This window comes from Cryptomeria japonica, chromosome 7 (assembly GCF_030272615.1).
Source record: "Cryptomeria japonica chromosome 7, Sugi_1.0, whole genome shotgun sequence".
NCBI lineage: Eukaryota > Viridiplantae > Streptophyta > Pinopsida > Cupressales > Cupressaceae > Cryptomeria > Cryptomeria japonica.
In genome coordinates, this window is record NC_081411.1 from 215815930 (window position 1) to 215888018 (window position 72089).

Genomic DNA, 72089 nt, shown 5'->3' on the forward strand with positions numbered 1-72089 from the left:
AATGCTTCTAGTTTTTATTAACACATATTTGTGCATCCATTATGTGAGTGTAATAGGCCTTCTGTGCAAATGAATAAAATAAAATAAAAATAAAAATAATAAAGTATTTTTTTTTAATACATCATGTCACAAACAAAATGCATGGAAGAAACAATAAATAAAATAAAATAATAATTTTTTTTACTTTTCATATATTTAAATGTCACAAAATGACAAAATGTTTTTGCATCTATATATAAATATAATATACCCTAATTAAATTATCGTATCAAAATAAATCCAAAACTAAATAAACATCAATACTTATATACAAATTTCGTTAATTGAAAATTGCAAAATAAATTATAAACATCAGTACAAACCATTTGCAGCACACAGTTTTTTTTGGTATGTGCAATTAAAAAAGCAACAAGTAAAACAAATATATATTTATAAGCCAGTAAACATATTGACATTTTATGTACATCAATAAAGGTTTTTGTTATTATTATTGTCATTAATTTTTCGTTTTTCCCTAAAAAGTTGTGAATCTTCGATCCTTTCCACGAAAGGATGAGTTGGCATAACCTAAATAAATTTGGAATACATTTTGAAGAAAACTAAAATATAATATCTCACATATAAATCAAATCGAAGCCACTGAATTCATTTATGCAAAACCCATAATAAACCCAGACCGTCGATTGGGGGTAACATGAAAACAAGATACCACCTCTCGAGAGGACGTTATTACCACGTGCCGTTTAAACTACCAAACCCTCAAAATGGACTTTTGAGGACTTTTGAGGATCTCTAAAGTTACTATAGGAGTTTTTCCGCTAATTTTTTCTCCTCATTTCTGTTATTGTTGTTTACAACACCGTTAAATTAATCGACAATAACCCTTTTTTCCTCCATTTTATTTTTCCATCCTTTGGTTTTCTACGTAGATAAAAAAAACCAGGGAGGCAGAATGTGGAGAAGGGCAGCAACCAGGCTAGAAACCCTAGCACTGCTTAAACAGCTTGCAGCTGTTCCACGATCTGTTGGTGGCCAGTGCTGCCAAAGGCCTCTGTCGTCATCAGCATCGTTCGTTCATTCTTCGGCTGCGCCGTTTAGCAGAACAGGCGCTCTTTTCGCCGAACATGGTGCCGGTAAATTAATTTCCTTTTTCTTCAACAGATCGGTTAAATAGCTTGTAATTGTGTTAAAAATCATTTCTTTATATTTTGTTTTAAACGCCGCCTCTTTTATCGCCGCATATGGAACTTTGATCTGTTTATTTTTGGTTGATTTGAGTCTTGCATTGTATTAAATTTAAATGGAATGAGCAGATTATGGAAATGATAAATGAATGAATATGACAATAGGATTATTTAATATGCATCATTAAATGAATCTAGGGTTTTTAAATGATAATAAATTAATGGCGCCTCCGTGAGAATTGTATTCAGAAACGGTGAAATTATTCAAGCGATATGCATTTTAGATCTCCATGTGGTATATGGTGCTATGTGTGTGGGGAAATTTGTCCTTCTTTGTGAGGGGAAATTTGTCCTTCTTTGTGACATTGCTCCACATTTGGCCTCAAGTTAAGTTTGTCTTCTTTGTGATATCATATCACACCGATGCTACCGTCAAGTTGTCTTCTTTGGGGTTTCACCCTGTTCATGTCTTTGAGTCAAGCTTGTCATCTTTGCGATATCTCACTCCATTCTTGCCTCCAATCCAAGCTTATCGTCTTCGCACACTGTTATTTTCTCAAGCCAGCCTGTATTCTTTGCAGTATTAATCTGCTGTTGCCCTCAATCGAATCGTGTCTTTTTCGTTATATAGCTCCGTCGTTGCCCTCAAGCCAAGCTTTGTCGTCTTTTCGTACTGCTCCCTCTTTGCTGCCAGACAGAGCTTACTAGATTACATTATTATTAATTATTATGTATATACTATATATTTATATAGGTTAATTGTAAATTGTAATTTTTTAACTCTCATTTAAGCATCAATTAATGCTAGGGAATGAACCGTTTCTGTTTTTTCCTATCTCAAATCAATAGGGGTTGGCATTAAGGTCCATGCAAAGGTACAATTAAGGTTCCCACACAAAAAATCAATTGAGGCCCAGGCAAAAAAATAAACAAGGAATAATGATACACCCCAATTACAGTTGTATGCTACAGGACTACAGCTGCCAAATGCCCGGTGAAACATCCATTGCTTAGATTTCTGGTTACCAGATCTATAGCAAAGGAGTTTATGTTTATTTGGTTAAACTATCCAATATCAAGCATAGCATCCAAGGTTTAGTTCACTCCAGACAAAAGTAAATTGCAAGTTTTCAACCCGAGCTTTAATAGATTGCATTGTTTATATAAGAAACAGACAAAACAAAAAGACACAGAGATGGTTAGTTGCTTAGAGCCGTGAAGCTTCCCTACTCAAGTCTGCAAAAGCCAGTGTAATACCCTTATGCAATAGAATAGACAGCTCCTGTTCTGATATCATGGACATTGTGGCCATACAAGTTGCCTGCTTCTGTGCATTTATATAATGCAACATTCTTCTTTGAGGGGTGGCCATGGCATTTTTTGATCTTCAACAGTGAAGTAAACTGGGCCACAGGAGGAGGCATCTCTTGGGATGAAAGTGGTATAGAAAAGAGGCAAGGTGCAGGCACATCACTACTGGTGATTGATAAAATTATCGAGGATGACCTTTAGCAGGCAGATGTACTAAGATATCTCCTGATTTGATGGCTTCGGCACCTCCAATGTACTTTGACTCAGTCTACCTTTATCAGGGATGCGTGAGGGAATGACCCTTTAATAAGAGTGAATGCACCTTGAATACAACGGAATGCACCATTAATACTATAGAATGTACCTTAATTACATAAATCACCTTCTTCAGAGAATCCACATCTGATGGGTTTATTTGAATATGCCCTGGGGTCAGAATCATCCATGTGTGGTCCATTTCAACACAGCTGTAGTAACAGGCACAACATGCCTGCGGGACTTTAAATTAGGTCATTGTTTTGACAATCTCTTGAATTAACCACTGGCCCATGATCTACTAGACACAGCCTCCCTGTTAGTTCAATTCTTATTCCAGATGTCTTTTAGTCTGATAGGTTGTGTACTTTGAAAATAACAGTCTATACTGTTAGTTTAATGTATGATTGGATTGCTTTAAATCATGAAGGATAAGTAAATATGATTTCTAATATCCTTAATGCACCACATCAAGGGTGTAAAGTTATTCATGCACATACCTGAGATATAGAACACACTAACATATTTGTGTATAAATGAATGCATAAATTTTTACTAAGTTATTGGTTTGGGATTGGTTATTGTGATTCTGGTATGGCGGCATGACAATTTTTTAAGCTTGATACATGTTGGACACCTCTGTACAAAAAATTAAATAAATTAAAAATCGCAAATATGTATACATATTTAGCTGAAAAAAGGAATTAAGTTTAGATAAGCATATAACATACATATGATAAACTAAACAACCATTAAAATGCTATTTCGATGTCAATTTGTCAAACTTTGATGTCATGATCTAAGAGACTAAGATATTCATTGTTCAAAATGAAAATGAGAAATAATTAAGTCAGCAATCATTCACATTGCTCTTCATAAAGAGCATTATCAGCATCATTGACATTAAATGCTGGAGGTAAATTATATACCCTTTGAAAAGCTATACATGTGTCTGCATCATAGTGCACCAAATGTTTATTCTTGTTGATTAAAATGTCAAAGCAATCTATAGAAATTATGTTTGAATAAATCTTGTGACTAAGTGTCTTTCAATTGTTATTTAGGTTCGAACTTTTAAGTGTCTTTCTATTGGGCTACCACCCTAGAAAAGCACAAATAAAATATTACAATATAAAAGAGTTAATGTCCATAATAGTTGCTGAAGCAAAAACAGTCGGGAAAAACACATGAGCATTGAGCATTCACTAGCCAGCTGAAATGTGGGATTAAAAACAAAACCCACTGCTATGTCTGCAACAAGCACCACCTGTCCAGCCAAAAATCTTAAAAAATTCGGCATATGCTCCATCTTCCAACACTAGGATTTACTGCAGCTCCCCATCCAATAATGTTCACAACCTCTATTGCATTTGAGTTTTGACCTCTTCCTCACTCAAAGGAGGATCGAGTGACACGAAGAGAAGACATCGAAGGTTCTTTTATGATGCTGAGACCTATGCACTTTATCTTTTTAAAAAATGGGAATTGTATGGTTACTGGAAACTTGAAGATGACCATTGTTGTGGGTCACCATGAGACCCACTAATACCTTATGGACTTCATCATAGTAAGCCCTAACCACCAGTTCTTGTCTCAACCTCATTACTTCCTGGCCATCCACAAAATAAACCCACTAGGAGCTCTTCTTTTTGATTAGGTGAGAGAGCCTTCACCTACATACTTGACTTTTCCCTTAGCTTCCACCTCCACCCTGGAATTCAAATCAGACATGTCACCTAAATGCCAAGCAACAATAGATGGAGTAACCAAATCCTTTCAGATGCATGAGGAATATGAAGCACTGGTTTAGAGATGAAGTAAGTCCTAATGGAGTCTTTAGAGTCTGACGTTCCCATCATCCCCAAAACATTATCACCAAGAACAAACTTAAACATGTTGAGTTGCTATAATTAAAATTGAATGCAACCAAATATAAGAGACTGTAATGTCCCTCTTGGAATCCCCCTAATTTAGGCCCTAGAATAGCAATTCAGCTCGAGTCTAAGAGGGTAACTTATTTTAACTTTAAATTTTTTTATCAAATGTAATACATGACTTAAAGTAATCCTAGTTTTAGATCCTACTATAATATCAATGATCATTAAGAAGGTTAGAAATTACAAGTAAACTTATAAGGACTTAGTCATAGAATAGGAATAGGATAGGGTGGCCAAGTGTGGTGCCCAAGAAACCCTCTATCCTAGGCTCAAGGGCGGCTTAACCACCTTGACCTCATGTGGCCCATGCCATCAATGAGGTGGCCTACCTAGTGAGATGTCCTATCAGCGTTTTCCTCCACTTGTCATACCTATCCTAGAACCCATGGTTTACATATTCATCTAGCATAATAGAAGGTATGAGGGTTGTTACAGTAAGGTTCTTAGGATGTCTATTCTTCATAGGCCCAAGGGCAGCACCTTTGTACCCACTTGGCCTCATGGGACTCCCCGGTCTTAAACTATGAGGTGGCGTGCCTACAAGATAACCCCAGCACCATTTTCGTCACTGTAATTCCCCTCCTTCATACTCAGAAATTTCCTAGAACAGATTCACAGTACTATTCCACATATACGAATTCAATATATTATCCAACAAGGATTTCTCAGAATTTGCTAATATTCATCATGTGCAGAAATAGTTATGAAAGCAGTGAATATTTCATTTGCCAATGTGCATAAGTTTATTATAGACATGATTGCAACATAGGAAATTCGTACCAGGTTTGTGTGACCAGGATACTGCCTGAAGTCTTTCCCTTTTTCCTTCTTTATTCTGTCTAGTCTTATTCTCAGATATTTCTCCTATTTTGAGATCTTGCAATGCCCTAGATTCAGAAGCCCGACCCTCTTTAACTTGGGTGGAGGGCCGGTTGAAAGAGCCATGTCTTTTCAAAGGGACGTTTTTTGACCAAGGTGCATGTTTCTTGGCATCAAACTGCAACTTAATGAACCGCTATTAATTCAAATGCATACAATCTAAATATTAATAAATCAGCTCGATATTTATGCCATCTGTAAATTCTGCATATTGTTCTTTTACATATTGATATTCATCGTAACCTAAGTCACAAGGTTCGAATTCGAGTTTTAAATCGACAACAATTTCGGATGAAATTCGACGAGGGTAAAAAATTCGGCATTAAATTCATCTTATATAAATTTAATTTTTTTAAAATATAAATAATACATTCACAAGATGATCAAAATAATTTAAAATTGATAAATAGATTTAGATTTTTTCATACAAAAACATCTAAAATTAGTGTAAAAATAAAAATTAACTTAATATCACATAAATAATATATATTGCATATTTTATAAACAAATTCACCATAAAATCTAAACTAATAATTCATAAATTAAATAATATTAAATTTAAATATATAATATTATGTTTATTGATTAGAAATATTAAAATTTTGATACGATATATGATATTATATTAATAAATTAGAAATATTTAACTTTAAATATAATTATATTAAATTTTAATTATTAAAATGTAATTTTAATAAATTCATTAACTACAATAATAAGACTATTGCTTAATGTATAGTTTGAAACTATGTCAAGAGTACAACTTTTAAATCAATCGCTCGACGGGAGTTGAAGAATCCCTAGGAAAGTCTGCCGCAGAATGTCTGAATGCAATTTGATGCAAAGCAAACTAATTTCAGGAAAGATTATTGCAAACTCAGGCGGAACCCTAAAACTGCTAAAGATTGTAACTTCAGTAGATATCATGCCTGCCGCATTTATGAAATTCTTGAGCTCTCATTTGTATTCGGTTTGCTTCATCAATAGCTGGAAAATGTTTCGGTTTCGTATTACATTTGTCTCTGATCATATTTCATGTATCGAAGTCTTTGAATGATGTCACCGACTTTGTATTAGCTGGTAAAACATATCTTTTCTTCCGCTGGAGTTCAACAACTCGTGGTGTATGTCGGTGTATAACCGGCATCTTCCTTAATGCTTGGCCTTCTGTCTTCTTTGTGAGCCTTATCGGATCTTGTGGTGAGCTATTTATTGATTTGCCGAGGGTCTTAATGAAGGTGATTGACATTCTGTTTTGATGATCTCTGATAAAAGACTCAGAACTTGGGTGCTGTGATCTTGCATCTTCTTTAGTCTTCTGAGATAATTATCCATGTTCGGCGGTGTTCATTGGTGTGTGGAGATTTGTTCTATTAGCATCTTCTTCTACCTCATTTTGTAAGCAGTTTTCTGATAGTCGTCTTCTATTTGAGTATTATCAATGATTGTTAAATGATTGTCTACTAAGTGTGAGAGCTATGTACTTATTTTGAGCATTCAATAAAATCTATTTTTGGTGTGGCTGGGTTTTTCACCCTCAGGTGGAGGGTTTTCCCAGGATAATTTGTTGTGTTTCTTGTTCTCTTAAGCTTTCTTAGTTTTTATTGTCTGAGTTTGTAGCTTTCTGGCTCTATTTTTAACAAAAACGGCAAAAAAATCCTCTCGAACTCTTAAGAAGCAGGGAAAAACACCTGCAGAAAACATTTTCCTGGAATATATTTTTATTAAAAATGCTATGACATTTAATCTGTACAAATTCGAAGCGAATTTCAACGATTTTTTAGCAGTTTTTTGAAATTTGCTGAATTTCGAATTTCATGAGTGAAATTCGGCGAATCCCGTGACTAAGATCGTAACATTATGTGTGTCCAAATATATTTAGATATCTGCATATTAAGACTGTTATATTCATTTCACATGTGAACTGAATTTTGTTAAATATTCATACCATTTGTTGTAGCTGCTAATTGAATAACCTGCCTGTAATACTGGTGTACTCCTTAGGGTCTCTTCATTAATCAAATCCCCATGCATTCCACCAAGAATAAGGATTTTACTGCCTGTAACATAATAACAGTTCTGTGATCGATGGTGTTCTCTCTGGATACTTTGATTCCTTTCCTTTATATCTCTCAATGGGAGGGAGGGGTCACACCTCTTCATCATGTATGCCCTTTGGCAAGATACACACCCTTTTACCATTAGCACCCTTGGAAAGAGTGCCACTATTAATTATTTCTGCCATTTGAAAGGGACACAACCTTTCACAATCAGATCTGCACTTTTATTTAAATTAGATCTGCACCTCTGATTCCCAAATTGGATCCCCCTTTCAAATGAGGTTATCTTCTCCCTTTTATATCTCATGTTTGAGGGAGTCACATCTTTTCATTCCATGTCTTTTGACCATTCATTAACTTAATTAAATTTTAATTATATTTAATTTTATATTTTTGTTTAAATGTTATTTTTAATCTTGTGTATTTTAATTTTATTATTATTATATATTATTAAATCCTATTTCAAAATGGGGAGATTACAGAGACTCAATCCTTCTTAAATACCCTACGAGAATTCCTTCTTGTGGCATCAACAAGCTGAGCACCCGACCAAATGCCACACACATAGAACACATCAAGGAGCTACCCTATGAGAAGTCACTACGACCATAAAACAATATCCCAAAGCCACCTAATTGATGGATTAAATAAATTATAAAACTTCCCACATGCACCTATTAAATACAATGCTAGAGATCACATGAGAAGGTTTAGAAACATTCTCATATGGCTATAAATAAGAACATCTCCAGTAATTAAGCCTCGCTGTAATGTTGAAGGGACCCAGTGGTCCATAAAAAGCAAAATTGTAAAGTCTTTATGGGGGTTTACAATTTAAGAAAGAGTTGAAACCTTAACTTATGGATGGAAAACCACTGTACAGAGCTGTTAATGGCTCATAATCTACACTACAATTAGCCAAAAAATTGATAGTTACATTATTTGCTCTGTTACAATGCAAGTAAACTAATGAAAGTAGACATCTTGGGCAACATGAACAAACAACTTGTAAGCCTTAACATCCTAACAATTACCAGAAAAAATAAACTTTGACTCTTCTTATTTATAGCCTTAGATGATCATATAGATTGAATGTCCAAGCCTCACTACCAAATACTTAGAAGAAAGAAACATAATCTTGACATGGGATCAAACCTTTCCTTGGGAGTCATATTTGACATTACCTTGAGGGGCATATGGTTCTCAATGTAGTTAGCACAAGTGATTGCTTCAATCCTAAAGGTGGGTGCCATGTACTTGGACTAAATCAAACAATTGGTCTTGTTTTGTAGAGTCCTACTCTTCCTCTCAACCACACCATTCTGCTAGGGAATGTAAGGAAATATGTGTTGATTATTTGATTCTCAATACCTAGCTTACTAGTTTTTTTTTTTGAAATGATTGTTTCACATCTATGTTACCCGGGGATGCGTCCCCGGTATTTTTTTCAGGTGTTCCCATCCCGGGGACGTCCCTGGGACAGGGGACTCCAATGGGACGTACCCATAAATTCTGCATATAGACAGTGAATTTTGACAATGAATTCTATGAGCAATTTGACTTTGACTCTCAATTTAACACAAATTTGCCATAAGAACTCTGCTGGTTCTTATATGTTAAGGTTCTATAATGTATATTTGCGTGTTTTATCCATGTTTTCATATGAATATTTCAAATTTCCCTATATATTTTAATTTTCCATGTTTTTATATAGCCGTCTTCTAGCCGTCCCCAAAATTGACAAAAAAAATCACAGTCCTGGAAACGCGTACCCCTGTCCCCTGCCGTCCCCGTCCCAGAAACTCGGGGTAACATAGGTTCACATACTTGCCCCCATTGTTTACAAATGCTTTAAAGGTCTTGAAAGTGGTGAAAATCTCACTCTTGTACTTTAGAAAGTAGACGACCCATATTTGTCATGAGAAGTCTTCAATAAAGATGAGCACACACTTGGCCCTTGAAAACTTTCAGATTGGTGTGGAGTTTAGCAAACACACATTTATCTTGAAAGATCAGCTATAAAAGACTTCTATTTGTTAAGACAATTATCAAAGATGCATATGCTACTAAATTATAAAATTCAATGCCAATTTAGACACACAAACATACACCTACAGTTTGCTGTCAATTTGTCAAACAGTTTGCATGAGACCTCAGATTATCATGAACTCAGAATGCAACCTTATTCCTTCTTTATTTCAATAGAAAATGATCAAACAACTCATACAAAAACATCTTCACCAATGACTGGACACTTGTTATCTAATACTCAGAATTTTCTGAGGACAATGGACAGCAATGGAATCTCACAACTACTGAAAGAGTGTACAGAATGTTGTCAAAGGAACCTGAAAGAGATTGCCCAATCTGATTTTTGAAGAAGCAAGCAATATCTTGCAATTCGAAGCCTTCAAGCTGCCAAATCCACTTTATCCAAAAATCGCCCCTGCTGCTATATAGGTTGTCTGATAACAATGGATGAACAGCAGCTTAACTTACAATCTTTTTCACCAAAAAATTTTCGCCTTTACCTCTCCAATGTAGCGCTACCCTTCTTAATGATGTTTGATGCCAATATAGGAAGTTATGAGCAAAAATCGAAGGAAATGGTAGGCTGCCACAATTTTATCTCAGACTGATTGAGCACTGATTTTCACTCTAAATACTCCCTCCAAGATTCTCCAAAGCATCGCCTCCCTCCACCAATGCTGTTGCTGCCTTCTTGAGAATGATTTGTGGCCTTAATGATGTGATATGACCCAAATCGTGGGTTAGGAGCAGAAAAATACGATTTGGTCTCAAGTCTGAAATCTGATCAGCATACACCCAAACAATACTCCCAAATGATCTGCAATAAAATTGGCTTCCTCTTCCGTTAGAAATCAATGGGTTTAGGGCTCCACTAGGATAAGTCTGAAAACTTCATGAATCCCACCATCATGACAATGTAGTAACTCAATAAGCTCAATATGGATGACTGATTTGTCTCCCACTCTCAGCTGCAACCCCTCGGAAGGTCTTTCACTCCCTCAGTTATGCTATCTATGAGAGTTTTCGTTCCCAAAGACAAAAGTCTGCAGACACCCCGTGGTTCTACAAAACTCAATTCAATATCAAAAACCAATCCAAGCTGCTTTGAAGCTTCAGTTAGATCCTCCTTTATAATTTTTTCATTCCATCTCTAGAAGCTTCTAGAAGTGACTTTATGACATAATTTTTAATTAGTCACTTTATTAAATTAATTAAATATAAAGTCATCTTTTATTTTTTAATTTATTTGATAACTTTATAAATAATTAACTTAATATTATTAATTGAAATAATTAATTAAGCTATCCATGAAAAATAATAATAATTTGGACAACTTAACTAATTAAATTAATTAATCAATTCCTCTCCAAAAAATGGGGACATTACAGCTTATGAAAAAGATTCAGAACCATCAAACTTGTCCAAACGAGATCAATGATCAACACTCCCAATAGCAGCAACCATTTTAGGCTCCTATAGCTCATGAATGACAATATCATTTGGTATTAACTATACTACCTTTCCTTCATTAGAATGACAAATCTAATAGATGGAAAGTAGATTAATAGAAATCTTTGGAACAAAGAGCACATCATTGATCCACCCATTTATAAACTATACTCCACTTGATAACAAAACAAAATGATAGAATATTGAGAAAAGAATCCAATTACAATCTGAGAAGTATTGTTTTTGAAAAGTAAACAAAATAGTTATGTGAAAGCGTCATACAGTGTGAAGCATTTGAATCAAGTATCTAGTCATGTGATGATGAACCTTGCAAAGCTTGTGCAGCAAGGGCTTTGCTTGTAGAAGAGGACTTGGAGACGGAAATATTGTGCTGCTACTTGGCATCCTTCAAAACCTATAATCTTTACCAACTGGATTTTTTGTGACCAAGCTTGCCACAAAAAGAGCAAGAATTATTTAACTTCTTTGTGTTGGAGGTAGATTCATTAGACTAGAAGAAATGGAAGGAGGTGTGGACTCATAATTCTTCTTTTGTTGTGTTATCAGTTTGCCCTGCTGTTAAGCTATAGGTTTGGGTCAGGTCCGGCCTGGATATGGATATATCATATTTTTCATATATAATAATATTTATAAGTCTTATACAATATTAATAAAGTTCACATAAAATGTTATAATATAATATAAGTGCAAAACAAACAATACCACATCCAACAGAGTATATACAACGCTGGCAAGTTAAACAACCATCACAACATTAGCATACCCTTGGACAAGCTGATTGAGTAGAAACAAAATAATAAAATATTTAAGATGTTTGAACATGGTGTATAGTTTTTTTTTGGTATTGAATATTGATCAAGATTCAATACAATTACACTGGTTGGTTTACCTTCTTCTCCAAACCCAGCTTTAGATTTATTTAAGCATTTAGCAAGGCATTGGTCTAGCTTTACTGCCTGTGTAAATTCAGCTTAGAATTTCATGCAAACAACAAGGAAGGCACTGGTTGAACTTTATCACCTTTCTAAACTTAGCCTATTGAGTAATATGGTGCTGCTGTACATAGGTAAGTAAGGCTTTTCCCCTTCCATTCCCTAGTGCCTTAATCTCTCTATGAGGTTTCACAACGTCCTAGTGGATACTGACATAAGAAGGAACACTATGTTCTAGTGCTAGTTTTGTTTAACCCTAATGCAACCTAAGGCGAGGTCTCATCTACATATTCATATCATATCCTCATGTACTGTTTAGTGCATGTGGGATTATCCTTTAGTCCCTCTTCTTTGCTTGTAACAGGTTTTACCATGTGAGAAAACACAATAAGGGTGGAGGGAATAGAAAGCAACACTTGAAAATAAACACACATGTAGCAAGAAAAGTAAGGTTTTTTAGACTTAAATCTGTACTTTAAACTGAACGCATACTTAAAGTTTAAATCTCTCCCTTCCCACTCTCTACTAGTTTGATTCTCTCTTTGCTCTGTCATGCTTTCCTTCGTTTCTAATCTTTCACTGCATGCTGTTCTTTCTGTAAATCTGCCCACGGTCAATGGAAACCAGAATATTGTGCAAAAGTTCATTGAAGATTAAAATGGCAAGGGAAGTTTTACTACCCTTACAAGGTAGACACAAGGAATGGGGTTGAGTTATTGGTTGTGTGAGGATTGCCATTGAATTTTCTGTGTGGGGATTGCCCTCCTCTTTATCCTTCTTCCTCTCTCTTCTATTGCTGTTGATTTTGAAAGTAATGAATGTTAAGGGATGACATTATGTTCTATTAATCCAATCTATAGCTTATTGTCATCAGTTTCTTTAATTTCTTTCATCACCTTTTCTTTGTGTCATCTCATTGATGCTGTCCTTTTGATCAAGGTATCTATGTTTTTCTTCTTCTAGAAGCCATCCATTCTTTTGGACATGGGTCCTTCATTTTATCCAATCATTATTTGCACCAGCAACATTAGGCTGCTTTACTATTTTTGCTTTCCATGGGTGGTATTCAAATCACCCAGCATTTTTTACTTTCTTATTAAATCCAGGGTCTTATCTTCTCACTCTGGCAGCTAGCTGAATACTTTCCCCTGTAAGTTATTGCTTTCGCATGGCACAATGGTCTGTTGGGATCATTAACTGTTGGGTCAAATCAATTATCCCCCTTAGAGGAGCTACATGCCTTTACTAAAATACCTACATGGTTTTTAATTATTCATGTGATCTGCACACATCTAAACTGGATGGCATCAAGGAACCTTTTGTAAAATGAAAATGTGTGGTAGAATTCATTAATGTGCTGGTCAAGATAATCATTATTGATATCAAACATTGTTTTCCATGGCTGTTATTCAAATCTCCCTGAACCCTTTTACCATTTCTAATTAAACCCAGTCCTTATCTTCTCACTCCTGCAGCTAGCTGAATACCTTGCCATGTGAGTTATTGATTTCACATGGCACACTGGTCTGTTGGGATCATTAACTGTTGGGTCAAATCAACCTTAGAGGAGCCACATGCCTTTACTACAATGCCTTTATGGTTTTTGATTATTCCTGTGATCTGCACACATCTAAACCGGATGACATCAAGGGACCTTTTGTAAAATGAAAACACATGGCATGATTCATTAATGTTCTGTTGGAGATAATCATTCTCGATATCAAACATTGTTTTAAAACATCATTATTAAGACTTCTAGATCAATGATCAACTATACAATACTCTGTGACTAGACGATTGTTCTATGCCAAGCATAATATTTAAAATCAATGAGGTTTGATTATATCGGTATTTAAGATGGTTTAAGTGTTTGGTAATGCATGACAATGTCCAAAGAATGAAAATCGAGTATTATTCTTTTCAAATGCCATAATATAGTTTTGTATGTACAAAATACATAGACTGGGGGAGGGGGGTACCATCCAATGAGGCACTGCAATGTTATACCAAAAGCTAGGATGAGTCAAGCAATGAGTTGTGTGTTTCTATGACTGGATTTATGGTTCTTTTCTGCTTTGAGGTTCCTTTTCCAATGTCAAGACAGTTTTTGTATTACACACTTATAATCTCATGATCACTTGATGACATATTCGAAAAATTGATCTAATCTTGAGGCAATTGTTAGCTACTTATGTCTTATTGTACTACACCAAAATGTCAGTTTTGACCCATGCTTACTTGGTATTTTGTTCATGCGCTACTAACATAATCTAATGTGGAATGTTGCAGATAAATCTCTGAAGGAGAAAGCAGTGGAAGAAGTTGCGCCAATTGCAACTGGTCTTGAGCGTGAAGAAATTGAGTTTGAACTTCAGGTTTTTCTAAAAAAGCTCTAAAATTTTGAGATTCTTAATTATCATCATTTGAATTGAGATATAATTTTCGTGGAAATTTTTGAACTGTTATACAGGGAAAGCAACGCTTTGAATTAGAGCCTCCCCGTGGCCCTTTTGGAACAAAGGTTAGTTGCTATAAGGTTTGCAAATCAGGTGCAATTGAGTTCTATATTACTTATTGATCCATTTTGTCTTGTTTTTGTAAATCTAATTGGATTCCTTTGGATGGTTTCAATTTCAAGGTTAATATAGCATGTGTATGATTATTTTTAATTGAGGAATATTATGTTTCTTGAAAATGCTAAATGATTCAGAACTGAGGCAGTCTTTACACATGTAAATAAATGGCAAAGAGGACCACTGATGATTGGGGCAATGCAGTTGAATCTCGAAATGACTCTTTTGCTTTTACTGAAAATATGTTTTCTATTCAAATCCTTTTGCTTTTTAACAAGCATTAGTTGACCTTGTCCTGAAGCCTGTGGTATCCCAATAACTTCGCAAATGCAAGATCTACCCTCAAAAGAGGTTTTGAAGCCTTCAAACCCTTCAAATTATACTTATTCCCACATTCTCCAATCTTGTTAGAGGAGAACGTGTGTTCTTTGGTTGTGTAATTGAAGAAGACACAAAAATTGACTTTTTTGTGTAGATCTAAGGTTTACAAATTTGTCTTTGTGGCTTTTGAAGATATCCCTTACGCTATCTTGATCCTTATCAAATCCCTTAACATGAAAAAATCCATTGAAAATGATGAATTCCAACAAGTTGTTGTTCTTTAAGATGATGTGTTTTTTAGATCATCACAGATGTACTTGGTGATGCTTCTAATGTCGTCCTCCTCAGATTTCACCCAATCAAGTTTGCCTTTGTTCTTAAATAATTGATCAAGGCAATGGGTAGCACAAGGCCCCCAAAAAAGCGCGTTGGGTACTTCTTCTTAAGTTGTCTTCCTATTGCCACATACATTGTTGCATTATTGGTCAAAGGTGTTGATGCACCTCAAGAACACCACTTGACTATTTAAATCCACTAGAAAGTTGATAAGTGTGCAATTCCTTTGATCTTTCCACCCATTTAATCATATAATCCCTCAATTCTTTCACTAGTATTTCTTTTGTTCCTCCCAATCATCTCTATGTTTTCTAGTGCTTTCTAGAGAAATGGTATACTTAATTCATCACGACAATTAATTATGTGACCTAATTTGTCCAATTTGGTGATTCCGTCATCTTGAATGAAAGGTTGTTATAGCATAAATTTTTTTTCATAGCCACACTTGCTTTGTCACTTCTTGTTCCAATTTGGGCCTTCAATTGAAGGTTGGCAACTTGGTTTGTTCTATGGAGTTAAAGATCCCTATGATTGCCTTCAGATGGAGCTCAATGAAGATAGGAGCAGTTCCATTATTCTGAATCTTCATAAACCTGTCTGCAGGCATCTTCAATGTCAAAATTACTTGATTAACATGGGCTAAAACATCGTGTGCTAGACAGTAGATTATACAGACCATGTGGCTGGATGTTGCGAAGGGGTGAACCATCCCTTCCATTTGAACATTTCATAGCAATCGGGATTTGAGATTATATCATAGGAAATTTAACACTGTTTGATGCTCTTTTAACGCTAGAAAAAGATCTTTGATTGGATTAATTGTTCCCAACAGATTATCTCTTTATTAACCAGAATGCCATTAAAGCTGGAAATACCACTACTATTCCATTTCTTGCCAGAGCAGCCCTGCAATAGAACAAAAGGTTTGTCTTTATGTGCAAGGTTCCACCATAATGATCTGAAGGTAAATATATCATTCTTTTCACAGTTCACAATGTCACATCCAACAGTCATATCTCTAACCAACTCCCAAGCCTTCCAAATACTACCAAACACAGCTGATCCTGAAGGTTTAATCATAATTTGCCAATTAAGATATCCTGGGGATGCATATTTTTCCATTGCTTTGCAGCTTTAGGAACAGAATCCAAGATATTCCTTTTGACTAACACTTTCCAAGGTTCACTTCCATACAATGCTTTACCTTGCAATTTCAGATCTTTGGGCCGAGGCCACCTTTTGCTTTGTTCAAGCAACACCAATCCTATTTGAATGCAGACTCATCAACATGCAAACTCGTACCATGTCGGCTGTGCATTAAGTTTTTTGTAGGTACCTCTTTTACCTTGTCAACTTGTGCATTATTTCTTTGAGGTTGGGCATTTTCATTGTTTATGTATTTGTTTTTTTTGATTGGCATGCTTCATGCTATGGTTGGTTGGGCATTGGATCTTTGGGTTTGCAAGTTTGTAAGGCGTGCATTTCATTTTGGGTGACTCTTTTCACCCATGGTCCATGCATATATTTTTTGGTGGATGTTTTCATCGTTTTGGTCAGCGTGTTCAATATTGATGGTGGGTGTTTTTGGTGCTTACCTTTTACTTCATGTTCACCTCCCTGTAATATTCCAGTGTTCCACGGAGTTTCCTGACTAGGGGACAGGGGGACGTGAGGACAGGTTTCGGGGATGGGGTAACCAAGGGCCTAAATTTGGAGACGGCAAGGGGAAGGTGGGGGGACGGTGGCGGAGTGGTGGTAGGTGGGTGGCGCTGATATAATAAATAGAGGTGAATTGAAATTTTCAAGGCAAAATCTGCAATATAACATCTCTATGAGTACACCATGCAAGGCCAACTAGTTTTCATGAAGTTAAAGGTTGTAATCAATATGTAAAGGCATGTAACATATAGCAAGTGACCCAACAGTGCCCCCCCCCAGAGGTGGCGGAGGTGGCAGAAGTGGTGGTGCTGTGGGGGGATGTTTCCCCCAAGTTCCCAAGTCTCGGAAACGCCCCCCTACAAGAGACGTGGGTTTTTTTGGGGGGGACGCGTCTCTGTGGAACACCCTCCTTCAACCTTGTAAATAATGAATGCATATAACTAAAAAAAATAAAATATGTACAGCCTTAAGTGAAGTCGAAATAATTCAAGTGGGGCTATTTTTAAAGTCATAACCTTATGTTTCTAGGTTGAATGCCTTGGGGGTTAAGTTTATACTTATCTCATGCCAAGTTAATCTTTTTCCACGCCAAGCATATCATAATTCCATGCCAAGATGAGGTCGAGTTGGATTTGAAGATAAAACCATCCACTTGCTATTCAAGGAGGGATTGAAAGCTGCTTTTTGCTTTTGAAGGTCGATGGGCTCATAATGACAAGACAAGGAATTTGATTTCATTATTCATTCTTAACTTCAATCTTCTTACTTGCAACTCTTTCCTCTGAGCCTCGACTTGGAAGAAGAAATTCATCAGGACGAAACCCCTGAGGATAGATGGCTGGATGATATCCCAGGTCATCAAGGAGTAGATTTATGGCTGCTGGTGAAAATCGTGGCTATTCTGGACAACGCCAGACACTCAGGAAGTTTGCCTAAGCCTGTCCACTGGCTGGGCGATTCCAGTTTGATGGTGTATCCATCTTGGATGTAGATTTGAATCAAGTTCAAATCAGAAAACACAGAACTTGCTGGTAATTTTGGATCAGAAACACAGAACCTGCTGGAAATTTCAGTTTCATTGTGAAGATTTTTCGGGCTGATGGAAGAAATTACAAAATCGTGGGAAGTATCCATGCAAATCCAGGTATGAGACATAAGAACAAAGTACTGTTTCTCAGACTAAATTGCTGTAGTTCGCTGTTAAGGGAACGATTTTCTATTTCAGTATCAAAAATCCTGGATTTCATTACATTAGTGAATTCTGTTTTTTTTGTTAATTTATTGGTGGAAATTCATATTGTGGCTTACACAATAATATCATATCAAGAAACTTTACAGTCATACAATTAAAAACAATTCATTGAAAATCAAAGCAAAACTACCTTAGGAATATTTTACTCCCATAGCACTAAATGTCACCACTTTTTAGGCCTTGCCACCCAATGTGCCACTTGCTTGCTGCCCAGCAGCCATCGCCGCTGTCAACAGGCCCTCTTTCTTTGTTGGTCCTGCTGAGCTTGAGGTCATATGGGGTGCCTAGGGGGCCAGGCCCTGGGTGCTAAATTATTTTTTAATTTTTTACAACTTGCACTGATTGGACAAACACTCATAATTTGATACAGAGTCAGTTTTTGGCAAATAAAATATTGTTGGAAAGCTAGTTCCAAGCACTATCTAGTGGTGTAGGTATTTTTTTGTGATTTTGAAATTGGTGCATTTTATAGCTTATTGAAGTCTAAAGTGGATTTTTGGGCTCCTAGGCTCACAACTTTTGACCAGTTTTTTCGCTTTTTATGATTCTTGCGATATTGGAAAGGTTTCTTAGAGCACTCTCAGTCTATCTGTGCACTTTTTCTAGATTTTGCCCTAGGTTAAATTAATACAAGATTTTGTATTTAAACACTCTGGTTAATTACTTGATTGTTTTGGCACTTGGAAACATTTTGTTTGCATGTGATGGCTTCTTTTGGGCTGCTTCATATGTATATACAACATTTTGTCCTTTGTGGACGTTTTGCATCCTTTGTAAGCACTTTCTTTTGTAGATGCATTGAGATAAAGTGCCAACCACTTGTACATGTATTTCGGTGGATTGTGTACAAATGTTGTGCCATATTATTGTACTCGCATTGTATTAGAAAGTGCCATGGGGGTTTTTTAGTGCCTTTGTTATTTGCCAATATAGCTTTGTCAAGTGAGCATCCTTCCACAACAACAATGAGATCCTTGTGATTCTCGCCTCTTGCATGTGTGCCTTGTTGTTGCTCACCCTTTTTAAGTTGCGAGTACTCTCTTGGTCACTTCAGATGTATCTTTTCCTTCGTGCATTATTTGGTGACACGTAGTTTTAGTGGATTTGTCATGACATGCTAGTCAACATAATGGTGTGTGTGTGGGGGGGTATGATACTGTTTGTGCAAATGCTTTCTTGGTTTCGCTTGGAGTGAGATATGAAACACTCTTGCATTCCTATTTTGTGGAGGCAACCTTCTATCTTGGTGATCTTGTTTCTTCAAACCATAGTTCGCAGACTTGGAGTACTAGGCAAACCTAAAATTCTCAACTCACCAAAAACTTGGCAAAAATTCGGCAAAAACTCAATATTTTTTTGTAAAATTCAATTTCAAAATGTATTAATTTAAAAATTGACATCTTCGAAAGAAAAAATGCACGGTTTTATAGCAAAAAACATGTGAAAAATGCATTTTAACCAGTATTTTACTTGCGTTGGCATTTTTACCCATGTTTTTTTGCGTCTATAAAAACGCGAGAGTTAAACTTACAAAAACTTGCCCAACAAAAAAAATAGAGTACTCAATAACTTAGATATTTCTTGCAAAGTTTGCAAACTATGCTTCAAACTATTGCCACTTGTATTTTCAATTTTCATTGGTGGAGATTGCTCACGTAGATTCATGTGCCATCTATATCTTCTATTGATAGATGTTATTGCCTTTGTTGCCATCTGATCATTGTTCAAGTAGTGTCATTGGGGGTGCTCATGCAGATTGTTGTCTTCTTGACTTTGATCATCTTCTATGTTTTAGAGGAGGTTCTTTAGTTATGGCACCATATTAGTTATTCTTTTGATAGTTGTCTGCAGCTTCTTCATGCTTTAGTATTGTTCTTCATGTTCTTGTTGTTGTTGGGACATTGTTTGGGAGGCTTCTTAGTCCTTCATGTTCTCTCTTTTGGAGAGGAGTTTTCTCCCAAAGGTTTTTTCTCCTTTTCTTTGTTTGTGAGAGATTGCATTGCATTTGTACATTGGTACCTCATCAGGCCTTGTTGCTGGGACTCATCTTTTGCATCTTTGCATTGTTTTTAGTTACTCCCTAAGTTGCACTTAAGGGGGAATGTTGGTGCAAGTAAGGTCTTGTACCTAATGATTTTCGCTTGTTCCTAGTTGGGGACTTATTCACATGATTTGAGTTTATTAGGATGATAAGGGATGGCCCATGACATCAATTTGAGCCAAGCTGTGGGTTGGGTGAAGGAGGGACAAACAACATTTTAGGGAAGATTTCAGATGGAAGGTTGTAGAATGTGTTCATGTGTCATTGCCCGATGATGCTTGAAGCCATTAAGATGCTACAGGGGGTGACCTTTTGAATTTGGAACACAAATATCGAGACAAGTGTTGATATTGCATCCATTTTTTTGGCATGGTTGCTGGAGTTTGAACAGAAAGAAGAAGTGAGAATGATAACAGAGTAGTGCATTTGGCGTGGTGGAGGGGAGGAATGGGCAGGTTTCTTGAAATAGAACATGGAGTCAGATTTAGGGAAAGAACAAGTTGCCGGCTGTGGCTGTGCTATTGCTTCAATGCTCCTTTGTAGCCATTCATCATAATCAACGAAAAGGACAAAGCGTTGGTAGGGGTTGAGCTCGTGAAGCTCGTGAACATGTTGGGGGAGTCAAAGCAGGAAATATAGAAGGGAAAGGGAGCAGAAAGATCTTAGGCAGGGATGATAATGTTGAAGTAGGGAGACAAAGAGGCAAAATAGTTTTGAAGAGTGGTGGGGCTTGGGATAAATATACCAATTCATAATGTAATGGCAGTTTTTTGAGCAAACTGTAATTAATGGTATATGGATAGTGTTTTTTTGGGGTTAAAATAATGTATGTGGAATGGGTGGATGGTTTTTTGTTTGAATGGAGAAACAATGAAAATCATTGTATAATCTTTTGCATATTAATATAAAAGGTAAAGGAACCTTAGTCTGTTATTTACCTATCAACAGTTTTTTTATTAATAGTAATATTCATAATTATTAATATATGATTGTTATATTGTAATATGATATATTATCTTTATTTATTTTGTTTAAGACATAAAATTATTAAATATTCCTCCACATCAAAATATTAGATACCTCTAATATTTGTGAACCCAACCCCATTTTTTTTGTACTGAATCTGTGAACCGAACCCCCAAAATGAAAACCCAACCAGTAACAGGTTCAGTAACTTTGTTTAAAAGAAAACTCTCATTATTGTTTTAAGTTTAACTCTTACAAAAAAATCTATTCAGCAATTTACTTTCTTATATCGAGTGAACCTCAATATTCTTGTTGGTTTGGAGGATCTAAGATTTTCTACATATAATAGAAATGTTTTGGTTCTCTCTTTTCAGGAAGCACCTGCTATTGTTCAATCCTATTTTGACAAGCGAATTGTGGGCTGCCCTGGAGGAGCTGATGGTGAGTTATTCTTGCGATTGCATTTTGTCAAAATATTTTGAAGGACTGTGGGAGGGTGATGGGTTTATGATTTATATGCATGCAATTCTGTATTTACTCTTCGTTTTGTCTGTTTATAGTCATGTATTGGGAGTATAATTTTCTTTCTTGGATCTTATTCTTTGTTTGGTTACTGTTTTATGTGGGGTAATATAGGATTTTGAACATTTTAAGTTCTGTTCTCTTTTGTTTTCATTATGTTTTGTTGGGTTTTTTCAATTGTTTAATTGTCTTATTCTATATTTTTTCATCATCAAATTACAAAAATTCTTAGTCAAATTTAGATGATCTTTTTTTTTCTCCGGATTACAAGTTTTTTGAATATTGCTTAATTTCAATAACTGTTTGCTGACTTTGGTTTGTACTCGTGGGCAAAAAGGAAGCATCAAAATTGCACTGGAATTGGTTGTTCCTCTCATTTTACTGGGAGAATTTGTTACTGTGTACTTTTTTATTTGTATGCCTTCCAAACACACAATGCAGATGTAGAACCTTTCATAATCAAAGAAAAGACAGAACTTTTGATTCTGGGCATACAGTTGAGAGTTTTATTTACTGTGCATTGCTATGTTTAAGTCTGCCAGTCATTGTATGTGCTTGGTCTGCGAGTGATCATTTCTTCTATTTTAATTTCTTAATATTTGAAGATGTAGACCATTTCTAACTAATAGGTAATCAAAGATAGTGCACACAAAACAAGTTAGAATTCTTAACTAACTGTAAAGCTATCTAAAATTTAAATTATTAATGTTTTCTTTGGTCTCTATTGTTGGCATGCAGTGACATAGTGGCTCCTTTTAGTCTTATGAAAAAGAATCATATATTGAACCCATTTTTCTTACATTCTAGTCAGAAATATTTGATGGAAAATATGTTGATGTGCACTGCTGTACTATGGATGGAACCCATTTTACCATATTTCTAGTAAGAAATATTTGATTGAAGACATGTTTAGTTGCTCTGCTGTACTATTGATGGCTTTGCAACTATTTTATATGCAGGTTTTGTTCTAATTTTTATGAGACAAATTGCTTCCTCTGTTTTACTGCTTCAAACTTTTTGGTTTCTTTATTGTGGTTCAAGAATATAGCCTGATTTTAGATTTGAAAGGCTTCAATGAGTTTATCAGTTTTCAATAAAATTTCAATGCACTATCATCTCCTGCTGTCCCCCCAAAAAAGGGTCCCCGCCTCTGTTGTCCTTGAACCATGATCGCATTTTCTGCCCCTTTATCCTAGAAATGCTGGGGAACACGGGAAATACATACATTGATGAAGCTCCCTAAACTTGTCACCATGGAGGTTTCTTTTGTCAAAGAACTACTTAGAAGTATCTAATACACTATGTACAAAACTCTACTATCAGAATCATGTAAAATCATGGGCTGCTACATGTAATGCTGCAAGTGAATTGATTACACATAAGAATGAATTTGGCGAAATGATTCTTTTTGATAATATTGACAGGAAACCGAGATTATGTAATCCAATGGGATGCTATGGTTAACATTAAACATACATGACACTTATGAAATTCCTGATTACTGAATGTTTATCTATGGCTTTTTTTTATTTGTGACTTCTGACATATATATTCTGTGACTTTTATATGTTGCAGATGAGGAGCATGATGTGGTGTGGTTTTGGCTGGAGAAAGACAAGCCTTATGAATGTCCAGTCTGCACTCAATATTTTCAGGTATAATATGTTGAACATAATGGTACTTTTCTGTTGTTTGGAAAATCTCCTTTTATTCTATTAAATGCTTACAGAGCTAATAAAGTATAATCTATTTTAATACTAGAGAATTCAAGCATTATTGCATGTACTTGTGCAAACCAGAAAGTTCCCATGTCTAGGTATTGAACTGTATAAATTTTAAAAGCTTATGATTGGTTAAATGAATGAATCTTTTGGGGTCCTCATCCATGACTAAAATTTAAAGTGTGAAACTTTCCCATTATGGTTTTAACTTTCCTGCTTGTAAGCCTGTGAAACAATTTAGGTACTGTGATGAACCCGTGAAATGGGGCCACCTGGCCTAGATAGCAGTGCTGGCTGCCAATTGTGCACTCTTGTCGCAGAAAAATCAGATTTTGCTTTGATGTGACAACCGATCAAATTTTGTTTTGTAGTGACAATCGACTTCTTGAAGCTTCTTAAAGAAAATCAGATTTTGTTTTGTTTTGTTTTGTGTCTTCTACCAACTTCTAGAAGGTGGCCAAATCAGATTGGCTTTGCCAACTATGTGCCAACTGTCTGCCACTATTTGTGAACTAGAAGCTTCTACCAAATTCAGCCAACTTGCTGCCACTTTTTGTGAACTAGAAGCTTCTACCACTATTTGCCTCTTTACAGTCTGGCATCCCTTCATCGAAGGCAATCAGATTGTTTACTTGCCTTGCACTACAAGTTAATTTACCACCCCAAGTGGGTATATATTGAGGACTTTGCTTTGTTTTTTGGGGTATGCTGAATATTTTGGTCTGCCTTTGTGCACGATTTGGGTCTTGGAACGGAACCCCCAAGAGCACCACTGCTGCCGTGTGTTGCGGTACGAGCTCTATATGGTCTTGAGATGAAACCCTCAAGAGTTATGTTGTTTTTTGTTGTTCAAATTCTATATTGAGTCCTATGTAATCTGAAAGCTTAAATTGCTGTTGTGAAGAAATTCTATATCAGTTCATATAGCAAATATATTCCTAAATTTGCCGTCCCTATAATGAAACATGTTTATTGATGCTTTAAATATGTGTAAGCACTATTAATAATCAGAATTCTCTATAAGCAATTTGGAGTTCTTTATAGTGTGTATTTCTTTTTCTGAACCAATCTGCATCTGTATTGTGCAACCAGTTAGTTTCTTTGAGTTTAACAATTTCAGTACAGAGATTTAGATCATACAGACCTTAAGGTCTTTTACAGGTACAGTAAACATCCTTTGATAAAAGAAACATCCTCATTACAGCTCTAATTACCTTGCTCGCAAACGAGGGGAAACAATTTCAGATACCACAAAAATACCAACAGTTAATTCACAAACCAAAACTACATGTTGAAATTCCAAACCTCCTTCTGGGAAGAAAACAATATAGGATTGAGTGAAGGGCTGCCTCTTCCTCCTGGAGAGTAGAGCTTCCATAACCCGTTGAGAGCCTATTCCAACAGAGTCATGGGATTCTAAATGAAGGCATCCAGCTTATGTTTTTCTACCCCTCTGCTTTTTGGTGAAGGGAGAGAGATTATCCAGAGATGAGAGGGGGTGGAAAGGGGGGAGGGGGCAACTGTTTTCACAACCATAGAAATGTCTTTAGGCAGAGAAACTACAGGCACAAACACCCTATCTTCTATTCCATCGACCTTTGTCAAAAGCTTGGCATCTTATCCCAATGAAACCTGTCCATAAAAATCTGATTTCCATAATCAACCTCCTCCCTTAGTTTTCAGCCATAGAATTTTGCCCATCCTTTCCTTTTGGGCCACAATTTTCTTTGTCACAAGACATTCTGATTGAGACATTGTAAGTATTTCTCTTGGGGACACAAGCTCATTTTCATCAACCTCTATGTTCCATCAATGAGGAAATCAGACATCCTTAGTAGGATCCATCATGAACTGGCTATGATATCTCCAAATGAATTTAGAGTCTGGCTTTCCAATTTTCAGGATCCACTTTTGGAGTTGAATAGTCTTAGGGGAGGAAGCCTTGGGGGAGCTGCACTCACCTAAAATGTCCCATATATCTTAGCATACTTTGTACTCACAGTCTGCTGTAGTGTTGCTCTATTAACCAACAAAGAAACTTCACTCCACTAAAGACATTGGCATGGTGTAAGGGTCAAGGTTCATATAAATTTTTACATTGAAATTAGTTGCAAATTACCTGATATCTAATGAGTTCCCCAACCTATTCCACAAAAAGCTTCAAAAGATTTGCATTTCACAAAACAAGGGGGAGATTATAAAATCGGATTCAATGGAGACACACGAAAAGCTCAGATCTACTGGATTAAAAATGGGTGCCATGGATATGCATGAAGGCCGCTCTCCCAAAAAATAAGGTATCATTTACCATACAAACTCACAATCTGCTTGAGATTTCTGATTGAAATTTAACTGCAAAAAACACATTGGAGGAGCAAAGATACAGAAGGATCAGTGATAGACGGCCAAGATTCTTCTGTCCATCTGTAAATTGCTACTTGCTGCAGAGGCTGGATGCTTGCCCTTGAAATGGTCAAATGAAAGAACTGTTTTCCAAGTTTTCAACAACAGAATCGAAGAGCTAATCCAAAAGACAGCTCTAGAGAAGAATGAGAGAAGGAAATAGGAATGTCCCCAAGTAAAAAATGGAAATTTTTCTTTGATTCCAAAACTTAGAGCAGATTCTCAATTCTGCTAGGCTTCCTCAGAGAACTAAGCCTGAGGAATGGGATCAAGCTCCTTGTTTTGCTGTGTACACAATATCTGAAGGACACCTCAACAGCAGGGATGTGGACAATTGGTGATTTGACTACAAATCTTACAGAAGATTCTAAATTCTGCTAGGCTTCCTTGGAGAAGTAAACCTGTGGAATAGGTTCAGACTCCTTGTTTTACGCTGTGTACACAATATCAGGGGGGATGTGGACACGAGGAGAGATCAGTCAGCTATATTTTAATTATATATAGATTTTGGTAAATGTATGGATTATTCTAAGGTTGTCTACAGTCTTAACCAAATCTTGGGGCTACATATGCCATACAACATATCCTTAAGCATTCTCCCCAAGGTAGAAACCAAAATAGAAATCTTGATGTATGATGAAAGTGCTGAGACACAAAAGCTATGTGATCAGGTTTGTTGGAAACACTTATTTACCTAAGCAATTTAAATACCTGGATAATTGGCTTTGTTCATCAGTTACTGTATCCAAGGGTGTTTTTAGATCCTTGGAAAATCAGAAATGTAATTTAGACCACATCAATCTCTGTATTGTATTTAGTTGTCATATTGTATAATTGTCTTTATTAACATAATTGTAGAAGGTAAGCATTATTTATTTTTAAAACCAAACACATTCTTTAAGAAGCACATGAATTGTACCATGTCAAACTGATACTAATATTTCTTGATTGGTGGGTGCAGCGCTTGGTGAAACAAATGCGATTTAATTAGATTCTGATTGGGCTAATTTTAGTTTACAGTCAAAATTATCTGATAGTTTGTCATTTTCACTTTGTATCTAATCAGTCAAGACAATTATATCTGCCAGACTTCATGTTTATTGTGAGAGCATGTTGTTGAAACTTTATTGAGAAAAGGAGGTCTTTATTATTTACTTTCTTGTCACTTTCATGCCCTGTATATGATTTCATCAATTTTGACAGTTGATTTGTTTTTTAATTTTCTTTTTGCTTGGGCCTCTGCAGCTGAAGGTAATTGGACCAGGAGGGCCACCTGGTGGACACCATCACTAATGATGGTCACAAGTACCGACTATGCATATTGCATCTTGGCGACCTGGGACCATACCCACAATAAACTAGCTGCAGAGGCTTCACTTCAGCACTCTTAGATTATGCAAGAGTTGCAAAAAGTTAACATTGTGGACACATGCAAAATCGTTTTCTGAAAACAGCTACCAGTGTGGACTGTAATCTCAGACAATGATGTAACTGTCTTGTGCTCCATGGTAATTTTTGCATTTTATTTATACAGTTTTGAAATTGGAGTAGCCTATTTGTGGGCTACACAAGATGAAAGTCAATTGTTTTGAAAACATTCTATTTTTTTCTGAAAAATTGAGCAAATAGTATGCTGCACATTGCCCCTTATGTTTCAGAAAATTCTTGGCATACTCCATACCATGACACTGAAGCTTCAGAAATATGTTTTATTTGCTTGCCCATAAACTATTTCTAGGTTTTAGTATTGGATCCTGAATATCAGAGGCGTAAGGTTCAATGCAGTCTTAAGTTTCTTGTGCTTTTTAGTCAGACATGTCTAAAAGCATAGGAGACATCAAAACATTATTGATTCCTTCCTCGATTTGGAGAGAATATATAAGTAGACCCTGGGCTGCAGAATGAACAGGACACGTTCCAAATGATGATGAGTTAATTGCTGTGTCTAGATAAGTGTTTTTTGTTGATTGTTGAAACATGAACACTCATTCAATTCAATAATATTTTCATATAATTTATTATTTATTTGTATCTAATTTGGTTATATGTCTCAAGGACTATACACCGTCACAACTGGGTTCTTGGGTATGGGCTCTTATAGGTGTGTTTTGATCCCATGGTTTTATACTGATTGTATTGTAATGCGCTTAATGGTTTCCTATATGGGTGTGCCTATAAATACTTGCATATGGATTAGGATTAAGAACAAGTTCAAAAAATGTTTTATAGTAAACAGCTGAGTTAATGTGGAGAAGAGCTGTTTTTAACATTTATTGTACAGTGTGTTCCATTTTTGTTACCATTGCTTTTCCATGTATAGGTTTTGTGGAGCGCTCTTTGTTTACACTTTTTGTGAAGACAATACTAAGCAGGTTGAACTTCTATTATCTACGTTCATGTTACTGATAAGATTTGGTGGAAAATTTGTTCCAAGTGCTTCTTGTACATGAATGATAATTTATTTTTGCCTCCGAATCCCTCGGGACTTATTTTTTGTTTATTTTGCATTTAGCTGTACAGAGGTTCAATTCTCTTGAAGCTGAAGTGTCAAAAGATCTAAAAGCATATAACCTGTTAAATATGATATCGTAACTTTTTGAAAAGTTATTGCGATGTGAATTTTGAGCATACTAGTTTCTATAATTTTGTGTTGAAGCCTAACATTATACCGGACTAAAATAGCAGGTATCCAGTGTAAAGACACTAACAGAGCAATTTTTGAAATAAAATAATTACTGTTGAAATAGAACCTTGACACAACTGCAGATGCATGTTTCTGTAAAAGGATGACCTTGTAATGCAGAGGTAAATACGAGGGAGTTTTGCTCTGGTTGCCCACAAAGAATAAAATAAAATGCTAAGTTTTAGAAATTATAAGGTATGTATGTACAATAATTAAAATGTTAAATAGAGATCCCTCTTGAATGGTGAATAGATAATAAATTATAAATGAACAAATGGTTAACGAGCGCTTTGGAGAAGACGAGAAGAGGATTTATTCAGGGTGGCTCTCATTTTGGATCACTGTACTAATAATGAAGTCGAGTGCAGGGGGGTGATTGGGGGCGGTTGTTGGTAAAAAGGCCCTTTAACCTTACCGAAAATTTCAAAGATGTTTGGAGGGAGCCCAAGAATTATGTTAACGTTTCAATGAAGTTTCCTCTCATTGTAGATTGAAGGCAAAATTGTTGGCTCGTTTTGATTCTTGAATGCGGCCTAATTTTGTTATATTAATCTTCACAAACATTATTGGCCTATTCGTTCTTCAAGAAGAATGTGGCAACCTTCTTAGTGTGGGTCATGTTACAGCTTGCTCGTGAGTGGGAGGGAGGCATTTAGATGGTCGATCTGTGTGGGTTTGCGGGATGTTTGTTTGACATTCACAGAGATGCATGTGCACCATCGTTTAGTATGTTAATTTAGTGGTATTTAGTAGATGTTTGCATTGGATGTTCTACATTCGGTGCATTGCGTTGGATTGTTGGTTGATTATGGTGTGCATCTCATGCCCGTTGAGTTATACAATGATATGCAGAAGGTAGGATTTCAAGCCTAGAGTTCCTTTCCTTTGTGGTCTATTTTCAACCCTTGAGGGCTAACAACTCTAGGGTTGGCGAAAGTAGCACCTGGTGATTTTTTAATAGGTGTAACAGGGCTTTCTTGCTCCAAGGCATCAATCAAGGTAGATTTTGTTCGTTAATTGGCAGAGGTGGTGCATAAGCTCAAAGGTGGTGCATAATATTACTCTTAGGCTTTGGCTGCTATGCCTTTTGATGCCCTTGCATTTCATATTGAGGTGTGGTGTGACGTTCTGGACGTATTTTATGAGGGTGGTGCAGTTGACAGCTTTGAAAACCCTTAAAGAGATTGCCAACGATAGGACAAGTAGTAGTCTCATGTCCGCTAGGTGCATGAAAGCTAAAAACTTACTGGAAGGACTTGGGAAAGGTCATTGAAAGCTTGATGGTTAGTCATACAAAAGGGTAATTTGGGGGTTTCTAGTCTGTCCTTTTTCTTTGCTTCAAAGGAACTAGCTAGAGCACAAAAGTGCAAAGTTGTTTGCATCTAACACTTGTAGTGATTGTGTTTTAGATATTGAGGGGCTTTTGTGTTGGGGTTTTTTTTTTTTTTTGGTTAGTAGTAGAGGTATATGGAGGTTTTTACATCATTCACAAAGAATTTTTAACTATCTGATATGGGAGCATGAGTTTTGAGGTTGAAACCTGTTCAGCTAAGGGTAAAGGATTGAGGGATATCCATTTTGCCAAATTTGCCCGACGCATAACCCTGATCTCGTCCTTTTGATGTCGGAACCTTGCACTCAACAAGACTTTATCCTTGTTGGTTTCATTTAGAGCCATTCAACTTCATAGCAGACCAAGGGTCCATTGACGAAACCCTTAATATTTTCACAATTCAGAATAATGTAAAAGTGAATAAATTATTAAATGTTAAAGGTATTACAATAGTTATCATTGCAATGTCTTATATATATGGTGTAACAAGTATTAGAATAAGTATTGAGATAAAAAATTGTTTATATTGTTCATATTATAATAATAACAAAACATAATTATAGTTTATATTATAGTGAATGACTTATAGTTAAAATAACCAATTACAAGGATTAATGATACTATTATGTTTTTGATAATAGTAAACTCTTTTGGCTAGAACTTTGAATTGGAGGGGCCAAACTCCTTACAAAGAAGTGAAGAAAATAATTGACAACTAGGAGCAACAAGGTGTTGTGAGGTATTCACACATCGCCCCATTGCAAATGGGGACCCCCCACTTCTTTTTCGCTTTCTAGGTTAGTTGTTTTAGCTTAATTGTTAGTTGTTGTAGAGTCTTTGCTATTAACCTTTTTGTTTGTAGTTGGTCAGGTGTTGATCAAGTCTCCCTCTTAAGAATGAAGTGAGGTTCAACACTCCCTTTGGCCAGCCAAGGCATAATCCCTTCCATTTCTCCCAGTCCTCTTAGTGGGTGCCCAAATCCGATCACTCCCATTTCCATTTCTTATCATTGCCATTACCATTTCACCGTTCCATTTCCTTCTATTTCCACCTCTCCTACCACGCTTCACTTCCATTTACCATATCCTACCTTTCTATCATCTATCTACCCTTCCTTCCACCCATCCCCATACCCTAACCTACTTCACCTACATAACCTACCTTATATTTCCTAACTTCCATCCCACATCCTTTTCCACTACCTTTACCTTTACCTCCATTACCCCTTCCATCTGATTCACCTCCCTACCCTTTACCTGCCTAACCCTCTTCCCATCCTAACATACTCACTCACTACCCTTCACCTACATTTACACTTACTTATACCTCCCTACCCTTCACCTACACTCACACCTACATCCTCTACCCTCCATCTCACACCCCTTACCCTTCTACTTCCCTTGGCCTACCCTTTCCCTTATCTACCACTTTACCCCTACCCCTATCCTATCCTATCCCACCCTCCTTACCCTAACCTAAACCCCATTCCATTATAACTTACACCCCCTTTACCCTTTCATTACCCCCTTATACCTCCCATTACATTTTACTCCCCAACCTCCCCTAATTCCATCCACTACCCCTTATACCTCCTAACCCCACGTATGTCCTACTTCCATCATTTATATCCCTTATGTCCCCCTTTCCTCCAACATCCCATTTCCCCACCTTTCTCCACGTAGTAGCTACCCTTAACATTTCCTAGCACTCCCCCCTCTTATTTCTCTCCACCGTATCACATTACACGTTGGGCCCCACACACTCCAAATAGAGAATTAAATAAGTTTTTAAAGGACACTTTGTTGGGACCCACTAACTTTTGGATTGAGAATTTAGAATGTTTTTTTTTTTATTGCATGGGCCCTACCAAAATTTTGAAATGAAAGAAAAAGTTTTTTTTAAGGAATTTTAAATAAAAGGGAGAGCATCCACCTCACTCTACCCCTTCATCCCTTCAACCTTATCACCTCCGTGGCACTTCTTTACCACATCGCCCAATCTTCTTTGCCACAATATCCTCTTTTCTATTACACCTTTCCACTCCCTTTTCATACCCATGGCATATTTGAACTCCACTAAAACTTTCGGATGAAGAATATAAAGCAACTCACTTCAAATTTGATTAAAAACTTCTAGGTTCGTACCTTTTCAAATAGATTCACCTTGAAGGAATATGTTAATATCTGTTTGGCTCCAAAGGAGAGAAGATTTTCAAGCATAAATGTGGTGAACTATAAAGGATAAGCCCTGTAAAAGGAGATTCAAAATAGGTTGGTTCCTCATCACTGAGAATTTTATCAGATCTTTGGGGGAAGTGATCAAACCTCATTCACCCTTGGTTTAAATGCAATTTCCAGTAGATTAATTTCTCTGAGTTTAGATCACAATCAAACTTAAGTATTATTTTATACTCGGAAATATGATTAATGTGCATGATGCTTGATTTAAGTTGTGTGTCTTTGCAGGTATGGTTGTAAACAAATGAAGAATGGAGCACAAGGAATATAAGATGATGACAAACCAAGAATGGGGACTCCCCAACATAAGGGAAAAGATCTATGCATCACCGCATGAAGAATGCATTCATATAGAATTAATCCTGCAAACGTAGATGGACATAGGTGAAAAATCCTAAAGTTAGATCAAAGGTTGTGAAAATCAGGTCTGATTCAATTGTGTAAGCAAGCAGAAAGCACCACTTGACAATGCGAGAGAATTAGCACTCAGAAATTTGTGTTTTGTACAAATTAGACCCTTAAGACCTGATCTTTTTGATGAATGAAGGCAAGTAAGATTGATTGATCAATCATCTGCCACAAATGAAGCTCCAATGACCGATTCACGAGTAAGGATCTTTGTTCATGCAAAGATGAGAAATGCTTTCACCAAACAACTTTAGTACAAAGGAGCCTAATTTGACCCATCAAGTGTGCTAGTTACAGAGGTCTCCCAAATTGGTCGATTCAATCATGTTTGCTAAGCTGCTTAAATTAGCCGATCATGTTTTGGTTTGCAATGCTATCCAATTTAGGACCAACTTCATGCATGAAGCAAGTAGAGTGACTTCAACATTAGAGCATGAAGACCGAACTTCAAGATTCAATCCATAAGCGACTTCAGGAAATAAAATACATTAGTGAAGTGCAAAGAATCCAAGTATAGGAGCGCACTTCACAAATTGAGGAAGATGAGCGCACTTCACAAATCACCATATCTGAGCGAGCTTCACAAACTGAAGTAGATGAGCAAATTTTACAAATTGAGCTACATAAGCGAATCTCAGCTTCATGTTCAAACATACCTAAGCGAATTGAACTTTATAAACTCACCTACATGAGAAAACTTCATGATTGGAGAGAGATGAGAGAATTTTCCTTAAGAGATTTGTTTGAGTGTATGTGTAAGTGTAAGGATTAAATCAATGAAACAACAAAAGGATTGAAGAAAAGTTCATTTGAAATTCATTTCATCTCAAAGACTTCAAGAACTTCATGTCGAACTTCACAAAATGGAGGAGATGAGTGAGCTTCAGGAATTGAGCTACATCAACAAACTTCAAGAATGAGCATACATGAGCGAATTTCACCTTCAAGCCTACATGAATGAAATTGAAAGTAGAGGAGCAAAGGATGTTTGATAGCACTTACCTTGAATGGATTCAATGAACTTCTTGAACTCAACAACACAAGTGAACTTCATGAGTTGAGGATTTGGAGCGAACTTCATAAGTTGAGGGAGACAAGCCAACTTCATGAACTCACCCACATGAGCGAATGTCATGTTGAACCTTATGATTTGATCTACATAGCAAATTCATGATCTTAGTGAAGTGAGCGACTTCAAAAGTCATGGTATATGAGCAGATTTCATGTTTTGAGAGTAAGTTTGAGAGAGAATTTCATGTAATGATCTCCAAGAGCGAACTTCATATGCAAAGGAAAAATCATTTTGAGTGGAAAAGATAAAAGGTGAATATTCGAAGATCATTTCATGTGAAACAAAGTCAAGGCGAACTACATGAGTAGCACTTGTAGAACAAAATTCCTATAAGAGACCTCCCCTAAAAGTAGTTCTTTATGTTGTCATCAATCAATGACTAAAAATCCTTAAAGTTGAAAGAAAACGGAGGAGAGCAAGTTCAAAAGATAAGGGAAACTTAATGAACATCAAGGGTGGAGTAAACTTCAAGAGTTCCTCTCTAAGAGTGAGAAGCAACTTCAAGTGTCCCTTCATGAAGGCAAATTCTCTTTATATGCTCTTATTAAACTTTTATATATTAAGTGTATTTGATACTTGCTTATTTGTTTTGCAGGAGATGAAGAAAGAAACAAGGAGATCCCACAAGAAGCATTCACTTACACAAAGACATGATCTACAACATCAACGACATGAAGGGAGTCACAAGAGAAGGAATTTCGAAGGAGAGAGACAATGGTGACATCAAAGGTTCATCAATACTTCAAAACTAAGGTTTATACCTTGCACTTCCATGATCAAGGCGTTCAAGAGTTTCAGAAGAGTTAATCAAAGTTAGAAGATCATCATCATCATCGCTGAAGCTAGATAATGTTGAGTATCAATAAATATACCTTCATGATGATCTATCAAGCCTACAAGTGCAAGATAAAGGTGAAATCCTAGTCATCGTCCTAGTCACCACTTGCCAATTAGAGGAATTCCACATCAACATGTTTAGATGCAATGTACCTGACTCACCAGTGATGGCACAAAATTTGATGCATCTACCCTTGTTATCTATTGGTCATGCCAAAGTGTTGTAATCATTTCATTGGCCAAATTGAGTTTGTTGTAACAAGCCCTAATTAGGGTTTTCATTGTAAAATATCGATCATTGGTTTCAAATGGATCTGAGCCATTGAATTGTATTGAGAGCACTATAAAGGCTCAAGTCTCTCATTTGTAAAGGTTAATAGTTAATAGTGCTAGAATAGTTAGCTAATAGTTAATAGCAATAGAATGATAGATAGTTTTGAAGAATAGAATAGCAATTAGAGTAGAGTAGGAGGAGAAGGCAAAAAATTGTTGCCTAAGTTGTAAATGAACTTCATTTTCATTGAAGTTATGGTGAAGTGTGTTGTTTCTTTACAATGTGTATGGTTTCTTGTTGGATCTTCATGTTAGATGATAAATAAATTAGATTGAATGGAGGAATTTGTTGAATGTATTCATGTGAAATCCACCTAGTCCATTACCACTAGTCTCTTATTGATTGTAAGCGTACCTTGTGTGGTCAACTGGAATGATATGAGCTTAATTTCGAATCATTCTACATTCATTACTTATGCATTAACTTGAATGGTGATCGATGTTTGATGGTATTGATTCAAATATCTTTGAAACATCCTTAGAAGATTGCACTGAGCTTGTATCAAAATGTTCAGTTTGATGGTGAGACCTCACTTAGTAGGATTCCATCCTAATCATTCACTCATCTTCTTGCATTCTTAGGGTTAGAACAGACTCTCTGAATCCCTCATCTTTTGCCATTTTAAAAAAAACTCTAGCTAATTTAGGATAAAAAACAACACCATATTGTAACATCAGATGATCTAAGTTCCAACAAATCAAGCATTCAAGCATTCAAATGTAAGTCCCCTTGTAATTCCATCATAATCACATCAACCAACAAAGCTTATCCACACATAGTGATCCTACATACATGAATCTTGGAGTCTTTTTGAATGATCCTTAAGCTAATCTTCAACATTCGAGAGATTTTATTCAAGAGAGGATAAGATACTTAAGGTATTTTATTCTGTGTTCGCAAGTGCCTAAAAAAGACATCAACACAAGGGAACACCACGAGACATAAAATAGACAAAACACCACAACCCATGATTGGGGTGAGGGTGGGGAAGACAAGACAAATGGCTAGACACCAAAAAAAAAGGACTACCATTTAAGGTGGTTTGAATCCAAAATTGAATAGAGATTTGTTTTGAACTAGCATCACAATGCTTATTTGAGTCGAGCTTTAACATGTAGGGGTTTGGAGTGTCAAATAAATTCGTAGAATCAAACAAATATTTTCCTTGTTAAAGGGTGAATGACCACTAGGAGAATCACAGATTGTTGTTGAATTAGAAACTTTTCTTTTCACCATCTAAGAGGTGTCACTTCTTGGACCATCCTGTCTGTTGAAGGACAAACCACACCACCAATCTCCTCGAAGGGGAGGCCAAGCTCATCTTAGAGGTGAGAAGAATCTTGTAGATTCTTAAAATTCTTGTGGTCAATTCTTAAAATACCGCACACAACATAAGCATGTCTGAACTTGTAGTAGTTGAGGGACATCACAAGGGACCCCTCGTGCTCAATTTTATGCATCTAAACACCAAGGTTTGAATATAAAGCGATTGAGGAAGGGAGTTATTTGTCAACAATGTTAACACAAAATGTAAACAAAGAAGAAGCACTTTCTAGATCTTGTTACCTCATTAATCACAATGATATATCTTAAAGAGTTAGCAATGCTAGTTCAAACTTTGTTTCTCTAATACTCTAACAATAAGTTAGGGAGTTTGAGGCCCACAATAAATTTTTCAATGCCAACATTGTTAAGATCCAAAGTTGATTTCCACTTCTTGAGGAAGAGGCATGATTTGCCAAAAAACAATGTCCTACCCTTCATGTTTTTAAAACAATTTTTTGTGAAGAGAAAGAGACAAGGAAGAATCCATTTAATAGGATTTCTATCTCTAGGATGCCCGTGGTACACGACTTCCTTTTGAAGATATCCACATTTGGTCTAGCCCTTTGAAACTTTCCCTTGAGACCATTTGCCCACTTGGTAGCTAATTTGTCAATAATATAATCATGGATTCCTAAGTTGCCCTCCTAGTTCAAACACAAAAACAAAAGGAACATCAATATTGGGAGGAGAAGCTTTATTTACTTCAAGACTTTGGTATGAGGTTGGCAGATAGATTTAGGAAGACCTTTTTTCACCTTTGTATAATAGTCCATTAAATGCTAACATTTAAGTCCTCACAAGAAGGAGAAGCGAAAGGGGATTCTTCCATAGAGGGCCCATCTATGTGTATAATAGGAATATATGTATGTGAAGGTGGAGTATCTAAATGTTGAATGCCCATCACAAGAGTAGTATAAAGTGGATTCATAGCTAAACACATGGTTGAGAGACTAGCATAGAGGGTGATTGGGAATCACTAATGCGAGTCGATGAGGGGATAGGGATAGACTCAATAGAGTCAGAACAATAACATGAGATCCAACATCTTGAGAGGAGCCACCAACCATAGAGTTAGAGGCATGAATAGTTAGGTGGCCTTCACAAGATTTCCTCCACCATGTTGCCAAATCCTTGAGTTGAGAGAGTGGGCAATCAATAGCTAGGTGGATAATGGTAAAGCATCTTTTATATTGAAAGTGGAGACCTTCATAGTTAATTAGTTGAGATCAAGACCTATCCTCCATCAAAATCACATCCCTAGGAAGAGGCTTAGAGGTATCAATGTCCACTATAATATGATAGAAGTAGAGTGATCCATGCACAAAGTGGTAGAGTCTACCTTCATGAAACATTCAATAGAGTTGCCTAAGGCCTTATATTAAGAATCCTCCCAAAATTGAAGAGGAAATTTCATAAGGTGAATCCACACAACTTCGACATTAAGAGGTTTAGAAAGAGGGTTGAAGGAAGAAGATTAAGGCTTAACTTGGCTTAAATCTGTATTCTTTGAAGATTCAAAAGATGCAATGATGAAAAATCTAACACAAAGGAGGTGCTTGATTTTTCCCATGATGGCAGTCCTTCAAGAATTCAAGACCCATTTGTGAAGATAGGGAAGGGTAGGCCAAAAATTGCTAAACCTACAAACCAAACCCCTACGTTGATTAAAATCTTCATTTTCAAGAATATCCTAGCCACAAATCACTATAAGGGAGGTTTGTGCATAAGAAAGTAGGTGCAATTTAGCATGTTGAGATGAGGAGTACCAACACCAACAATTTTAGCATATGAGAAATTACCACTTAATCTTGAAGCAATAACTTTTTTGTTAACAATTATAATTATGTGTTTTTGATTAAAATAAGCAGCAAAATAAGGGTGCTGGCCCTATAAACAAACAACTCGTAGGCGACAAAAAAGAAAGGCAACAAAACAAGGGTGTTGACCCTTAACAATAATAGGTTTGACATTCCTTTAGCAGAAAGTCAAAAGACCATTGTTAAAAGCTTGCCATACCATCAAGAGCCCAAAACCTAACGCAAAAGTGGGTAGAGACACCAAAACTTGACCCGAAGGAGTTTGGGAGGGGGGGGAGGACTTACCCTTCCACCTGCAACAAACAACAGTCTAGACAATATTATTATTAGGAACATTATAAGAAGAATCAAGCAGGGAGATCCCTACATAGTTGTTGTTCGCAATAAGAGAAGATTGTTGCTGCATAACAACATCAGGAGTAGATTCACTAGAAGCGTACCGATGCTGCAAAAAATGAGCAATAGGTGTAGGAGCCTTGGGGCCAGAGGAGGCCACACCAGTAGCAACAATAGGGCTAGCAGGGGCCTCAATAACAGTAAGAGGCACAACCTCATCTCGGGAGGAGTCATCATAAGAATAAGCTTTGATAGTCAAGTGATCATTAATAGCGTCATTCCACCAAGTAGCAACACTTCTGTGGCTTGAGAGAGAACAATTTGAAGCTAAGTGACCTGTTGAGAAGCATCTCCGACAGTGAAAGGGGAGACCAATTGAGTCCATGGCCTATCCTCAACTATAAGAACCACATCCTCGGGGAGGGGCATAGAGATGTAATCTTGATTAAAATGCAGGAAAATGTATAATGACCCATCGTAGACGTGGAATCATCACCCTTCAATAATTGGCCTATAGAGTTACCATTGGCCTTGCAACAAAAATGCTCCTAGAAATGAAGGGAAAGATTAGGAAGATGAACCCATACTAGATGCACATTGAGTGGTTCGGTAGGAGAGTTAAAATAAGCTATCTAGGGTTTAATAGAGAGAGAGAGTTAACTTCCCAAGCCCACAACTTGCCTATCACTAAGTCATGATCATGAGAAGAAGCAAAGGAAGCAATGAAAAAGCCTTTAGCACAAGGGTAAAGCATAATGCTACCAGTAACCAAGGGCTTCTAGGAATCACTCACCCAATGATGGAGGTTAGGGAGAGAAGGCTAGATCCCAATAAATTTGCACACCAATGAACAAAGTTGGTAGAAACCAACATTTTCCACCACATCTTGGCCACAAACCACCATAGGGGAGGTCTCGACACAAGGAAGAAGATGATTCCCCTTAGGAGGATGAGCAAAAGATCTGGCCACGTGAGCAAAGCTTCACCCACTAGCAAAAGAAGGAGTTCCAAGAGGGACCTTAACACCCGCATAAGTACTAACAGGACCACAATCATCAACAAAGGCAACGACAACTTAAATAGATGGAGCAACCACAACACCAACACCCACAAGTGGAGCAACCATAGCAAAGTGAAACGTAGGGGGGGAGTACCGTCCCTTAGCGTAGTAGAGGAAATGGGAGCAACAACATTCAAAATTTGTTAGGTGGGAGTTTCTAGCTACAAAGCAATGTGCCGAATGATAAACATCACACTATATAATTAAATATTTTGTATAAACAATAATATGATAAATAATAATATTATTATAATTGAAAAAAAAAAATTGATACTTATTATGAAAAATTAAGAATAATATTATATTATTACTTGAAGTGCTAAAAATACAACATTATTATTATGATAAATAGATAAAAAGACATCACAAGATATTAAGAAAGAATGAATAATAAAATTAAAAAAATATTATAATAAATGCTATAATGAAATATGAGCATAAACTATTAAATGATAAAGTTATACAATAAAAGAATGGAAAAGTATTAAATTAAAGTAATAAATAAGAAAATAAAGATATATTACTATTCTAAGGGAATTTAATTACTAAATTATGGCTCAAGTGAATATACAAAATCTTAAAAAAATATAGAATTAAATCAAAACTAGAATAAAATAATCAAATTGTAAAAAAATAGCGAATTGAAATTTAAAAATTAAAATATATAAAGGATAACATTTCAAAATTATTTACATTGTTGAAAGGGTAGTAATAAGCTACAAGGAAATTAGAAAGAGGTAGGACTTTGAGGGAACCAAAACGAAATTTATAATATTAATATAAAAATAAAGAATTTTGTTAAAAGAATTGTTACACAACCTGAAATGAAAGAGAAATTAGAAGGTGAAAAAAACAACAACATAAAGGATCATAAGGACATTGACTTTGAATCTTGCATCTATTTTTTATTGGTGCTATGAGAATATATATAGGGGAAAGAACACTAGTAGCCGTTATAGATAATTTTGCGCACTAATAGATCCTAAACAATACATCAAATTTCGATGATTTTTTTGGTTGTCTTCGTATGCGACTTAACTCCTTATAGCTATTGTTCTAGCTTCTGGGTATTGAAGATGAACACCGCGGAATTTTTTATGCACACAAGGGTCAAAAAATGGTTATTTAGAAGTGTCTCTTAACACCTACTTAAAGATGCTCTACTAACCATGCATTGCAACCTCCTAAAAATCCAAGAAATGGTAGCTCTATACCAATCTCTCTAACTGTATTTGCAACTACCATAAACATCTCTCCACCTTTCCCTTGCTCCTTCCCTCTTTATAAATCTTTCTCTAAACCTATCTCTCCAACTCTCCCTTAATTCCTCCTCTCTCTCTTAAGCTCTATACTTATATATCTACCTTTTCATCTCTCCTTCGCCTCTCTAACTCTCTCTCCCCTAAGATCTAGGCTTTCTCTCTACCTCTTCCTCCCTCCTTCCCCCTCTCTTTGTCCCTCCTTATACCTATCATAACTACCCCTCCCTCCATCCTTCCATCCCTACTCTCAATATCACCTCTCTTAGTCTCTCCCCTACCCCTCAACATATCTCTCTATATATTTCCATCTTCCCTCTCACACACTCTCTCTACCTACCTCTCCCCCCCTCCCACCCTCTCTCTCCCTTAATCTCTAGACCCATCTATCTACATCTCTCTCCCAACCTCCTTTCTTCTCTCTTTGTCCATCTTTAGAGCTCTTTGAATTTTAGTGAACCCAATGAATCCTATACAACCTTATCTTCTTCTAGGGTTTCTTATTGATATTAAAGTGTTTCTTAGATATATAATTGGATGATATTCACATCTCAATTTTATATTTGAAACTCTTTGCATTACCAATTCTTAATTGATTTATATCATTACATATTTTTCTATTATCTTAATTATGAAGTGCCTTTTACTTACCTTACCCATCCTTGGTAACCATATTAGGGTTTTATTTTAACATTTAATACATAACTGTTATTTCTACTTTTTGAAAATGAAAACACATCTTTTTTAATTTATTTTTTCCCTGTCTTTTCTCTATCCCTCTCCTTCTCCCTACCTATATCCCTTTCTATTCCTCTATTTTTTATTCTTCACATCTATTTCCAAATATCTCTCCCTCTTTATAACCGTCTCTATCTCTCTCTCTCTCTCTCTCTCTCTCTATATATATAGATATATACATACATACATACATAGATATAAATACATACATATATATATATATATATACATACATACATATATATATACATATACATATATACATATATACATATATATGTATGTATGTATGTATGTATGTACACACACACACACATACTGATGCTCTGCAAAAAAGATTAGAAAATCTGGTTTGATGGCAACACACATAAGAACACAAGAAGCAACGTTAGTGTTAGCAACCAAGGATTATTCTAAACAGGCATATCAAGAGAGATATTGAGCATGAAATAAAAAGCATACAAACATAGAATAAATAAACTATGCTCCTCCAAATGCTAACCAAGATGCTCATAGTTGATCCTCCCTTGTTCCTCTCCTCTCCAAGTTCCACATGAATGTAGCTCTCAGCTTTTAGCACTAGCCATGGATGCCATATGGAGATTCAAGATGGTTGAAAATGATAAACAAATGCTATGCAAGTGTAGATAGTGATGCTATGAAAAAGCTCTAAGCTAATACCAGTATAACAACAATACTCTAATGCTTCCTTCTTTGCTTGAGGAGAAGGGTTCTATTTATAGAAGAAATGGAGAAATGAAGGGTTAAGATTGAGCAATCTTAACAAGGGTTAGTATTGAAAGATATGTAATCCATGTGAGACTTTCAACCCAATCCCATGTTGACAAGTGTCACCGTGAGGAGGCTTGAGAGGAGAGATAAGGAGAATTAAATGCTTGAGGGGAAATGATGGTTACCCTGGGGGGTTGGGTTAGGGTTGTGTGTGTGAAAAGTGGACCTGTATCTATATCTGGAATACACAACACTTCAATTAAGTCATTAGATGCATGGTTAGTAAATCAATAATCAATGAATAATAAACCATTACAAAGCAACCCATTGCCTTCTAGTAGATGCGAGTTTAGATTGCTCTCAGATTGCTAAGCTATCCAGTGACTAGACAACACCTAAACGAAGGATTTTTAAATGTATATGAGCATGAATATGAGCTAAATAGATGCAAGATTTAAGCTAGATATGCAAGATTAATCTAACATGATTTAAGAAATATATGAATATTTAAGCTAAATGATTTAAGCAATATGAAATAACTAATATGCAAATCTCAATGCAAATTCTCAATGAACCTAGAGCAAAAACAACATAATAACAATACATTCTCTAGGATTTTTTTGAATGAGAGATAAGAGCCTGAATTTATAGAAAATTAAGAAAGAAACCAAAGGTTGAGATCAAATGATGATGAGCGGTCAATATTTTCCAAGAGGAAGCACAATCCAGGTGAATTGATGTGATTGTCCATGCTTTTCTCAGTTTTAAAGGAAATTGAACTAAAATTAAGATAAAATCAGAACAAGCTGATTTATTCTCTATTTCATTCAATTTTAATATTTAATTGTTTTAATTGCTTTCTTTGAGATTATTTATCAATTTTTAATTTGTTTTTCAAGATTATCTCCAATTGATTTCTTTTCTCAAAATTTTAATTCTTTATTGGTCAATTAATTCCTTTTTTCAAGATTTGTGCTCATAATTTCCAATTCCTCTTTCTTGATTTGTTTCCTTTTTTGAAGATTTATGACAATTTTTATTTATTTTTCAAATTAATTCCTCTTTTTTGATGATTTAATGGCAAATTAATTTATTTAATTAAATATGCAAAATATATTTAATTAAAATAAATAAGATAATTATTTAAAATGATTTACTTGGAATGATTAATTAATTAAATTAATATTTAATTAATATTGAGTGATTGATTTGCCATGTGACATTTGATGATTAAAGAATTAATTAATGTGCTCAAGATTTATTTAATTGCCTTTGATTAGGACCTTGGTAACGTTGCCGAGATTAGGGGCCCATGGGTTAGATGACCATTTTTAGGGTATTACATTTGCCCCTCTTTGAATTAATGTGCGAGCAACGCGTTTGTTCAATGAAAATTTGATGTCTAGGAGATATTAGTTCTGAACTTGATTGATCACGAACAAGATGAAGAGCGAGGTGTTTAGCTTGATTTGAAGCAATGAAGCTGAACAGAGTTGATTAAAGCGATACCAATCCCAAACTTCATTGAACTAGGAACGATAGAGAGCAAAGATACCGAACTTGAACTTGATTGATCAAGAAGTGGATCTTACTGATCTAGAACTTGATTGATCTAGAAACAGTGAGCGAAGATAAAATTGGTCTTGAACTTGATGGATCAAGACATGATGAGCGAAGATAAACTGTCCAGCTTGATTTGATGCGATGAAACTGAACACCTGCTTAGATTGAGCATGTGATCAAAGATACTCTTTAAACTTTTGATTGAGTTTAAATGAATAATCAGCTTGATGAAAAGCGATGAAACCGATTAATGTTAAGAGATTGATTTAGACAAAGACAATGTCAGCTTGATATGAAGTGATAAAACTGATATGCCCCTAGAGATTGATTTGATGAAGCTTAGCTGCTCGACTTGTAAAAGAGTTTTGAAAGAAATTATCGACTTTGAGGTCATGAGTATGCCCCCTCGGGAGCGAAATCGAAAGATAGCAAGGGTTGCACAGTGATTGTAGGCAATTTTGTTTTTTGTAGCGATGATAAGTTATTTGAGCACAAAGATTAATGTTGAAGATTAAAATCAGAGTTAATGTGAGAATTAAATTGAGATTTAGTGTTTATTAACAAGAAATTGAGTGCAAATTGAAGAAGAGAATGAGCAGTTGATGAAAGCGCTAAGTGGTCAACGTCGTGAAATTTTGATGAGAGAATTGACATTAGATTTCGATTTTGATCCCGAAAATGGACTCAGGACAGTCAATTTAGGAGCTCTTGATTTGATTTCATCGTACTTGTGTTGATTGATTATGAGATGTCCGTCTATATTCTTTATTCTATATGTATGCATATCTTTTCAGTATGGATGTAATGCAAATAAATATGGATGTTTATTTTTTTGTTTATTTTTCATGCAAATAAATGATGATGCAAATGAATGAGGAGAATGAGTAACTAGTAATGCAAATGTTTATTTTTCTTCATGCAATAATATGAATGCAAATAAGTGTAAAATGAACTGTATGGATCTATATAAGATGCTCATGTATGCAGCTAACATCTCAATACACAAGTACTCGATTAGAGAAATGATGATGAAAAAGAGACCACTTAGCCGAGAAATGACGAATGCTTCAAATTCTTATTTAGAAGATAAAGAGATCATTGTTATTATGCCGAAATCACTTGTAAATGCATAAAATTTAGGATGAATGCAGCCTAAACCTAGTCACTGGATTTGGAATGCTTAATTTTCATCACCGAGTATTTTACAAACACAACAGACAGAATAGAGTTCATTTCTTTGCATATGCAATATGAATTATCTTGTTCGCAATGACCCTTTGTTCGTTCATATCCTTGGACAAATTACACATGCATCCGGATTGCACATTAAAGAAATTCCCTCAAAACAGACAAAGAAATGACTTCAACCTCCCTGTAGCATACAAATAAGCGGAGTCGAGGTATGTGTGGCAATTTCACCTTGATGTGAAGGCACTTATCACAGACACCCAGTTGATTAGATGTTTCCAGATCATCAGAATCATTCCTACAAGGAGAAAATAAAGAAAAGTATTATTCCCCCAATCCTTGCTCCTCTTAGTCAAGATAGACTTCCTTGAGTTACTCAGAGGGAATAATAAGTGAAAGCCAATGTAAAAGACAACACACAAAGAAAATTTCATGCATATCTCAAACAGTTTATTGTTTTGCTTGTGTACTCAGTGATAAAACTCTTCAGTAGTTGGGAGATAGGTGACTGACTCAGAGTGGATGACTGGGTACCACTGACTGAAAGATGACTTGGTTGATACTGCATAGGATATGTAAATTGCTTAGCTGATTACCCTAAGACTAGGACATTGATTGGTTTCAAGCTATGAGAGTTCTAAAAGAACTAGGATGTCACAAAAGCGACTAAAAGTTATGTACAAGCTAAAGCAAAGATGCAACATTTCAGTACAAAAGATAATACTACCCTGGAAAAAATCCAGCAACCATACTGATCTATGTCATTGTTTTGATTTGTGTGATCATTGATAGGAATGTTTGGTTTCAAAGAGTAAGTACCCTGTATAAGACTAATCTGTCTGGTTTCGAGTGTACCCTTCCTTGTATAAGACATGTTGATGTTTGATAGAGTTTGATAGATAGATTAACAAGACATGAGACAAGTTTGATTGCAAACTTTGAGAGTTTGTCTGATGTTGATTTAGTTTGATGGATAGTCTATGCTTTCTTGGTTCGATTTTTCAGTTTTTTTTTTTTTGGCAAGTTTTTGATTTTTAGGATTTTGTTCAGGACATTTTATGATTTTTAGGATTTTGTTCAGGACCCTAGTGTCTAGCAAGGCAAAAGGGATTTTGAGTACATGAATGGATAAGAAAATGATGGTGGACGTTTTCAAGGACTATCTCACAACATTAATCCAAGCACAGGGTCCAGATATAGCAATGTAAAGCAAGGATTTTAGCGATGTAAAGAAAGGATATAGCGTAGCGAAGCTATATGGTCCAAAGAAGTGGCCATGTCAAGAGGTTTGTGGAAAGCATGTTTTTGCATTTTGTCCATAGTGGTGATCAAGACCAAGGAATAAATCTAGATAGGGGACAAAAAGGATAATCAAGATCAAAGGTGATAATGAAGGATGTAAGCAAGCAATGTATAGGAGCTAAAGGGTCTGGATCAAGTGCAATAGATAGGACACATGAAGCATGCAATGATCCTTAACCTTGTCAAGATCAAAGGTGGAAAGAGGATATGAATGTAGATAGAGCGAATGAGGGATAATGGAGGATGAAGGATAATAGATGGATGGAACTTTCCCCCAGTGTAAAGTGAAAAAGGATAATGGATTATGCACGATGCCCATTTGCCAGGTTTTCATCATGGTACTTGTCCAAGGCGTCACAAGAAGTGGTTTTCACTCATGGATGAAATTATTTCTCTTTACTTTTTTTTTTGATTTTTTTTTTCACTTTTTCATCATTTTTTTTCTTCTTTTTGGAAGATAATGGAGGCATGCTAGGGGATGGAAGAAGAACCCAAACGTCTTGCTACTTTGGATGGTACCCTTAGATTATAAGTTGTAATAGACCATGGCTATGAAGGTATTCTCAAAGATGTTGGCAGGATAATGAAATGAAAATAAGCCAAGGACTTATGCAAAGGATTGGATAAGAGGGATGGAAGGGTGGAAAAGAGGTGTTGGATAATGGATGGGATGTTGGAAGAATTGTGTATGGATAGATGGAAATGCTGGAAAGATCAACATTGGCACACGCCTTGAGGGATGGTGGACATATGGAGGAGAAGTGAATCTTAGATTTTGAGATTTGGATGGAGGAAAGGTTACTGATTTTGGGGCATAAGAACCCAAATGGATAAAGGAGGTGATGGAGGAATAGACTAGAAAGGTTTGGATGGAGGAACAACAATTTTGGATGCCAATTTTAATTTTTCTTTAGACTGTTGTGCTTCAAGAAGCTGCTTAGGGATCCACATGGTTTTTGTTTTTTCATGCTTTTGTAGTTCCTCAGAGTGCATTGCTTGTACAAGTGCCTTAGGAACCGACATAAATTTTGAATTTTCTTCTTTCTTTGTCGGCCTTTGTGGCGTTTTGTTTTTTTCTTTTTCTTTTTGGATCATATTTTTCTTTGTTTTGACATGTCGATTAGATGAGACATGTTGATCCTTGAATACATGTGGATTACTTGACTTATGACTTTTATGCTTGGCATCCAAATTGCTTGGAGGGAGATGTGTGGGTAGATAGGAATGATATGGAGGTATTTTAGATGGATGGAAGGTACTTGAAGATGTGTGCCTTTGTTGATCCCGCATAAGGGATCGAGAGATATAGGGACCTAGAATGGATGGAAGGGGTGAGGGAGAAAGTGTATATTTGGATTTAACTGGAGAAATGTAGGATTTATGAGAGATACTAACATCTTGAGAGTGATAAATGTAGCCAATATAATTAAGATTTTGTTTTATAGTAGGGGGTTCTAATATACCTTGTTCATGAATGTCTAACCCTTTTCTTTGATAATGCATGCTTTGAAAGATATTTTTAACAAAGGGTTTCTTCTTACTTTTGATGCTAGAGGAAAGTCCATTTTGAGGTGGAGGTGGCTTGCAAGGTATGATAGGATCATGAAGTGAACATGTAGGATTATGACAAGGAGATGAAGGGATACTTTTATCTTGACATGGAAGAGGACCATTAGATAGAGTAGGAAGGGTGTTTGACTCTTCATTTTGAATAGGATCGTTTGAAAAGGTGGAAGAGGCATCATGATCTTTCTTAGGAAGTGGATTAGGAATGGGATTTGGAAGGATTCTTTTCTCTTGAGATAGAAGTGAGTCATCTCAGAAGAAATGAAAAGGTATAAGGGGATCATCATGGGAATCTAGTGAAATAGGATCTTTTTCAATCGTTAGATGGGATTGGAGAGTTTTGGTGTCTTGATCTTGATTTATGATAGGACTTGTTTCTTCATTTTTCAGATTATCCTCTTGACATGGAGCCACTTCTAAGGAAGGGGTAGGATTGTGCATAGGCATAGGGGATTCTTGGAAGGTCTCCATATTTTGGGATGATGGGGAAGCATTTTGAGTGGGACTCTTTGGAGTGGGTACGTTTGGAATTGGAGTGCATGATGGCATATGATCTGGGATTTTTAAATCTTTAGAGGAACTTGTATCAAGATTGGGATTAACTTGGATTTCCATAGGAGATAGCCCTTGAAGGTAAACATGAGAAGTTTCATTTTTTGAAGGAGATGGTATGGATTGTTGCTGAGAAGTTTTAGGAGATGAAGACATCATGGAAGGGATGGAGGCCACATATGGAGCCTTGCTAGACATAGGTTCATGATTCTGATCATGCTTAGAAGTAGTTCCTTCTTTTTCTTTAGGTGAGTCATTAGGATCTTCAATTTCATTGACATCATTATCAATGAGATCTTGAATCTTATGTTTTAATTACATACACATTGAAGTCTTATGTTTGTTATGCCTATGATATACATAGTAATTACTTAAAACTTCACATCCCCATGTGGTCTTTTTAGACAATATGATAAGATCGTTCTTAAGAAGCTCTTCCAAAGCTGACTCAATAGATTGCCCCAAAGGTGTAAACTGTCTATCTAGGGGATATTTGGAGGAAATGTCTTTATGTCTTGGTGAAGGTGTCTTGTGAGCTTGTTTGAGATTTGGATTTGGATTGTCAATTATTTGATGTTCCATCTCATGTAATTGTTTTAGCATTTCTTGAAGTCTAGTGTTCTTGATATCATGAATTTTTATCTCAAGAGGTGTCATTGAATCTTTTCGTTGAGCTTGAATGTCATATATTTCTCTTCTGAGATCTTGAATTTGTTGAGCTAAGGCAACCATGGGCTTCTTACTTTTGTCAGAATTTTTAGAAGAGCTTCTGGTTTGAATAGGCATTTACAAGCGACGGGACCGAGAGCTAGATGTGTTGCAGAAGTCAAGATCAAATTGTAGCTAGTTGTTCGTTTAACGTAGTGATTTGAGAGAAGTAACTAAGATCTAGTCTGGTTTCAGGAATGATCTATCATGTGTAAGATGCTATCTAAGTTAACTTAGGTTTGATAAGATGTTGTTTGAACTAGCTGAGAGATGATCGACAAAATCATGCAACACAATGATAGGGGTACACTATCAAGATTGTTTATGCTCAGGAGGATGATAACCAGTTTTAAGTTCGTTGTAGACTGATCTGGGCTAGTTTGACTGTTTTGACTAAAAAGAACAAGAATTTGTACAACAGAGTTTATCATTGAGTTGTTGATTTGTTTTCTCCAGTTTCAGTATTTCAGTTTTAGTTTCAGGGGTGAAAACACATAAAACATGCAAGATGTATAATAATTCAATCACATCACGCTAACCCTACAGAAGTTGGCTTAGAGAAGAAAATCTTTGCTTGCTGACTTAGGTACACACCCTATATCTAATTAGAATATGGTTGCTTATTCTCACACAATGGATTCTCAACACCGTATTAGCCGACTCCAAACGCTAATGGGGGCACGATATGGCAAGTGTCTTGGGAGAGTTACTATCTCTCTTGCACAAAGATTATCCCCCTTTTGGAGGTGAACCGGGTAGCTTCTATCTTATAGTTCTTAGTTAGGAATTATGTTTGAAATTACCCCTTGAAGTCATGCAAGCATGATTGAGGCCTATAGCCCGACAAGGTACCGAAACAAGCTGTAGTCATGTAAACGTGAATGAGATCGCGAGGCCCTACAAAATGCTCGATATGAGAGATCTTCAAAGAGAAAACTTAAATAATCCTATCCTCTGAGACTTTAACCACCAGAGGCCTAATTATTATAGTGAGTTGGAATGATCAGGTCCAGTTGTACTCACTTGGTTCGTTCTCATAGGGTGATTGATTTTTCCCACTTCGACAGGCACGCTAAAGGTACACAAATCTCAAAACTTAGAAAAAAGCTTTGAGGGTCTAGATTTCTGATTGTCTGTAAAAGACAAGAGCATACTCTCCTACCTCTCATATTTTTTTGAAAACACAAAAGATAGATTTGTTCTTTAACCAGATAGAAATTTAAGTGCCTAAGAATTAATTTAAAGAATACACAATGTTTTGTCGATTCTCTTTAGGCAACCTGCAAAACCAACGCATCAGTAGTCATGTTGTTTTTATTCTTTGACAGACGTATGTTTGATTGATAAATTCTTTGTCAAGCGGGCTTGTAAACATTAAAAGTCCAAAATTAGTTGCCAAAATAACATAAAAAAAATCATCAAAAGAAAATTCTAGCATGCAAACTGTAAATTAAACTAATCTAACAAGAATTCCCATTTTTTATGACTATCCTAGTTATGACAGTTTTGATAGTACTTCACTCTTTCATTTATAACTTTTCAACCAGAGCTAAGTAGGAAAATCTCTTTGGTGAAAATATGGAAAACGTGGTTTTACAAAACATATTAAAATTTTGTTTAGATCCAACGCTTCAATAAAAATTTATGCCCTTCGAACAGTGACCATTTTTTATTGTCACTGAAGAATAAGTAAAATGATAGTACTGCACTCTGTCATTCCTAACTTTCAAACCATAAATTATTAGGAAAATCTCTTTGGTGAAACTGTAGAAAAATTGGTTTTCAACAACATATAAAAAATTGGTTTAGATCCAATGGTTCAATAAAATGTTATGCCCTCCAAAAAGAGACCATTTTTGATTGTCACAGAAGAACAAGCAAAAAGAAAGATTTTTATTTGCAAATTTAACACATGTTTATTAGTTATAAAAACCAAACTTTAAATTTATTCAAGAAACATTAGAAATCTTGTAGTTGTGGATTAGCCCCACGGTGGGCGCCAAAAAATGTGCGTGTGAAAAGTGGACTTGTATCTGTATCTGGAATACACAACACTTCAATTAAGTCATTAGATGCATGGTTAGTAAATCAATAATCAATGAATAATAAACCATTACAAAGTGACCCATTGCCTTCTATTAGATGCGAGTTTAGATTGCTCTCAGATTGCTAAGCTATCCAGTGACTAGACAACACCTAAACGAAAGATTTTTAAATGTATATGAGCTAAATGGATGCAAGATTTAAGCTAGATATGCAAGATTAATCTAACATGATTTAAGCAATATATGAATATTTAAGCTAAATGATTTAAGCAATATGAAATAACTAATATGCAAATCTCAATGCAAATTCTTAATGAACCTAGAGCAAAAACAACATAATAACAATACATTTTCCAAGATTTTTTGAATGAGAGATGAGAGCCTGAATTTATAGAAAATTAAGAAAGAAATCAAAGGCTGAGATCAAATGATGATGAGCGGTCAAGATTTTCCAAGAGGAAGCACAATCCAGGTGAATTGATGTGATTGGATGCTTTTCTCAGTTTTAAAGGAAATTGAACCAAAATTAAGATAAAATCAGAAAAAATTGATTTATTCTCTATTTCATTCAATTTTAATATTTAATTGTTTTAATTACTTTCTTTGAGATTATTTATCAATTTTTAATTTGTTTTTCAAGATTATCTTCAATTGATTTTTTTTCTCAAAATTTTAATTCTTTTTTGGTCAATTAATTCCTTTTTTGATTTGTTTCCTTTTTTCAAGATTTGTGCTCATAATTTCCAATTCCTGTTTCTTTATTTGTTTCCTTTTTTGAAGATTTATGACAATTTTTATTTATTTTTCAAATTAATTCCTTTTTTTTGATGATTTAATGGCAAATTGATTTATTTAATTAAATATGCAAAAGATATTTAATTAAAATAAATAAGATAATTGTTTAAAATGATTTACTTGGAATGATTAATTAATTAAATAAATATTTAATGAATATTAAGTGATTGATTTGCCATGTGACATTTGATGATTAAAGAATTAATTAATGTGCTCAAGATTTATTTAATTGCCTTTGATTAGGACCTTGGTGACGTTGTCAAGATTAGGGGCCCATGGTTTAGATTACCATTTTTAGGGTATTACAAGGGTTAGGTTAATGGATATTCCTTTTATCCAAGAGATAAATGAATGTGCAAGGGTTAAATGGTTACCTTAGTCAAAGAAATAAATGCTTTGAAGAGACCCATGAGTCAAAAGGATGGTTAAGTTAGAGGAAAGTCTCTAACCAAAGGTAAAAGGTGAGTTAACCATAAATGGTTATGTAAGAGCCTTTAATAGTTTGGAAGACTTTAGAGGTTAACCATTTGAAGGCGTAAAGCCTTTAATGGTTATTGAAGACTTTAGAGGTTTTTGAGAAGTGACTTCCTTTTATTTAGGAATGTGACAATGATTAGGATAGGATTAAGCTAATTTAGAAGAATCTAGAAGGGATTTAGGCATGCAAGTGGATTTTGTAGGAGAATGCAAGTGGGAGGAATTTTGGGATTTTCACTTAAAATAAAATCATTTATTTCAATTAAATGGTGTAATTTGCATTTGGATAGATATTTAAATAAATATTAATTTATTTAAATGTGAATGTGAATTTTGGATTTTATTTAAATAAATCTTAATTTATTTACATGAGAAAAAGGAAGATAAAGCATTAAATGCTTGAAGACTTTGAGGGAAACCATTTAAAGGCTTAAGAAGACTCTAGAAGGAAGCCATTGAGTTTGAAGACTTTAAGGGAAACCATTAAAGGCTTGAGAAGACTCTAGAAGGAAGCCCTTAAAGGTTTTAAGTGGGTGAGGATAAATAGGATTTAAAATAAATAATTTATTTATTTAAAATAGTTGTGCAACTTGCATTTGTAGGAAAATGCAAGTGGGTGGAGGATAAAGGTGATTTAAATAAATATTAATTTATTTAAATGTGAGAGATGAGATTTTGGGGGATTTAAATAAATATAAATATTAATTTATTTAAATGTGAGAGACGATTTAATAGACAAATATGATTTATTTATTTAATTAATGGTCTGAATTTGGTTAAGTGAATTAAATCAAATAAATTGAATAATTTATTTAATTAATAGGAGAAGAGGGTTAAGATGAATTAATTATTGATTGATGGTTAAATAATCAAATAAATACTAAATATTCATTTAATTAAGTGGACAGATTTATGTGACTACATTTGCCTCTCTTTGAGACAATGCGGTTTTATCGCGTCATTTCAAAGAAAGAAAAATATGTGTGCAGAAATATGCCCCATAAACATTAATTTAGTGGGTGGTATGCCCCCTCGAGAGATGGGTCGAATTTTTTTGAAAAATCGGGCGATCTCTCAAAAAAGTATGAGAAGTGGAGAGGAGGTAGAATATAAGAAATTAGCAATAATGGTGAAAGAATGGAAGAAAACAGAGTGAATACAGAGAAATGGAAAGCCAGTGAGTACCCGTAGGTTATGCAGGAGATACGGTGCAAATGTGGTTTTGTGCTTTTGATTGATGCTATATAATTGATCAAAATTGGTTGGACAATCTGGTGCAATTGGTTAAATTGCCCCGGTCGAGTCAAAGCGTGACAGTTGATGTCAGTTGTTCGCTTGGACATGATAAAGTCTGAGTAAGTGAATCAAAGTGACCTATTGAGACTTAGACAATTGATGTAATTGTCTAATGAAGTCAAGGTATAGGAAGCATAATACTTGTTGAGACTTGAGATAATTGATGTAATTGTCCATTGTGATTGTGTTGGATTGATTGAGCAATTGATAGTGTGTGTGTTGTAGGTTGGTTGTGATGAATCATAGCAGCCCCGTTGAGACTAGGTCATTATGATAAATGCCTGTTGTAGTCTAGGTTTGCCATAATCGATTACCTGTTGAGACCCAAAGATACTTGATCAGAGTATCTGTTGATAGTCTAGGTGTGCATGAGTCGATGTACATGTGAAGATAGAGCAACTTGCTTGACTTATAGGATGACCGAGGATGGGAAGCACAACCCCTCCTGTTAAAGATGGATGGTGATGCACGTGGCTTGATTGATTGAATGGGAAATGATGCAGGGTATGTGATGTTGATTATCAAGATGGGGAGGGTGAGGGGGGGGGGTTTAATGTTAGATAGAAGAAATGGACGTACTATGACTAATTCCTATGGAAGAAGAGGAAAATAGAGTATCCATTGTCATTACTATGTATGCATGATATGCATCTATTATGAATGTATGGATGGATGGAATGCAACGGAATGCAATATATATAGATGAGATGGAGTGACGATCCATAGTGCTTTTATTTTTCATCATTGAGCATGGTAGTATCAATCTTGGACGAGGCAATAGGAACCAAGTTTGGAGCATTGTACCTGCAAGCAAGCAACATAAATAAATAAAGAATATGGACCCTCCATAATGGTTCATGCTCATATGGTCGAGGTATACACTGTAGTAAGAAAGCCATAGTGATCCATGACTGTATTTTGCATAAGATCATGTAGCTTAGTGAACTTCCCATGTAGTCACCATTAGTACATGTGCCATAACTTCATTGGAATAATTATCATAAGATAAATAAACAAAATGATACTTAGGAACCATCCCGACCACTCTAATCACTTGTGGATATCTCGGAGTAGCATAGGAACTTGATATAAATGAATAAATAACTAACAAACTGACCAAGTACTTGATAGCTTAAACATAATTTTCTTGTCAAAGAAAAATGTTATCTTGTCTTTGTTTTGGTGAGGGAAGATTTATCCTTGTTAAGACAGTTTGCATGTCAATGTTGATTGTTTGGTCGATGTGATAAGTGGTCATCGTTTGAGTATTTCAGAATGTGTGTTTGGTATCTTCTTGGATGCGAATGTACAAGGCGTTGCCATGTTTTTGATTTATTTTTGATGTTTTATGATGTTTTTTGGATTTTGTGAGTGTTTTTGAATATTTTTGGTATTTTGTGAGACAGTTTTGAATGTTTTTGGATTTTTGTGAGACAGTTTTGAATGAAGAACTCAATGAATCACAAGTAATGAAGAATCCACTTCCATCAATAGGTTAAGGGTATTGCCCCCAGTTTAGACATGACTATAAAAAAATGGAATACAAGACGCATGAAGTACTATCCTTGATGGTAGATCAATAACAAGTCATGGTTTGACTGATGGATGAGTGGATGCAATGAATGTGATTGCAACAAGTTTGAAAGACAATGGAGCCATCGCCTTTACGAGTGGCACCTATTTGCCAGGTTTTCACCATCGCACTTACCCAAGCTGCCACCAGAGTGGTTGTTCACTGTTTGGATGTATGATTTTTCTTTAATATTTTGATTTTTTTTTTGTATTTTTTTTTCAAGACATTTATCTAAATGTTTTTGGTATTTTTCTGATATGTATGGGAGCTCGATGCTCTGTACAACTTATGTATGAAACCATTTGAGGTTCATGTTGTTGATCAGATCTGCTAGCTGTTCTTCTTCTGAAGTAGCCAACTGATATGCCCTAGACCCAAATACAATAGTGATAACATATGGACCCAACCAGTTTGATTCAAACTTTCCCTGATGTTCTTTGTTTGGTTGGTTATGAGGATTCTCTCTAAGAACAAGATCACCTACCTCAAATGTATGAGGTCTAACCCGGTGATTATAGTTTCTACTCATTCGTTGTTGATATGCCTTGAGGTGGTTGTATGCAACTTGTCTCCTTTCATCAAGTAGCTCTAAATCTTGGAGACGTGAGACTCTGCATGCTTCCTCATCTATGAGATCATGCAAGGAAACCCGTAGAGATGGTATCTTGACCTCAATAGGTAAGATAGCTTCTGCTCCATAAACTAGTGAGTAGGGAGTTGTGCCTGTAGGGGTTCGAATGCTAGTTTGATACGTCCATAGTGCTAGATTTAATTGAACGTGCCAATCACAGCCGACATCATTGACTGTCTTCTTGAGGATTCTTAATATGTTCTTGTTTGATGCTTCATCCTGACCATTTCCTTGTGGGTAATTGGGAGTGGAAAAGCGGTGTTGGATGTGAAACTTCTCACAAAGCTCACGGACATCCTGATTTTTGAAAGGAAGGTCATTATCTATGATGATGGACATGGGTACACCATACCAGCAGATGATGTAATTAAGGATGAATGAGGCGATCTGCTTGCCAGTGACTTGGGTAAGTGGAACAACTTCGATCCACTTTTAGAAGTATTTGGTGGTGGTAATGATGAATTTGTGGCTGTTGGATGAAGATGGATGAATTTTACCAACAAGGTCAAGTTCCCATTGACAGAAGGGCCATGGTTTTGTGATTGGTTGCAATTCTTGTGCTGGTGCATGTATTAGGTCTCCATGAACTTGGCATTTCTTGTATTTTTTGACAAAATAGTAGGAGTCTTTTTCCATGGACGACCAATAGTATCCAGCGCACATGATCTTCTTTGCTAGTGAAGGACCACTTGAGTGAGTCCCACAAATTCCTTCATGTACCTCTTCCAAGGCCTTTGTTATCTCATCCTGTTCCAGACATTGAAGGAGAATACCATCAAGACTACGTCGGTATAAGGTTTCAACAATGATGGTATATCGAGCGGTTTGACAAATGAAGGTTTTGTGTTGGTTATTCGATTGGTTAGGAGGAAGTGTGTGATCACATAGGTAGGTGTAGAACTCATCGTACCATGGGGAATCAGAATCAGTAGGGTGACATATCATCTCGGATTCAGGGATATCATAAGCGGGAATCCAAAGCTGTTCTACCAAGAACTTGTAGTGTGTGGAATTCTGTGGAAGATTTAGGAGAGATGTGATGGTAGCCATAGCATCAATAGCTCGATTCTGATCTCTAGGTATCTACTCAAAGGTGATAGTAGTAAATGATGCTTTTAAACTGTCCACCATTTGCTTGTACGACATGAGTTTATCATCCTTGGTCTAATATTCATCGGTTACTTGTCAAATGACTAGTTGGGAGTCGCCATATATCTGTAACTCTTTCAATTTCCATTGTATGGCTAGTTGGAGTCCTGTGATCAAGGCCTCATAGTCTATTATATTGTTTGTACATGGAAAAGTTAGCCTGTAAGACTTTGGGATGCCGTCACCTTGAGGTGTGATAAACAAAATTTGTGCCCCCGCACCATGCCTAGTATATGAACCATCAAAGTATACTTTCCATGGTTATGCTGCTGTGATCATGAATATCTCTTCATCTCGAAAATTGGAAATAAGAGGATAATCGCCTATGAGGGGTACATCGACCAACTAATCTGTAATAACTTGGCCCTTGATAGCCTTACGGTCCACATACTTGATGTCAAATTCACTTAGAATCATCACCCATTTGGCTAAGCGGCCAGTCAATGCTTCTTTGCTGAGTAAGTACTTTAGTGGATTGATCTTAGCAATGAGTTTTATTTTATGTGTTAACAGGTAGTGCCTCAATTTAGTGGCTGCCAAGATTACTGCTAGGCAAGCTCGCTCAATAGGTGTGTACCTGAGTTCATAGCCAACCAGTGTTCGAGAGATGTAGTAAACAACACAGTCTTTCCCTTCTACATTATGTTGAGCCAACAGTACTCCCAATGCTGTATTAGTTGCTGAAATATAGAGCAATAAAGGTCTACTTGGATCAGCAATGGTGTATTCATGAGATAGTCCTTAAGCATCTGGAATGCTTACTGGCATCTGACATCCCATTGAAAGAAGATGTTTTTGTGTAATAGGTGTGTAAAAGGGTGACACTTATCTGCTAGTTGTGCAATGAATCTTTGGATGGATTGTAGCCGCCCTTGTAATGTCCTTAGTTGACTGATATTCTTTGGAGGTGGCATGTCCATGATTGCTTTGATCTTTACAGGATCGACCTCAATGCCTTTTCGTGAGACAATGTATCCTAGCAGCTTCCCTAAGGTTACTCCAAAGACACATTTCTTTGGGTTGAGTCGAATATGATATTGTTCCAGTCTGTCAAACATTTTCTTTAATATTACTAGATGACCTTCTCTTGTTAATGATTTTGCCAATAAATCATCAACATAATCTTCCATTATGGTATGCATCATATCATGAAAGATGGTGGTCATTTCTCTTTAATAGGTTGCCCCTGCATTCTTTAGATGAAAAGGCATTACATTCCAATAGTATGTTCCCCATAGACATGTGAAGATAGTTTTATGTTGATCCTCCAGAGCGATCTTTATCTGGTTGTACCTTGAAAAGCCATCCATGAGAGAAAGAATGGCATGTCCTGCTGTTAGGTCCATGATAATGTCAATGTTTGGTACGGGGAAGTCATCTTTAGGATAGGCCTTGTTCAGATCTCTGAAGTTAGTACAGATATAGATGCCCCCATTTGGTTTTCCAACAGGTACAATGTTGGATATCCAATTTGCATAATCAATTGGTCTAATAAAACCAACATCCAGGAGTTTCTTAAGTTCTGCTTTGACTAGTACCGTAATCTGGGGGTGAATCTTGCGAAGCTTTTGTTTTACTGCTTTAGCTCCTTCTGCTACGGTGAGATGATGCATGACTAAATCAGGATCAAGACTGGGCATGTCTGCATATGACCATGCGAAGTTGATCCGACACTTCTGGAAGAATTCTACAAACTTAGGTTATTCCTCTAGAGTTAAAAGAGATGCCAGATGTATGTGATGAGGAGTCTCAGGGGTCTGTATGTTGAATTCTTTTGTTTCCTCAATAAGGATTGTTGACCGTTCCTAATTTGCACTAGAAGGGAGAATGTCAAACCTTTCATCCGTAGGTGCCTCAGAGAGGTTTTCACTGTTGGATACACTGTTTATTTTTACTTTTTGGGATCAAACAATGCCACATTGTGATTTTCACTGGAAGATGCATGTTTTATTGTAATATTTTTGCAGCTGAAAGGTTTGGCATCCACCCCGCAGTAGGCTGCACTATTTAGTTCAATGGCGAATCCAACTTTGTGATCCCCACTTGGTATGTTATCCTATAGTTCCAAAAAGTCAATGATCGCCTCATCATTTTGGAATTGGTCAAAGAATGGGGGATTTGGTTGGTTCCATTTGACGAGTTTGGGATGGATGATGGGCATTACCTCATCGATCAGGTTAAGTTCATAAGACGTGTTAGTGAGGGTTAAGACGTGGTGAAGGTCGTTGATGGTACTCTCCCTGTTAGAATCAGAAATAGGATGTGACGTAGGGTCTGTGGAAGGTGTTTCCAGTTCAGGAACCCAAGAGGTTTTAATCTGTGCTTCTCCATAAATAGGGATTTCTTTGTGAGGTGGAGGTGGTGACGCGACTTCCTCATCTGAAGTATTGAGATGTACTGAATCAAATTCCCACTCATGTGATTCAGTCTCTGAGTCGCTTTCCAATATCCGAATACTATACCAAACTGTGATATCCTTTGAGTTAAACACTGTAGGTGTGATCTATTGATGTACCTTTGGAGATGGAATGGTTGGTGTTGTGGGAAGGATTATTGGGATCAATGAATCCGATACTAGGAGTATTAGCACTGTTGAATTTCCTGCTTCTATTGGAATTGTCGGTGTTGTCGATACTGCTGGGGGTTCTGATACTGCTAATGGTATTATTGATGCAGTTGCTATTGTTGATGGGGTTGCTGGTTTGATTGGTGGGATGATTGGTGCTGTGGGTATTTTTATTGGGGCTATGGGTATAGTGGGTACTGCTAGTGGGATTATGGGTTTTGTAGGTAGGATTATTGGTATTGTTGGTATTTGGATTGGCGTACTTGGTACTACTGATGCTACTGATGGTATTGTGGGTGCTGTAAATATAAATAATTGATTTGATATGAATAGTTTACATAAGACTGATGTTGATATGAGACTGATATGAGATTGATACAGAGATGCGATATGATAATGCCCCCTTCAGGAGATCGTTCATGCACTAAAGGCATAAATGATCTCTTGAAAGAAGAAGAAAGCTATTTGAAAGATAGAAGAGCGAATAGTTGATGACATGCATGAGTTTGACAATATTGATTAGATTGATATTAAGTCTGGTTTCAGGAATGACACCGCTTGTATAAGACAAAGAGGATCAAAGCATCTGGTTTCAGGAAAGATATATCCTGTATAAGACAAAAATGATCAAAGCATCTGGTTTTAGGAAAGATACATCCTGTATAAGACAAAGATGATCAAAACATCTGGTTTCAGGAAAGATACATCCTATATAAGACAAAGATGAGCAAAGCGTCTGGTTTTAGGAAAGATACATCCTATATAAGACAAAAATGATCAAAGTGTTTGGTTTCAAGAAAGATACATCCTGTATAAGACAAAAATGATCAAAGCATGTGGTTTTAGGAAAGATACATCTTGTATAAGACTTGATCAAAATGTCTGGTTTCAAGAAAGATACATCCTGTATAAGACATGGTATAATGGATTAGATGAAAAGGTTGGATATAATTGATAAGATTGGGATCAAGTCTGGTTTCAGGAATGATAGCTCTTGTATAAGACAAAGATGATCAAAGCGTCTAATTTCAGGAATGATATATCCTGTATAAGATGATCAAAACATCTGGTTTCAAGAAAGATACATCTTGTATAAGACATGAGAGTTGCAAGAGTGATGGAGATATGAAAGTGAAGAAAGATTACATGATGATGTGACATATATGCATGTGATGGATGCAAGATGAACGTGACTAGATGATGATGATGAGATGTACCTTGAAAATGAGATGTATGATATGAGATGTTAGAGTGTCATACTGATAAAGATAAGGCTAACTAGAACAAAATCCAGCAGTCATACTGATCTATATCATTGTTTTGTTTTGTTTGATGATTGATAGAAATGTCTAGTTTCAAAGAGTGAGTACCTCGTATAAGACCGATCTGTAAGGTTTTGAGTGTACCTAGTCTTGTATAGGACATGTTGATGTTGATGTTGAGAGATGGATTGATTATCAGAAGGTTGCGTGTTTGATTCACGTCAGGTTCAACAAATGATGCTCTGCAAAAAGGATTAAAAAATTTGATTTGATGACAACACACACAAGAACACAAGAAGCAAATGTTAGTGTTAGCAACCAAGGATTATTCTAAACAGGCATATCAAGAGAGATATTGAGCACGAAATAAAAAGCATACAAACATAGAATAAATAAACTATGCTCCTCCAAATGCTAACCAAGATGCTCATAGTTGCTCCTCCCTTGTTCCTCTCCTCTCCAAGTTCCACATGAGTGTAGCTCTCAGCTTTTAGCACTAGCCATGGATGCCATATGGAGATTCAAGATGGTTGAAAATGATAAATAAATAAATGCAAGTGTAGATAGTGATGCTATGAAAAAACTCTATGCTAATACCAATATAACAACAATACTCTAATGCTTCCTTCTTTGCTTGAGGAGAAGGGTTCTATTTATAGAAGAAATGGGGAAATGAAGGGTTAAGATTGAGCAATCTTAACAAGGGTTAGGATTGAAAGATATTCAATCCATGTAAGACTTTTAACCCAATCCCATGTTGACAAGTGTCAGCATGAGGAGGCTTGAGAGGAGAGATAAGGAGCATTAAATGCTTGAGGGGAAATGATGGTTACCCTAGGGGGTTGGGTTAGGATTAGGTTAATGGATATTCCTTTTATCCAAGAGATAAATGAATGTGCAAGGGTTAAATGGTTCCCTTAGTCAAAGAAATAAATGCTTTGAAGAGACCCATGAGTCAAAAGGATGGTTAAGTTAGAGGAAAGTCTCTAACCAAAGGTAAAAGGTGAGTTAACCATAAATGGTTATGTAAGAGTCTTTGATGGTTTGGAGGACTTTAAAGGTCAACCATTTGCAGACATAAATCCTTTAATGGTTATTGAAGACTTTGGAGGTTTTTTTGAAGTGACTTCCTTTTATTTAGGAATGTGACAATGATTAGGATAGGATTAAGCTAATTTAGAAGAATCTAGAAGGGATTTAGGCATGCAAGTGGATTTTGTAGGAGAATGCAAGTGGGAGGAATTTTGGGATTTTCAATTAAAATAAAATCATTTATTTCAATTAAATGGTGTAATTTGCATTTGGATAGATATTTAAATAAATATTAATTTATTTAAATATGAATGTGAATTTTGGATTTTATTTAAATAAATCTTAATTTATTTATATGAGAAAAAGGAAGATAAAGCATTAAATGCTTGAAGACTTTGAGGGAAACCATTTAAAGGGTTAAGAAGACTCTAGAAGGAAGCCATCGAGTTTGAAGACTTTAAGGGAAACCATTAAAGGCTTGACAAGACTCTAGAAGGAAGCCATTAAAGGTTTCAAGTGGGTGAGGATAAATAGGATTTAAAATAAATAATTTATTTATTTAAAATAATTGTGCAACTTGCATTTGTAGGAAAATGCAAGTGGGTGGAGGATAAAGGTGATTTAAATAAATGTTAATTTATTTAAATGTGAGAGATGGGATTTTGGGGGATTTAAATAAATATAAATATTAATTTATTTAAATGTGAGAGAGGATTTAATAAACAAATATGATTTATTTATTTAATTAATGGTCTGAATTTGGTTAAGTGAATTAAATCAAATAAATTGAATAATTTATTTAATTAATAGGAGAAGAGGGTTAAGATAAATTAATTAAACATTAATTTAATTAATTATTGATTGATGGTTAAATAATCAAATATTCATTTAATTAAGTGAACAAATTTATGTGACCACACACACACACACACACACACACACACACACACACACACACACACACACACACACACACACACACACACACACACACACACATACAGATATATATCTCCCCACTTACCTCTCTATTTATCTCTTCCCCCCTCTCTCTTTGCATATCTCTTTGCCTCTCTCACTCATACACACATTCCCTATTTCTCCCTCTCTATCTCCATCTTTAGATATCTCTCTCTCTTTGTATGCCTATCTCCCCCCCCCCCTCTCTCTCTCCTTTTATCCCTATGACTCCCTCTTTTTATATTTCTCTACTTCTCATCTCTCTATTTCTCTCCCTTTCCCTCTCTCCCTCCCTTTATTTATATATATCTTAACCTCTATATCTATATCTCCATATATCCCTCACTCATACATATCCACTCCCTATTTCTCCCTCTCTCCCTAACAACAAAAGTGGGAGGGGAAAGATTCCCCACATCCTTCATCAATAACTAAAATCAAAATATAGCTAAAATAATGTTTAAATTAGAAAGATAATCAAGATACATTACCAATAAGGTGGGGAAGGGAAATATAAGAAAATAGAGACAAAGATGGAGATGGAGATAGAGAGGAGAGGAAGAGATAAATAAAGAGAGGAGATAGGGATATAAACATATGCAATAGATAAATATATAGAGAGGAGGATAATGAGAGAGGGAGATATGGAGATATACAAAGATAAAGATAAAACTGACAAGAGATTTAGGGGTAAAGAAAGATTTAAAGATAAGGAGATATAGATAAAGAGGTAAATACAAAACAAGAAATACTGCAAGAGATATAAATAGAGACACAAATAGAGATATTATAGATATAAAGGTGTAGGAAGAGAAATGGAGAAGGATGGAAAGAGAAAGATGGATAGAAAGAGGAAGAGATATCTAGAAATAGAAAAAGAGAGATGAAATAGAGATAAAAATGGAGATAGAGGTAGATGGAGATAAGTAGATATAGAGATAAATAGAGGTAAAGGGAGAGATAAATATACAGAGAGATAGGGATTTAGGGATAAAGAGAGGGGGACAAAGAGATACATAGAGGAAGATATAGGGAGACATGAAGGAAGAGGAAGAGGGATCGATAGACAAATATAGATGGTGTAATAGTGATAGAGAGAAACACAGATAAAGAGGAAGTAGAAAGGGAGAGATTGAGAGATATAGAGGGAGGGGGAGAGCCAAATATAGATAGAGGGAGTAAATAGAAAGAGAGGAAAAAGAAGAGAGAGAGAGAGAGAGAGAGAGAGAGAGAGAGGAAATGGTGGTAGAGAGATATATGGATAGAAAGGATATATAAATCATGACATGGAGAGAGATATGGAGTGACAAAGAGAGTTAGATATAATGAGATATATATAGACATGAAAAGAGATCTATAGGGAGATAGAAATTGAGGGGGCAAGAGTGAGAGAGAAAGGAGGTGATAGTAGAGATAAGTAATATAGAGGTATAGGTAGAGGGAGGTAGAGGAAGGGAGAGAAATATAGAGAAGAGAGACAAGTAGGCATATATAGAGAGAGGGAGTGGTGCAGTCACCAGTTAGGAGGGACCTCAAGGAGATCAATCCAGACCGAGTAGCTAAACACAATAGAAACAAGAGGATATGATGGAGGCAATGCAAACTTGAATGAATTAGATCATGAAAACTGATTACAGATAACCGATAACATTCAGATCACAAGATTCAACGCACTGGCCTGCTAAATGCATGCTTAATTATAGAATTGGTCAACTCCGAACCTCTAAATATTAAGATCTATCTAATTGACTTCTAATGCTTAATTACAATGATTTATATGATCCAAGGGGATTTGGTTAGCCAAAAGGGATCAAATGCCAAATAACAAGATCAAATGTGTAAAACCAACAGGTCGGCCTTCGCCAAAGAGATTCCTCTGAAAAATCCAAAGGGTGAAGTGCAAATCAAAGGGAAGGTCAGCCACACGCTAATGAACATTGGAGTTAATGAACTGGGCTCTACAAAATATGGAAAGGATCTGGTAGATTCACAAATGCAAATAGGTTCGAGTGGTTCTGGTGCCATAAAAATGTCTCAGAATCCAGAATCGATAACTTGCCGAAAAATGATCCAAATGCTCCACGGTTTAGGAATAAGGAAGATGATCACATCCTCAAGAAAAATCCAACTCCACAAGATCCTGTGAGCAAATGAAAGAAAATACAAAAATAAATGCTTAAATTGAAAAATAAAAAACAAATTGAAAAGGAGATGTTTTTGGTTGATGCAAGATTGCCAAGAACCAGGGATGCTCCTGCATCAGACATTCGGGGTTGTTGAAAAAGTGAGTCTCTCACTTTGCTGGGGTCAAAGGGAAACCAAGGCGTTCTACCTCTACCTGATAAATCCAAGATGAATCTTGAATGCTGGTGTGTCTTTCCATTTCACAAGATACTCTTTGTATACTACTCCAGGTACTACGCCCAATCCTGCTGTCCAAAATGTCTTCAATCTACTCTGGTTCCTTCCGGGGCAGCTGTTTCTCCAAGTTTGTAATACTATCTTCACTAAATTCTGATTCATGATACTGATGTAGATCTGCAATGTTGAATAGAGGTGAAATACTCAAACTATCCAGTAGCTCCACTTCATATGCATTTCTGGAATTGAACTTCCTCAAGATCTTACAAGGTCCAAACTTCTCCATCTACAACTTGTTATAGGTTCCAATTAGAAATATTTCTTTTCTAAGATATACCATCACTTCATCGCCAACTTCAAATTCCTTATGTCTCCTCTTCTCATCTACTTTCTCCTTATACTTGTTGTTCATATCCTCCAAATGTTGCTTAACCTGAATATGTAAGGCTGCCATGTGTTCTGCAAAGTCTTCTACTTCTGCACTCTTCTTATCTTCATTACTGATATCTCTCAGTTCTGATATACCTCTAGGGTGTTCTTCGGTAAAAAATTCAAAAGGTGTTCTTCCAGTACTCCTGTTCACTGAAATATTGTAGGCAAACTTTTCTTGTGCAAGAATCAAATCCCAACTTCCGGTTTTCTCTCCAACTAAGCATCTCAAAAAATTTACGAAGCTCCAGTTAACTACCTTTGTTTGTTCATTAGTCTGTAGGTGAAAAGTAGAACTGAATTTCAAATCTGTCTTCATCTTCTTCCAAGGTGTTCTCCAAAAATAACCAACAAACTTAGTGTCTCTGTCTGAAACTATGCTTTTAGGTAATCCATGCAATCTCACCACTTCCTTGAAAAATGAGTCAGCTACATGCACTGCATGTGATGTTTTCTTACAAGGTATGAAATGAGCCATCTTTAAGAATCTATCCACCACCACAATTATAGAATCATTCCCCCTCTGTGTCTTCGGCAATCCAAGTATGAAATCCATTCTTATATCTTCCGAAGGTCTCTCTAGTACTGTCAAAGGTGTATACAATCCTACATTCTGACTACTGCCTTATGCAATCTAACAAGATCTACAACTCTACACAAATTTCCTAACATCCCTATGAATTTGAGGCCAAAAGTAGTGTTCACTCACCAATGCTACTGTTTTATCAACATGAAAGTGTCTGGTTAATCCTCCACTATGCTTCTCCTTTATCAGATTGTCCCTCATAGAACTCTTAGGTATACACAACTGAACTCCTCTAAATAACATCCCATCCTGAATGAAATAATCCAACCATTTGCTTCTATCTACCATAACTAGTGCTCTACATGATTTCCACGGTTCGACAAAATTTGGTTCATCATCATACAAGGTATTCAACTCCTCCAATCCTAATATTGTCACTCTCATCTCTGTCAATAGATTCCTCCTACTTAATGCATCAGTAACTTTGTTTGACTTCCCACTCCTATGCTTCAACACAAAGGTGCAACTCTATAAAAATTCTACCCATCTCATATGCCTTTGATTCAACTTATTCTGACTATTCAAATACCATAAGGCTTGATGATCAGTATACAACACAAACTCCTTAGGTAACAGATAATGTCTCCATTTCTTCAAGTTTTGAGCTATAGTATAAAATTCTTGATCATACATTGAATATCTCCTCCTGGCATCATTCAACTTCTCACTAAAATAAGCTACTACCCTTCCTTCTTGACTCAATACGACTCCAATTGTAGTTCCACTTGCATCACAATCTACTTGGAATTATTTGTTGAAATCCGGTAAAGCTAACACAAGCTGCTCAGTCTCTTTCTACTTTAGCAATTCAAAACTTTTATTTTCTCTAGTTGCCCACTTGAATTCTTTCCTGTCTCATCTCATTGTCTCAGTCATAGGGTTACAAACAAAACTGAAATTTTTGATAAACTTGTAGTAGAAACTAGCCAATCCATGAAATGATCTTTACCTCTCCAATTCTTTCTGGTGTAGGCCATTCAAGAATTGCTTTTACCTTCTTAGGATCCATCTTCAATCCATCTACAGATATCATAAATCCCAAATAGACCAACTCTTCTTCCATAAAAGTACTCTTCTTAAGGTTTATCAACAACTTCTCTTCTCTTAACCTCTGCAAAACTTGTCTTAAATACAACAAATGCTCCTCTTTTTTTTTTTACTCAAAATCAAAATGTCATCCAAATATACAATAACAAACTTACCCAAGAAGTTTTTCAAAACCTCATTCATCAACCTCATGAAAGTACTTGGTGCATTAGTCAACCCAAAAGGCATCACCAACCATTCATACAATCCTTCATTTGTCTTGAATGTTGTCTTCCACTCATCTCCTTATCTGATTCTGATATGATGATATCCACTCTTCAGGTCTATCTTTGTGTAGTATTTGGCTCCACTTAGATAGTCCATTATGTCATGCATCCTAGGTAAAGGAAATCGATACTTCACTATGATCTTGTTTATTGCTCTGGAATCGCTACACATCCTCCATTCTCCATTCTTCTTAGGTGCTAATACTACTGGCACTGCACAAGGACTCAGACTTTCTCTGATCAAAGCTTTCTTCAACAATTCATGCACTTGTCTATTAAACTCTTCATTCTCTTCCCATGTGATCCGATGTGCAGCTTTGTTAGGCAAACTAGATCCGGGAATCAAGTCCATGCAATGACTGATACTCCTCACATGTGGTAATCCATCAGACACATTATCTGAAATGATGTCTTCATATTTTGTCAGCAACCCCTTTATCTCCTCCAGTTGTTCATCTTCACACTTTAGGTTCTCAGTCTTCTTAGGAACTAAGGCAAAACACACATTCTCATGTCTCATCCCTTCCAAGAATTTCCTTCCATCCACCAAATAGATTCTAGCATTCGTACAAACTTCAATCTTCAAAGGTTCCTCTAAGGGTAACAAGGTTTATTTCATCCCATTTGCTACAATAGTGTATATGTTCTTTCTCCCATAATGTATTGCCTATCTATCGAACTGCCAAGGTCTACCCAACAAAAGGTGACAAATATCCATAGGCATAATATCACACAAGAATTCATCACGTAAATTTCCATTTTCAATTTCACCAAACATTTCTCACTTACAAACAACTTGTGATCATCCTGAATCCATGCTATCTGATATGACTTAGGGTGTTTCAATCTTTCCAACTTCAATTTATTCACCTCTTCTAAAACAAGATTATCCAAACTACCACTATCAATAACTACTTTATAGCACTTATCAGATACCTTACATCTGGTCTTGAACAAATTTCTCCTCTACATGGGCTCTTCATCTTCTTTGATATGACACAAAGCTCTGCTCATCATCAAAAGTTCTCCATCTTTTGGTTTATTAGCTGATCCGGTGGAGATTTCTTCTACCAATGCTGTTCTCCCAGTGTTCTCTGTCTTCTTACATTCGAAAGTAGGATGTCCTTCTCCCCCACACTTAAAGCAAGTACCTCTAAACACTCTCTTATCTTGTCTTCTGTCATCTTTTCCAAAATTTGCATTCTGGTAACCATCAAATTCTCTTCTCCAGTAGAAATTTCTATCATCCTTTCGGTATGAACTGCCATCTTTGCTTACTTTGTTATCCTTGTTCGGATATGTACAAGTTCCTCTTCCTCTAGAATATCCTCTTCCTTGAAATCTTCCTCCGAAAAACCTTCCACCTCTACCTCTCTGTCTTCGCTCATGTCTTTTGTTCAACTTCTCTTCTAATTTCAGGGCATACCGGTAAGCTTCTTCAACACTCAACAACTTGATCGAACTGAGTTCATCTTGTATAGATATCCAAAATCCATTCAAATATCTCGTAACTTGTTCAACCTCATCATCGACATGTCTGGATCTGATATTCAACTTGTAGAATACTTCGGTACACTCCTTCTGTAATACCCTAAAAATGGTCATCTAAACCATAAGCCCCTAATCTTGACAACATCACCAAGGTCCTAACCAAAGGCAATTAAATAAATCTTGAGCATTAATTAATTCTTTAATCATCAAATGTCACATGGCAAATTAATCACTCAATATTAATTGAATATTTATCTAATTAATTAAATCATTCCAAGTAAATCATTTTAAAACAATTATCCTATTTATTTTAATTTAATATCCTAGCATATTTAATTAAATAAATTAATTTGCCATTAAATCATCAAAAAGAGGAATTAATTTGAAAAATAAATAAAAATTGCCATAAATCTTCAAAAATGGAAACAAATCAAGAAAGAGGAATTGGAAATTATGAGCACAAATCTTCAAAAAAAGAAACAAATCAAGAAAGGAATTAATTGACAAAAAAAATTAAAAAATTGAGAAAATAAATCAATTGGAGATAATCTTGAAAAACAAATTAAAAATTGATAGATAATCCAAAGAAAGCAATTAAAACAATTAAATATTAAAATTGAATAAAATAGAGAATAAATCAGTTTTTTTTTCTTCTGATTTTATCTTAATTTTAGTTCAATTTCCTTTAAAATTGAGAAAAACATTCAATCACATCAATTCACCTAGATTGTGCTTCCTCTTGGAAAATCTTGCTCGCTCATCATCATTTGGTCTCAGCCGTTGGTTTCTTTCTGAATTTTCTATAAATTCAGGCTCTCATCTCTCATTCAAAAAAATCCTGGGGAAAATATTGTTATTATGCTGTTTTTACTCTAGGTTCATTGAGAATTTTCATTGAGATATTGCATATTAGTTATTTCATATTGCCTAAATCATTTAGCTTAAATATTCATATATTACTTAAATCATGTTAGATTAATCTTGCATATCTAGCTTAAATCTTGCATCCATTTAGCTCATATTCATGCTCATATAGATTTAAAAATCCTTCGTTTAGGTGTTGTCTAGTCACTGGATAGATTAACAATCTGAGAGCAATCTAAACTCGCATCTACTAGAAGGCAATGGGTTGCTTTGTAATGGTTTATTATTCATTGATTATTGATTTACTAACCATGCATCTAATGACTTAATTGAAGTGTTGTGTATTCCAGATACAGATACAGGTCCACTTTTCACATTGCACCATTTTTTGGTGCCCACTGTGGGGCTCGAAACCACAACTACAAGATTTCTAATGTTTCTTGAACAAATTTAATGTTTGGTTTTTATAACTAATAAACATGTGTTAAATTTGCAAATAAAAATCTTTCTTTTTGTTTGTTCTTCTGTGACAGTAAACAATGGTCTCATTGTGGAAGGCATAACTTTTTATTTAACCATTGGATCTCAACCAAGTTTTTATATGTTGTTGAAAAACACATTTTCTATAGTTTCACTGAAGCTATTGTCCTAAAGATTTCTAGTTTGAAAGTTAGAAATGACAAAGTGAAGTACTATTATTTTACTTATTCTTCTGTGACAATCAAAAATGATCTCTGTTCAGAAGGCATAACATTTTATTTAACTGTTGGATCTAAACAAAATTTTAATATGTCATGTAAAACCAAGTTTTAAACATTTCCACTGAAGTGATTCTCCAAATTATCTTTGGTTGAAAAATTATAAATGATAGAGTGCAGTACTATCAAAACTGTCATAATTAAAATAGTCATAAAAAAATGGAAATTCTTGTTAGATTAGTTTAATTTACAGTTTGCATGCTAGAATTTTCTTTTGATGATTTTTTTAAATATTATTTTGGAAACTAATTTTGGGATTTTTGTAGGACGCTTGTCAAAGAATCTATCAATCAAACATATGCCTGCCAAAGAATCAAGAAGAAAATGACTACTGACATATTGGTTTTGCAGGTTGCCTAAGGAGAATCGACTAAACATTGTGTATTCATTTAGTATTTTCTTAGGCACTTCAATTTCTATCTGGTTAAAGAACAAATCTATCTTTCATGTTTTCAAAAAAATCTAAGAGGTAGGAAAGTATGCTCTTGTCTTTTATAGACAATCATAAATCTAGACCCTCGAAGCTTTTTTCTAAGTTTTGAGATTTGTGTACCTTTAGCGGGCCTGTCACAGTGGGAAAAAGTAATCACCCCGTGAGAATGACCCAAGTGAGTACAACTGGACTTGAGCATTCCAACTCACTCTAATAAATAGGTCTCTGGTGATTAAAGTCTCAAAGGATGGGATTATTTGAGTTTTCTCTTTGAGATCTCTCATATCGAGCATTTTGTAGGGCCTCGTGGTCTCAATCACGTTTACATGACTACAACTTGTTTCGGTACCTTGTTGGGCTATAGGCCTCAATCATGCTTGCGTGACTTTAAGGGGTAATTTCAAACGGAATTCCTAACTAAGAACTATGAGATAGAAGCTACCCGATTCACCTCTGAAAGGTTGATAATCTTTGTGCAAGAGAGATAGTAACTCTCCCAAGACACTTGCCATATCGTGCCCCCATTAGCGTTTGGAGTCGGCTAATATGGCGTTGAGAATCCATTGTGTGAGACTTAGTGACCATATTCTGATTAGCTATTGGGTGTGTACCCAAGTCAGCAAGCAAAGGTTTTCTTCTCTAAGCCAACTTCCATAGGGTTAGTGTGTTGTGATTGAATTATTATATATCTTGTGTGTTTTCTTTGTTTTCATCCCTAAAACTAAAATTAGAATACCAAAACTAGAGAAAACAACAAACAAACTTAGTGATAAACTCTATCCATGTCCAAACTGGTCTTTGTTAGTCATCAAAACATCAGTCCTTATCAAAAACTGGTAGTCGTCAGTCATTGAAACTTTGTCTGTCAGAATCTCATCTCTGTCCAATCCTCAGTCATATGAATTCCTGATCTTGTTAGTCAAAACAATCAAAATTTCCCAGATCAGTCTACAATGAGCATACAACTAGTTATCATCCTCCTGAGCATAAACAACCTTGATAGTGTACCCCTGCCATTGCGTTGCATGATTTTGTCGGTCATCTCTAAGCTAGTTCAAACAACATCTTATCAAACCTAAGTTAACTTAGATAACATCTTACACATGATAGATCTGTTAGGGTTTCAAGCAGATCCAAAGCAAATATGAACTAACAATTATATGC

At 35.8% G+C, this 72089-nt stretch overlaps 1 protein-coding gene across 1 annotated transcript; it reads left to right on the plus strand.

Annotated features, from left to right (window-relative positions):
- The first annotated feature begins 795 nt into the window (after window positions 1-795).
- On the plus strand, window positions 796-27878 carry LOC131056882 (cytochrome c oxidase subunit 5b-2, mitochondrial). The gene is made up of 6 exons (XM_057991156.2): window positions 796-1133; window positions 14349-14434; window positions 14530-14580; window positions 21582-21648; window positions 23305-23384; window positions 27099-27878. Exons 1-6 carry the CDS (start codon window positions 953-955, stop codon window positions 27144-27146), a joined length of 513 nt encoding a protein of 170 aa, XP_057847139.1. The 5' UTR covers window positions 796-952; the 3' UTR covers window positions 27147-27878.
- The last annotated feature ends 44211 nt before the right edge of the window (window positions 27879-72089 follow it).

What these genes read in the sequence shown, in the direction of transcription:
- LOC131056882 (XM_057991156.2), top strand. Translation starts at nt 953, where the DNA reads ATGTGGAGAAGGGCAGCAACCAGGCTAGAAACCCTAGCACTGCTTAAA. An exon ending in TTTCGCCGAACATGGTGCCG is followed by an intron (nt 1,134 to 14,348) that starts GTAAATTAATTT and finishes GGAATGTTGCAG; the next exon opens with ATAAATCTCTGAAGGAGAAA. An exon ending in AAATTGAGTTTGAACTTCAG is followed by an intron (nt 14,435 to 14,529) that starts GTTTTTCTAAAA and finishes ACTGTTATACAG; the next exon opens with GGAAAGCAACGCTTTGAATT.